Consider the following 66,109-nt stretch of genomic DNA (forward strand, 5'->3'; position numbering starts at 1 on the left):
ATGTTATGTCTGAATTCTTACCAGTAGTATATTTTTAAGATTCTTTCCTACTGTTGTATGTACATGGTTTGTTTCTTTTAATTGCTGAGTAGTATTTCCATTTGTTTTGACTTTCTCAAGAATTCAATTGAAGTTGCATATGTAATACTATACCAAACATCTGTAATTGATGTTCCCCCGAAATAAACACAATACCTAAGAAACAGAAGTGATATGGAAACACAAGAATTTCTGAGGGAAGTAAATATCCAAAGTCAGGCCGCTTTGTTGTTGGATGATTCTGTTTTGTTGATTCCGCACACTTTTCTTTCAAGGGCTGTGGTGGATTGAGTAGGTTACTCTTGAAAACCAACTTTTCTCCTCCTAAGGCAGGGATAGCACCAATGTGTGCTGTCTATCATTTAGTGAAATAAAACTCTTGCTTACTAACGGAGGAGGGAAAAAAGCAAATTATAAACCTGTCATCCAAGTTACTGGTTCTCAAACCTGCCTAAGTATCAATTTACCATTAGAAACTTAAAATATAAATACATGCCAATCTCCACCCTTGACTTTGACATTGGAATCCTCAGGTTGGCACTAAAGTGTGAGTGTTTGAAACGTAGTTCTGGCCGAGCATGGTGACATTCACATGTAGTCCCAGCTACTCAGGATGCTGAGGCAGGAGGATCACTTGAGCCCAGGAGTTCAAGGCTGTAGTGTACCATGATCAGGCCTGTGAATATCCACCACATTCCAGCCTAGGCAACACAGAAAGACTCTGTCTCTAAATATATATATAAATAAAAATAAAAAAAGAAAACATAGCCCTCTGGTGATTGGTTCCAATGAATAATCAAAGTTGAAAAATCCAATATTTGAAGCTTTTCTTGATTCTGACAACTTGAATTCTCTAGTTAAAACAAATTCAAGCTTCAATTTTTCTCATCTCTTTTCTGCTCTTCTCCCAAGGTGGAACAAAGACTGAGATATGTCATTTTACAGAAACCTTTGACACCACATCCACATTTTGTAGAACTAGGTTCAGGAAGGTGAGACTCATAACTCAAAAGTGTCCCGGGAAAGCCCATTATCCAATTCTGCTGCATACTTTCAGAGGAAAGGTGAGTAAGGAGCCAATAGTAGGCATGAAAGAGTGAGGTCAACCTACTGGTCCTTTTTTTTTTTTTTTTGAGACAGAGTCTCACTCCATCATACAGGCTGGAGTGAAGTGGAAAAATCTCAACTCACTGCAACCTTCAGCTCCCAGGTTCAAGCGATTCTCATGTCTCAACCTCCCAAGTTTCTGGGATTATAGGTACACACCACTGCACCCGACTAATTTTTGTATTTTTAGTAGAGACAGGATTTTGCCATGTTGACCAGGGTGGTCTTGAACTCCTGACCTCACGTAATCCAGCTGCCTCTGCCTCCCAAAGTGCTGGGGTTACACACACAAGACACTGAGCCCAGCCTGGTTTACTTTTGAGCATAGCACACCATTCAGAGTGGTAGGTACCACATAACATTATGAAAGATAACTAGGGCTGTATGACCAAACTGCTGGACTAAAAAATGACCAATTCAGTATTTAGGTCAGCTTAAGAACATGATGATATAGCTCTATAACTAACCTTCTCTGTTTCTCTATAGATTATACAAAAAAATAGTCACTAAACTTGTCTGAACTCTTGTGCAATGAAAAGAAGTTTATGTGTTGTCTACAAATAGACACAGTTTATTTTTCCACTGTCTTAATTTTATTAAGACGAATTTTGATCATTGCAGAGGAAATGAAACCCAGACACATAATGTATGACTGTAACCCTAGTCAATTCACAGTAAAATAAGCTGACCACAACTTCCTAAATAATGTGAAAGGCTCTAAGTCATACACTGAAGTAGGAAGAGTTCTTATTTTTTTCTTCCTCTTCTGCAGAAGAGTCAGAATGGTTTAGATTACATTCTCACACATTTTCACAGCTGGTGAATTTTAAGTGGGAACGACGAAAATTGCTCAAACGACTGTTCAAAAAAAATTAGTGCATAAGTTGCATTCAGTGGCCAAGATAGGGGTATGGGATGGGGGAAAGAGCACGTACAGGGCATGGGACTGAGCACCTCCTCTGCTTGCAGCCTCTTCAGAGCTACTGCCCAAAGTGTTTTCCCGAGCAAAAGTCACCATGCTGATACGGACGTGTCACCTGCCAACGCCACCACAGATGATTAGCTCAAAGAGTGATCCCTTACCCAGGCTCTTGTGGTGGGAAAATAGTCTCTGGAACATAGTCATAAAAGGTCTGCCCAACAGAGAGGCTCCATACTGAATAATGACTGGTCAACCAATTGGATTCTCTCTCAGAGAAAGAACATGGGCATATTGGTAAATCAGTAGAAACAGAAATAGGATCAGTACAAGTGCACCTTAAAAGTTTGGTTACTCCTGGCCAGACGCCGTGGCTCATGCCTGTAATACCAGCACTTTGGGAGGCCAAGGCAGGCAGATCGCTTGAGGTCAGTAGTTTGAGACCAGCCTGACCAACATGGTAAAACCCCAACTCTACTGAAAATACAAAAATTAGCCAGTTGTAGTGGTGGGCACCTGTGATCCCAGCTACTTGGGAGGCTGAGGCACGAGAACCACTTGAACCCAGAAGGCAGAGGTTGTAGTGAGCTGAGATGGCACCACTGCACTCCAGCCTGGGCAACAGAGCAAGACCCTATCACACACACAAAAAAAAGTTTAGTCACTCCCACTAGGTATATGTCCAAAGGAAATGAAATTTGGATTTTGAAGAAGTATCTCCACTCCCATGTTCTTCGTAGTGTTATTCACAATTACCAAGATATAGAAACAACCTAAATGTCCAACAATGAATAAATGGATAAAGAAAATGTGCTAGGCAGGGCACGGTGGCTCACGCCTGTAATCCCAGCACTTTGGGAGGCTGAGGCAGGTGGATCATCTGAGGTCGGGAGTTCGAGACCAGTCTGACCAACATGGAGAAACACCATCTCTACTAAAATTACAAAATTAGTTGGGCATGACGGTGCATGCCTGTAATCCCAGCTACTTGGGACGCTAAGGCAGGAGAATCACTTGAATCTGGGAGGCAGAGGTTGCAGTGAGCCAAGATCATGCCATCGCACTCCAGCCTGGGCAATGTGAGAGAGAGATATATATATATCTCACATTTTTTTTGAGATGGAGTTTCATATATATATACTTTATATATGTAAAATATATATATATATTTATATATATGCACATAGAAAGAGACACAACAGAATAGTACTCATACATAAAAAAGCTTGCAACAACATAATAAACCTGGAGGACATTATGCTAAGTGAAATAAGTCAGACACAAAAAGACAAATATTGCGTGCTCTCACTTAAATGTGGAATCTAAAAAATCAAGTTCAGGGAAGCAGAAAGTAGAATGGAGGCTGCCAGGAACTGAGGGAATGGGGAATTGGGGAGATGTGGGGCAACGGGTACAAACCTTTAGTTATGCAAGATGAATGAGTTTTTGAAATCTAATGTATAGCATCGTGATTACAGTTAACGATGCTGAATTGTCTACTTGAAATTTGCTAGGAGGGTAGGTCTAAAGTCTTCTCACCACAGAAGAAAAGGAAGGAAGGAGGGAAATAGTAACTATAGGACGTGATAAATCAAGCTAATTAGCTTGATTGTGGTGATCATTTTTCAATATATACACGTAGGAAACATCAAGTTGTACACCTTAAATATATACAATTCCTACTTGTTAACTATACCTTTTATGGAAAAAACGTTAAATCACTCCTTGAATAGAAAGTTAAAGTAGAAAGTAATGAGGTTCACTTATAAGAAGTCAATTAGCACAGGAGCTTTTGATTACGAAGCAAGGCTGGGTGGAGGACTACTCCGAATACTGGAGGGGAGTAAATGATAAGAATGCAAGTGGAAACCTACTGAGTATATGTCTAAATATTTAGAAGTTATACATCAACCCATGCCCATGGCTCAGCTCTTATTCCCAACCCACAGCCTGCAGCTTATTCCTCAGATGTGGCCCTCACAGACTGGAGGCCAAAGTTATGTGAACTCCCGTCCCCACTTCCACTTTATCCCATCCCTTCACTACCTCCCACCCCCAGCCCCCCAACCTCCAGGCCAGCAGCCTGTCAGCCTGAGTGTGAGTGTGGCTCCCTGAGGGCAAGACAGGCTGGAAGCTGGGCTCTGACACTACGGCATGACTAGACCTGCCCAAGCCTAGAATGCGAATTGACTAGTTCAAGTGCCCTATAATGCATAGATGACCTTCCCCAATACCTCACTTTTCTGACATAAGATTTTCAGGTGGTTCTAAACACCTGCGCAAACTACACGACCCCAGCAGGGAGGAGCAAGGGAGCAATGATATCTGCGTAACCTCATCTGCATAGATGCCCACTTCATGTGATTTAAGGCAGACAATTTTAAACTTGACCCCCGCCCCCGACCCTGCTATCCGTGTGCACATATTGCCGCACTCTCAGCCTTGTCTGTACTGACTCTGTGGGCCAAAGCAGCTTGTGCCTCCTTCTCTCATAATGCCATTCACTCAAAGGGGGAGCAAAATTTCAAAAACCTTCTTATGATACCAAATTCAAAAAGTCTTTATATTTCAACGTTTTTTAAATATGTAAGACACTCTAAAGTATGGGGCTGCGTCTCAGGGTCCTTCTTGCCCTGCTCCAATGATGCCATGGCTGTGAGCCCGCAGAGCTTCCACCTATCTTCCTCATGTCTACGAGCATCCTCACCATGAACTCCCAATTTCTGGGTAACCTGGGGTTTCCCTGTGCCCAGCACTTGAAAATACCTAACTCCAGGACACTAGATCATGAGAAGGGAAACAAATCTTTCTACCTCTCTCCTACTTGTTTTATTATATATACATGTATGTATACATTAAGCTTACACAGATATGTACAAATACACATATATGAATATACTTTGCATGATCCCTGCCGTACCCTGAGTTTCCAGTCTTAAGGAGAATACAGAAAAGATAACAGGCACTGTAAGGCCAAAAAAGTTGGGGGAGGCCATGCCCCTAACTCAAACCTGGAGCCAGGGAATACTTCTGAGATAAAGTGACATTTAAAATGAAACTTAAAGGTTGAAGAGGGAGTTAGCTGGGATGGGAAAAATGTCATATACTAAGGCCAGAAAGGATAGAGCATGACATCTTCAAGGAACTAAAAGAATGACTGAAGCCTAGGCTGCAATGGGGTGGGGAGGTATGGAGGTGGGGGAGAGGAGAATGTGGGGCAACAGAGCGAGAGGCAGATGGGGTGCACGGCATCAGGACAGGTGGATGTTTATAAGCCATTCTGAAGAGTCTCAATTGAATTCTGGAAGCCAATTAGAACCACTGATGGGTTTAATTTAATTAATTTATTTATTTATTTTGAGATGGAGTCTGTCCTGCCCAGGCTGGAGTGCAGTGGTGCGATCTTTGCTCACTGCAACCTCTGCCTGTCAGGTTCAAGCAATTCTCCTGTCTCGGCCTCCCAAGCAACTGGCACTACAGGTGTGCGTCACCATGTCCGGCTAATTTTGTGTTTTTAGTAGAGACGTAGTTTCACCATGTTGGCCAGGCTGGTCTTGAACTCCTGGTGATCCATGCACCTTGGCATCCCAAAGTGCTGGGATTACAGGCATGAGCCACTGAACCCAGCCACTGATGGGTTTTAAACAAGGGAGTGACATATTGTTAAATAAGGAGGAAGTTACCAGATCCTTTTTTCTTTTCTCTGAAAAAATGATGAAGACTACTGGGTGACTTTGGCCTCTGGTGTATGTTTTCACTTCTGTCTAATGCGGAACTAATTTGGAATTATTTTTGATTAATAATAAAGGAAAACAATAGATCTGTCCTAAGTATAGGGTAAGAGGAAATGATATTTTGACCCCATGTAGATAATGTTCTAAATAAAATGAACTGATGAAAAACACCTTCTTGAAAACAAAAATATTTTAACATTCCATATTTCCTTTATTTTCCATGTGTTTTGAGTCATCTACATAAATTCGTACTGAAAAACTTTATACTTTTCTTATCTGATTGATCGGTTCTTTCTACCTGGAAGGTGATTCTTTCTTGTTCAAACCCAGCCCAGACACTCGCACACTGCATAGGGATGAAGAAACAGTTTCTGTTTGCTTTTGGTCAATCATGAACTCCTACGTATCTTGTAAACATGTGAGATGTACCTTCAGGGATACAGGAGAATGAAAAGATCCATCCTGGTCTCAAAGACTTATAATCTAATTAGATCAGAGGCAGAGGAGATAAAAAGACAGAGACGCTCAAAAGGTTAACGAAGCAGCTTTGAAGCAGATGTGAAATAACATCTCAAACAACCCGGGAGTTGGAATTAGCACATCTCAGTGTGTGTTCATCAGCAAAAACTGCTAAAAAGTGCTGCAGAAAATGAAAAGAAAAGAATCAAGATTTTATTTCCCTATTATCCAAAGAGCCTGAAGGCAGATGGAAGTGATGGTCAGAACATGGGTTAAATGAGTCACAGTGTGGAGGAAGCCACCAACTTCCATGTAACCCACTCCCTTCCCTCAATTGTCGTCTTTTCCAAACATGGGAACCCTGCCATGGGGTACACCCTCAGCTGAGATCCCCGGGATGGGACCCAGAAAGGGGTACAACCATGATTCTTTGTTGTAAAGTCAGTGCACAGAACACGGTCACCTGAGCCACAAAAGCCTTCGGATACCATTCATTTCAGCTCAGTTTTGCCCATGCTGTCTTTTGTCCCTGCTGAGGCCTGCATTCTAGGAACACAAATGACTCACATGAGATCTCCTTGAAGCAAATTCGTCCTTTCAGCGCCCACTTCCAGCAGTAGCCTGAACATCCTGACAGTTTTACTTCTCTCGGGGTTAGAGGGGGAAGTCACATTCTAAGAACATGAAGATCGAGGAAGTGAAGCAAGCTCAAATTGCCTCCAGGCCCCTCATCAGGATCTGGGTGGTGGAGAGCTCCATTAACTTCAACCAGCAAAAGTAGTGACAGCCCCAGAGAGCCTTAACCTTCATGTGAACTAAAACTTTGTTTAAAATTTGAAGGTTTTACTTACATTTTGATCTATGTGTTAGAGTAAAAATATCCATGTTCTCTCAGTCTACAAAAGGTCCTCATAGGCAGTCTCTTTTATTTTATTTTATATTTATTTATTTATTTGAGACAGAGTGTCTCTGTTTCCTAGGCTGGAGTGCAGCGGCCCGATCTCCACTCACTGCACCCTCTGCCTCCCAGGTTCAAGTGATTCTTGTGTCTCAGCCTCCTGAATAGCTGGGATTACAGGCACGTGCAACTACACCTGGCTAAATTTTGTATTTTCAGTAGAGACAGAGTTTTACCCTGTTGCCCAGGTTGGTCTTGAACTCTTGGCCTCAGGTAACCTGCCCGCCTTCGTCTCCCAAAGTGCTGGGATTACAGACGTGAGCCACTGCACCCGACCAGTCTCATTTATTTTCAACAACCTGGATGTCTCTTCATCCATGGACACTGGGGTTCACTTGACCATGTACTTTGGGGTTTTTCACAATGAGGATCATAATTTTTTTTCAGGCTTTATTTCCTCAGTGATTTCTCTGCATTTTGCTACTTCTCCTTAGCTTTTCTCTGAGTCTTCACCAGATCTGTTAAGTTGTAGATATGTACAGGACTACATGAAGTTTTAAAAGATTTTTTGAACAAGCAAGGAAAACACTTTTATCACTTTTATTAGAAATCTATATCAATCATCTCATATACCATGGAGTCACTACATCAGAGTGGTTAAGAACATGGACTTTGGGGTCACACAAAAGTCCACACCCTGATTCTGTTTCTTACTAGCTGTGTTTCTAAGAAAATTCTTAACCTCTTCAAGCCATGATTTTTTCTCCTATAAAGTGAGCTTAATAATAGAATTACTATATCTGTCTGCCGAGAAGATCAGATGATACAGACATAACACAGTCAGCACAGTGCATGGTGCATTGTGTGTGTTCCACAAATATTAGCCATTAGTAATAAGAGTGTACGTATTGAGGAATCAAAGAAAAGAATGGATACTTCCCTCAAGGGGAAAATGTATTACTTGCCTCCATTAAGGTGGAGAAAAAGACAATTCTGCAAATAATCATAAAATATGAAGAGTATGTACTGCAAATCTGTTTTGCTTTGTTTGCCTGCAAATTATCCAACTTCTGTTCTGAGGACCTTTCCCTTCCTTGTCCCCCAGGGTCATTGTGCTATGGGCTGTAAGTCTAGTCATCCCTACACTGCCCCACCAAGAGTGGCTGACGGCCTTAAGCCTAGAGAACGCAGCTCTCTCTTCCTGGAGTTTCAGTCTTGGGTGGACTACTGTAAGATGGAAGCGGGAGAGCAGAATCATCTCAGTGGAGTGCCAGAGGAAGTCTGGGTTCCTGCTCCAATATATCAGGACTCTGTTGGATCCTGTCCTTCCTGATATCCAGGAGTTGAGCTTTTCTTTCAATTCTGTGAACTCCCCAGCATCCTTAGCTAGAATTCAGTTCTACTACTTGCATTCAAAGAGCCCTAAAAGATACAAAATGGAATTAAACCCAAAACAGAGGAATTAAGTGCTGTGTTCAGAAGGCAGATGACATTGGTCTAGTGTGAGAAAGGGTGGCTTCGTGGAGAAAGTAGCGTATACAACATATGTCCATCCATACGGGTCAGCAACTCTCTCTCCATTTCCGCTTCTGTTCTTGCTGGCAAAGAACTCCTTCTGCTCCCCTCGCTGAGAAATGGTTTCTCACCCACTCATGACTTCTCCTGACTCATAGCTTCTGCTCGACACATCTTCTTTCTGTATCTCTTCACTCTATTGTACCCGAATGTCTGTGGATTCTCTCAAATCTTGTATTTAAATTTTCTGTGAGAGAGTATCTGATTAGTCAGTCGACTGCCATCCAATATAGAACACCTGTTAGGCAAAGTTCTTTTGCTGGGTTACCTTAGAGGTCATTGCCCAGACTGTATATGTCTAGCCAGATGCTTTGGCCAGGACAGTGGGATCCTGTGGCAGAGAGCATGGCAACCCCTGTATATGGGACTGTGAGGAGAGGGCTGTGGACATGGTAGGCATAAATTGTGCTTTGTCTAGGGCAGGATCCTGGATAAGTCATTTAGATTCACTGTATAGACAATAAAAAGCCACTGAAGGTTTTAAACAAAAACTACTAGAATATTGTTTAGACAGATAAATTAGTAACTGTGTGGAAAAGGATGACCAGCATAGGAGGCAGGGAGGACAGAATGCAGGCTATTGCAATGGTCTGGTTAAGAGGTTATCAGGTCCTGACCCAGGGCTTAGGCAGTGGAAATAAAAATAAGAAACTGATAAGGAAGGCATTTAGCAGAATGGGGCAACCTGCTGGGTGGAGGAGGGGAGAAACAGGAATCTATCAAAAACAACTCTGAAGTTTTGGATTTGTGTGGCAAAACCAAAAATAGTACCAGGAAATTCAAACTGACTTTTAGGAGGACAGGAAAGGTCTTTTGGATAGAGTCATAATTCAAGATGAAAAAGGCCTAATAATGATCGGAATTAGTGATTTTAAAATTTATATGTTTAATTTTAATGTAGGCATCTTTCTGCACGTGAAATTTTAAATGGAAGTCCAGTATGTGTAGCAAAATAAAAGGAAAACGATTCTTGTTGGGGTAAGATTGGGTGGGAGGGTCCCAGGTACTTCCTACTCAGGCCTCCTCTCATTACTTCCCCAACCCCAACACACACCTAAGCGGGCCTCTTAGATGATGCATGGAAAGTGGTTTAAAAATCAGCACTCCATCTTTTTACAGAAGAGAAAACGGTTGTCCGAGGAGGCAAAGTGAATTGCCCAAGGGTACACAGCTGGTCAATAATAGATCTAGGACTAAAACCCAGGTTTTCCTAATGTGGAATTCGGTAATGGAATGTCTAATGGGGGCTAGGTGCTAAGGCTACAATGTGACCGAGACTCAGTCTCATAGAACTTGCATTTAAACAAACAGGTATCAGATCCACACTGAGAGAGTGATAAACCCCATGGAGGAAGTAGAACAGAGTGCCCTGAAAGAGGGTAGCTGCCTCAAGGCTGCCTAAGAGTAAGGAGTCAGCGATGTGGAGAACCAGGGGAGGTGGGCCCCAAAAGGGAAGAGCAATTGCAAAGACCCTGGGGCAGGAATAAGTTTGATAGGTGGGAAGAACAGAAAAGCACTAATGTGGTCAAAGAAGGGGAAGAAATCAGGAGATAAGCGACAAGAGGTGAATGACATTGGTGACGCAAACTGGGACCAATCAGGCAGTGTCTTGCTTTTTGAAGTTCAGTGTCACCACCAAGACCTTCAAATGGAGAGTTGCAACAGCCACTCAAAATTCAGATCAAGATTGGGCTAGAGATACAGCCTTAAGAGGCGGTGTCTTCTCAGGAAAGAGCCATTGGAAATGCCAGAAGTTCATTAAGCAGGAAAAGGCAGGATGACAAGGACAAAGGCCTGAAGAGAGAAACTTAGAGAACATTTATGGGAAAGCAGAAGAAAAAAATCTCAGAACTAAGAGAACTAAGTGAAACACCAATCAAGTGTGACCTTACAGAAGCCATGGATGCCAGGACCTTTGAAAAGCGGGCAGATGTCAGCAGCGTCAAAAGCGTACACCCCTAACCATTCCCTGATGTCCAAAAATAGCAAAGACATGAGGAATAAAGACTCTTATGCTTGACAATTAAGGAAACACAGCTATTCAGAAAACCTTTGAAAGCACAGTCTCAGAAGGATAGTAGAACTTTGGGTTGAAGCTACGTAACAAGGATTGGATGAATTAATTATGTGTCAGAAGTAGACTCAGTGCAGTTCATAAACTATGAACCGAGCATTGACATATGCTATAGCAGCATTTGACATTTGGGCAGAGAGATAGGAAAAGATCATCAACAATAAGAGACAATTAGTGCCTCCACCTTCAAGCAACGTATTATCTAGAAGAGACAGAGAGAGGAAAGCTGAGGACAGTGTGAGAGTCTGTCAGAATCAAATGCATTCACTACTCATGCCCCCAGAAGTTTACTGTTTAACGTGGCAATGATGAACCTGTTCAGGTTACCATTTCGATTGCGGCTTTGACTCATTTAGAAACATTGGCACCATCATTGTGTTGTAGAAGTTTTGTGTTATGTGGAGCCTCATAGTTCCATATCAGGGTCAGGCTTCAATCCAATTTGGTTCAGAATGTTCTATATCAAAGGCAGAGCTGTAGGCACAAGATGTAATCCCACAGTGCTTCTGCCAGCTAATGGGAGATACAAATGCTGGAAGAAAAGTAAAAGCAATGTGCTTTGTAGAAGAGGAAGATAAGAGAATTCTATCTGAATTAATGGAGAAGTGGCATTTCAATTGCACGTGTAAGGTTGGCTAGGCCTTTACTAAGCACTCTTCTCCAGTCAGTAAAATTGATAGAACACAACTTTATAATTGGTAACACAATAGAGGGGTCCCCACCTACCTTGCTCATTCAACTCGGCTTAAGGACAACCTAGGGGATATTCAAATGTTTGCCCACTGAAATAGGAGCAGTGTCTTAGAGTCTAGACTAGGGGTCTATAAGCCTCATCATCCTCTCGCTCTCAATCCTCTGGATTGTATTACATTTACTGGAACTAGAGCTTGATGGCAAAACAGATTTTCCAAAATGGTGAATAAATTAAGTATGTTACCACATGAAAGGCAAGGAAGGCTGTGAGTGAGTAATAATGTCTAGGTTATTAATTAAACATGTGCTTGCTTTAAACCTCTTCTCTGTAATAAGATTTATTACAGTATAATTGGGTTTCCTTTCCCACAAGTTAATGATTTTAAAACCACAAATGGACTACAAGATTCAGCTTGTTCCAGGGCTGTATTTTCCCTGTCTAGTTTGTACTGGCTTCGACATCATGTAATGACAGAAGTCTCTTTCTAAATTTATTGGTACAACACCTTAGAGATCCTAATTCCAAAGCCAAAAGGTTTTGAAGAAATGGATTTTAAAGAACTACCAAAAACTAAAGGAAGGGACAAAATATTTATTAGTCTAGAAAATCTGAAAGATGGTTTTCTATATAATAAATGAGCTCTAAATATGCTGTATGAACTTGCTGTGCCTCTATTCCTTCCTGTTAGTGTTTGTTACTGGATGATTCCTTTGGTTTAAATGTGAGGAGGTATAAGTGAATTCATTCAGAGATGATTTAAATAATAACTTCCAGTGATGCAAGCCAAACTCCCCATTGCTTAGCACTTAGCCTTTGGAGATCTTAGAATATGGTAGGAGTGTAAGGAGGGAGGGAGGGAGGGAGGAAGGAAGGAAGGAAGGAAGGAAGGAAGGAAGGAAGGAAGGAAGGAAGGAAGGAAGGAAGGAAAGAAAAAAGGAAGGAGGGAGAGGGAGCCGGGATCTAGAAATAACCAACAATACTTCATGTTAATACATACTTTATCATTTACGTATTTCAAAGATGCTATTTTATATGATCCTTAGAGCAACCCTGTGAAGTAGGCAAGGCAAGTATTTCTATCTTCATTTTAATGCACAAGAATGCAAAATACAGAGACGCTTGAAAGTGCTAGAGCTCAAATTCAAACCTTGATTTTTTTTTTTTGGCATTACTGTGCTGCATTATCACATTTGGCTGCGGTGCTGCTGTGGCCAAAACACCAAAAGAAATTCTGGGTATCTCCAAAGAGGGAATTTAAATGTGTATCTTTGGGTCTGCAGAGGCTGTGGGACCACTTCTAGTCTTGGCTGTCGATCTTCCAGTCACTGTGCTCTAGGACTCATGTGCTCTTATTGTGGCCCGTGCTGCAGGAAAATAGGACTAGGTGGATGTAATAGCTCCCCTGATGAGCACACACATACACACACACTCCAGACAGCATATTCCACTTTGGCACTGTTTAATGTGTGCCCATTTGGGGTGGGAGGCACGTCTCCCAAGTGCCCTTTGGACAAAGCAGTTTGTAGCCAGGTGAATAGCTGCAGAGTATGCAGTCTTTTCTTTCTCTTATTCCAATCCAAGGCCCCTTATTTCCTCCCATTTCTCTTCCACTTCTCCTTGCACACTGTAATCAGCTCCTGTCGTCTAAACCCTCCTCTAAGCCAGTGACCAGCATTTCATACACAGGGGTGTTTCTGAGTCAGAATAAAGCCGTGAACCTGGGAAGCTTTGTAGCCAACATGACTCTCACCAAAGCAGAAAGCCTGCTGGATTCATTCAAGGTTCTACAACCGGCCCTGGCCTGCGGGTGATCATCATAGTCACCTCATCACCATAGCTCCAGTACAGGAACCATCACAATGGGGACTGCCAGCCTGAGAGGGCATGCTGAAGTCACTATCCTTTGTCACAGGTAAACGATGAAACTACTCGGTGCCACACAGATAAAATGAGTCTGTCTTTACTTTTCTTAACAGATTGTTTGTCTAGGGATTGCAGCAGAACTATACTACCTCAGAGAGGAGCTACATGGGGAGTCACTGGAATACTGGAAGTTTTTGCACTTTCGTTGAGAGTAAGAAGGGAGACACCATTAATTTCAGGGACCTGTTATTCCCCAAACTACTCTACTCTTGGTCACCAAGTATGTCCCCAGTGGTCAGCAACCATGAGAATGTACCTACTTTGCCATGGGAATGTTGTTTACCCCTAGATTGTAGAATTATATAGACCAAATAATCTGATATCTTGCAACTCTAACCTGCCAGTCAATTTATATGATGAACTAAATATGTCCTGCTACTTTTAATTTTTTTTTTCTTTTTGAGTGTCTTTTGTATGCTATTCTGGCACTTTTTACTTAAACTTCTCACATGAGTGGCTGGGCTCCATTTTGAAACTAAACCTAATTTTAGTTCCTCCCTGAAAAATATACCAACAACCTCAGTAATCAGAATTGATTTGCTGTATACACAGTATTACTATCCCTAGTGAATTAGGAAGCAATGAACAAAAACTCAGCGTTAAATTTTATTTTAAGAAATTTGGACGACAGTCTTATTAATGGTAGCTTGCCCACCTCCTGAGAGCTCCAACTATGGGAATTAGCCTCAAGGGGATATACAGAGAGTCTTTTCAAACTTGACTCAATTCTGATGATTGTGATTTCATATTCAGTAACATGCATCCAGCTGGTATAAAACTATGCTTCTACAGGGTGTGTTTTTACCCCCAGGTCCAAAGTCTTAATCCTTCTTCACTAAGTAAAGAATCATCAATGATTATACAACTGAAGGGAACACCTTAAACTATCTTCTTCCTTTTGTCAAGGAGGAGGAATTGGGAGTTGATAGCATCAACCGTCAGTTACTACTGGAGTTGGCAGAGAGAGATTAACATATCCTCCAGGTAGCGTGAGACACGTTCCGGTGATCTAAGGGTGTGGCCATGTCGATGTGCTGTCTGTGGAATGACTGCATCCACTTCATGTGGTTTTAAAACAATGGGTTAAGGCTCAAGAGGATTTGGTGTTTTCAGCAACTCTATGAATCCTCAGAGTTGATTCAGTTACTGATGTAGAAATAAAGTCAGGCATATGTTTGGAAAAAATGACTATCTTGTACTTCATCTGACTGGGTCATATGGCATGGCCAAGTTGTGTAAGTATGGGAACAAATAGGTTCAGGGAAGTGTTGGATGTCAACACTTTTTGTCCATGCCCACTTGCGCATCCAGCAAGATTTTAGTCTCAGATGTTTTATATCCCAAGTACAGTGCTTCCATCATCCCATCTGGTCTTCACATTTCCCTGAGAGAAATTCCTGATGGCTGGCTAATATTCTTTGTATTTTAGAAACCACTGGGCCATTCTCCCTTGGCTTTGTATATGCTCAGGAAATATAGACAAATTTTAAAACTAGCCTAACTAAGATATCTAGTAAAAGAAAAACTGTTTCCTCGAACAAAGCTTAAACTTTATTCTGTGGACCAATAATAATGCATCTTTTCTTGGGCATTTGTTCCTATTTCCTAAGCCACCACATTCCCATGCCAATAATCACCATTAGTATGGATAGTTCAGTAGTTGGCTAAATGGTCGAATGGTCTTCACAAAAGGCAGAAGGGTCTTCTGATTCCACCACCCATCAAGGAAAGACCCTCTGTTTGTCCAGAACCAAATGAAGGCAGGCAAGACTTATTAGTTGCAAATAAAAAAACCATGATTCATGTTTTTAGTTTTAATTCTAGATAGATTTTTTTTTGAATTTTTAAAACAGAACTTTATGCCCTCAAAAATACACAGTAGATATACAAACACTTATTTCACTAAACTGAGAAGTGGTCCTGAGGTTGTACAGACAGAGGAAGTACTTGAGGACCACAGCTGCAAACCTGAAAGAATGACTTCAGATACTGGTGTTGAGGGTGTGGTTTGTGTGTGATTTTGTTAGACCTCTCACCCACACCTCCACCACCCATAACCCACCCTTACCGCCATCTTCAGGACTGAGGAAGTAGCAGCTATGACTTACTGAGTACTTGCTATGTGCCAAGGAGTCTGCTAAGTGCTGTAGATCCATTCTTTCAGTTTAGTGCATAGTTCTAGAGATAGAATGGCTGGGTTCAAATTCCAGTTCTTCCACATACTGGTTGTGTGACCTAGGACACGTCACTTCACCTCTTTGTGCTTTCCTCCTCACTCATAAAATAAGAACAAAAATAGAACTTTTGTGACAATAAGTTAATTAATACATGTAAAGCACGTAAACATCCCTGGCACATAGAAAATATACATGTTCGTTACTATTATCAACCATATTTTAGAAACTGAGACTCAGGAGGGCTATATAATTTCTTCAGAGTTTCACACCATTCTTCTGGGAGCAGGTAAAGAACTGCCTTGAGGCTGATTTACACAATGTTTTATAGACAATTTCTTGTCTGTATTATCACATTGGTTCCAATTTCTTCACTGCAGCCACAGAGCAGCATCCCCATCGTCAAACCAATACTCCTGACTGGGCGCGGTGGCTCACACCTGTAATCTCAGCACTTTGGGAGACTGAGGCGGGTGGATCACTTGAGCTCAGGAGTTTGAGACAAGCCTGACCAAAATGGTGAAACCCTATTTCTACTACAAAGACAAGAATTAGCTGGTCACAGTGGCAGGCACCTGTAGTCCCAGCTACTCGAGAGGCTGAGGCAGGAGAATGCTTGAACCCGGAAGGCGGAAGTTGCAGTGAGTCAAGATGGCGCCGCTACACTCCAGCCTGGGTGACAGAGCGAGAGACTCCATCCCCACCTCCAAAAAATAAAAATAAAGAATAAAGAATAAAAAAATAAAATCCAATACTCGTGAAGGTGGAGAATTCATATTCCGACAACTTTGTGTTTTCCTCCAGCAATTCCTCCATGTTCCTCATCTTGAAAGCAAATACAAGTGTTGGTAGGCTGGAGTGGTGAAAAGGGCAAAGGAGCAGGAGTGGTGTCTAGAGATCTGGGGTAGATTCAGAATACAGTGAGACAAAAGGAGGCTAATAGATTTGAAAAGGTGAGAGCGCCACCCTGTATCAGGGCCCGCTTTGCTCTCCCCAGGCTGCAGTTCTCTGCAGGTACAAGGATATGCCTTCGGGTACCTGTACCCACCCATTTCCTGCACTGTCCCCTTCTGTAGCTACAGGTAGCAACTGAGCACTGGAAATGTGGCCGGTCAGAATTGAGATGTGCTGTTAAGTATGAAACACACACCAGATTTTGAAGACTTTATATGAGAAACAGGATGTAAAACCGTCTTTTTAAAAAATCTTCATTGGCTGGGCGCGGTGGCTCACTCTTGTAATCCCAGCACTTTGGGAGGCCAAGGCAGGTGGATCACCTGAGGTCAGGAGTTCGAGACCAGCTTGGCCAACATGATGAAACCCCGTCTGTACTAAAAATACAAAAATTAGCTGGGTGTAGTGGTGCACACCTGTAATCCCAGCTACTTGGGAGGCTGAGGCAGGAGAATCGCTTGAACCCAGGAGGCAGAAGTTGCAATGAGCCGAGATCGCGCCACTGTACTCCAGCCTGAGTGATAGAATGAGACTCTGTCTCCAAAAAAAAAAAAAAGATAAAATATATCATTTAAGTTCATTTTACCTATTTCTTTTTACTGCTTTTAATGTGGTCACTAGAAAATGTGGAATTCTGCATGTGACTTGTGCTATATTTCTCTTAGACAGGGCTGCTCTAGACCACAGGTCCCCTGAATTTCCTGCTTCCAAGGCCTCAGAAGGCATCTTCCACAGGCTCATTCTCTCAAGGGTGGATCCCCTCAATGACGTGCACACTCCTAGTGGTGGCCAATGGGCTACCGGGTCAGCAGATGTGGAAGGTGGTATGTCCATAACCTTGCACTTAAGGTCGCTTGCAATGCAGAGCAAAGCCAGGGATCAGAAGAGAAGAACCAGCCCAGAGGAGGGGCCTCATAAGTGTCAGGGACAGGCCTGGGCTTTGGTAAAAGTGGTCTTGAGGAGGTCAAAGAACATGTATTGTTGCAGGAGATGACAGTGAGGGAGCTGGAAGAATAAAGGTTGGGATTGGTGTTTATGCTGACAATGCCTCAAGCAAGGCTATGGGGTGTGCACTCATGCGAGTGGGGGTGCAGGCCTCTGCAGTTGAAAGCTATTTTTTGGCCAGGGGGAGAAGGGGATGGAGTCTCGCTCTTGTCAGCCACGCTGGAGTACAATGACACGATCTCAGCTCACTGCAACCTCTGCCTCCTGGGTTCAAGTGATTCTCTGGCCTCAGCCTCCTGAGCAGCTGGGATTACAGGCACCCACCACCATTCCCAGCTTATTTTTTGTATTTTTAGTAGAGATAGAGTTTCTACTAAATCCATGTTGGCCAGGCTGGTCTCAAACTCCTGCAGGCAATCCACCTGCCTCAGCCTTTCAAAGGTCTGGGATTATAGGCGTGAGCCACCACGCCTGGCTGACAGCTATTTTCTTTCTGAAGAAACAAGTCAACCTTATGGCTAAAGGCAAAAGGGAGAGGAAAAATATAAGATGTCTGAAATAGAGTAAAATGTAAGATTGTTGTATGTATTTGTCTCAATATTTATGTCTTCACTAAAGGCAGAGACCAGCCTCTCATCAATAAATAGTGGGACCCAACCTCTGGCGGGAACCAGAACTTAAGCCCCTCAAGTCAACCAAAAAGAAAGAAGCTGGGCACAATAGCAGGTGCCTGTAGTCCCAGCTACTTAAGAGACTGAGGGCAGGAGGTTCTCTTGAGCCCAGGAGTTGGAGGCTGTAGTGCATGATTGCATCTGTGAATAGCCATGACACTCTAGCCTGAGCAACATAGCAAGATTCCTGTCTGCAAAAAAGTATCCACTGGACAAAGAATATTTAAAAAGCAGAGACTCTAATATCCTGCATCTATAAGGGACATAAATAAATTTACAAGCAAAAACCAAACAACCCCATCAAAAGGTAAGCAAAGAACATGAACACTTTTGGAAAAAAGACATGTGTGCAGACAAGAAGTATGTGAAAATAGCTCAATATCACTAATCATTAGAGAAATGCAAATCAAACCACAATGAGATACCATCTCACATCAGTAAGAATGGCTATCAGTAAAATGTCAGAAAATAACAGATCCCGGCAAGGTTGTGGGGAAAGAGAAACACTTATACACTATTGGTGGGTGTGCGAATTCGTTCAACCACTGTGGAAAGCAGTATGGCAATTCTCAAAGAATTAAAACCAGAACTACCGTTTGACTCCGAAATCTCATTACTGGGTATATACCGGAATGAATATAGATCATTCTACCACAAAGACAAAGGCACACACTATGTTCATTGCAGCACCAGTCACTATTGCAAAGACATGCAATCAACCGAGATGCCCAGCAGTGGTAGACTGGATAAAGAAAATGTGGTACATACACCATGAAATACTATGCAGCCATAAAAAGAACAAAATCATGTCCTTTGCAGGAATATAGATGGAGCTGGAGGCCTTTATCCTTAGCAAATGAACGAACGCAGGAACCAAAAACAAGTACCACATGTTCTCACTTATAAGTGGGAGCTAAATGATAAGAACACATGGACACAAAAAGGGGAACAACAGACACTGGGGCCTACTTGAGGGAAGAGGGTGGGAGGACGGAGAGGAGCAGAAAAAGTAACTATTGGGTACTAAGCTTAGTACCCAGGTGACTAAATAATCTGTAACAAACCCCCAGGGGGCAAGTTTACCTATACAACAAACCTGCACATGTACCCTTGAATCTAAAATAAGAGTTAAAAATAAAATAAAAATAGAAAGCAGAGACTCTGGCATAGAGGATAATGGAGAGATCCAGTATGCTATGCTGTAGCAAAAGTGGGGATTCAATCTTGGGGAAAACACAGAAACCCAGTTTTCAAAAGTAGATACAAAGTCAAAGTTGTTCTAGCAAAGATTTTTCATTGAACCCCAGACAACTGAGTTTCAACTCCCTCAATCTCTTTTGACTAAGGTCAGTCATGGTCAAGCAGCCTCAGCAGTGGGGAGAACATGGTCAGCAAAGGCTGAGCATCCAAGATAATATAGAGACATCAGCTCAGCTTCCCTTGACTCTGGGACATGGATGCCATCAGGCTAGTGGTATCATTACAGTAGAATTACATTTCATGCCCCTGATAGACAATCTATGCCCTGGCCTAGATTAGAGGAGAGTAGAGGAGTTAACAAGCTAGAAGGAGAAAAGTGAATGATGTGTATGGCCTAGTCTTCAACATTACTCTATGCTCTTGAAAAGACCATTTCCTCTCTCTTGGCCCCAGATTCTTATTTGTAAACTGAAGGAATTGAAATCAGATAATCTAATAAGTTTCTGTAAATTTTAGTATCTTATGTAAACACAGGACACACAATATTTCCATATTCCTCTAGTCCCCAAAGCTGCCCCATTGAAAGATTTCAGGAAATGTTTTAAAAGTAAATACCAAGTAGAAGCATATTACATATACCGGGTGTACAGTGACATTCTCATGAAATAGCTCTGAGCCCTTAATTCATATTCCAGTTAATCCCACATAATACCTGGGTAACTTTTGTTGCCAAGTATCTGACTTCCATTACCACGACTGCACAATATTGCCCACTGTTTCGCTTCCTTAGGATTCTGCTTCCTTAACCTTTATCTTATCTCGCTGTTATTCAAACCATAAAACAAGTTAGATGTTTCCTATGAAATTAGGAATGCAAGTATTTAGGAGATATCTTATTTATTAAGGGATAAAGCCTTGCAAGTGGGTTTGGAAAAGGATAAGGCTGGAGGCACAGTTGATGCTGTGTCCCAGCCCTCTGCTCAGCTCAAAATAATCCAAACTAGAGTTGGCCAAAAACTGAGCCAGCACTAGCGTACACACTGTACCCCATGTGCTCTGAAACACAGCTCAGGCTTCTTGTTCCCTGCGTTGTTTTGGAAGCAAAGCCACAAGGCGCTGGGCACTCACTAAGCCGAAGCACGAGCTGGCCAAAGGATACAACCCAAAAAGGCAAATGCTCTTAACTTCAGAACACAACACCTCTTTTTAGATAGAATTGGAAGGGCCACATGAATGGTTTTGCTTGTGACCTGCGCAGGCTTTTAGTGCCCAGTCTAATAAAGGAAAGAGAAGATCGTCCAGAAAAGGAAGGCTACTGGTATATGTAACCATTTAAAAACAAACAAAAAATAAATAAATAAAACTTTTTAGTTGCTAATTTTACATATTTTTGGTGCAAAAGATCGGACACAGATAAGCACAAAAGATGGAACACAGATAAGGATGCTTGGGCAATGTCCTTTAATCCAGCATAAATTATGGAAAAAAAAGCATCAATATCTTCACTTATGAAAAACTGTAAGATGTAACAGGTGGATTTGGATAGTAAGTCCAGTTTCATTGCAACCAAAATTTAACAGACAGAATTCTCTGGATATCACGTACTCACAATTGTTCCTTGCCCAGTTGATGTGTGATGACGTTATTGAATGAGTAGTTCTAGAGTGGGTTACAATGAATTTTGCATATACTTGTGCGTGTTTCTCCATGCGTGTACAACTGAGATAACATTTATGCAATAGAATTTTACCTGTTCAGGCTCATGTATGAAAGAGAAATTTTCCTTCTCACAGAATCTAATTTTAGGGTATAGTTTTGTTATAGGAAAGGGGTCCTGATCCAGACCCCAAAAGAAGGTTCTTGGATCTCACGCAAGAAAGAATTCAGGGCGAGTCTGCAATGCAAAGTAAAAGCAAGTTTATTAAGAAAGTAAAGGAATAAAAGAATGGCTACTCCATAGAGCAGCCCCGAGGGCTTCTGGTTGCCCATTTATATGGTTATTTCTTGACGATATGCTAAACAAGGGGTGGATTATTCATGCCTCCCCTTTTTAGACCACATAGGGTAACTTCCTGACGTTGCCATGGCATTTGTAAACTGTCATGGCGCTGGTGGGAGTGTAGCAGTGAGGATGACCAAAAGTCACTCTCTTTGCCATTTTTGTTTTGGTAGGTTTTAGCCAGCTCCTTTACTGCAACCTGTTTTATCAGCAAGGTCTTTATGACCTGTATTTTGTGCCGACCTCCTGTCTCATCCTGTGACTTAAAAGGCTTTAACAGTCTTGGAATGCAGCCCAGTAGATTTCAGCCTTGTTTTACCCAGCTCCTATTTAAGATGGAGTTGCTTTGGTTCACACACCTCTGGCAGTTTTGGCAATTCAGGTCAATTAAGACATCATGATAAATTCTTACAAAAATGGCCATGCTGTTGCTATAAACTCAGCACATTTTTTTATTTTCCAGAGATCATTATTAGCTGCAGTTCAATTTGAGTGTCTTGTGAGCAGTGAGGTAGAACAAAATCAAGGAATCTTAAATCAGCATTTCGCATACTTCAATATACCAGGCGGTTATAAAAGTCCAAAAAATTAGAAAAACTAAACCATGTGAGAAAGCAACTTTGGAAACTGTAAAGCTTTTCTTCCTCTAAACTCGCCATTGCCCTCAGGTAATACGCAATTGTTCACTGTTTTGGTTGGTAATCTTTGCCTCCTGGGTTCAAGCAATTCTCCTGCCTCAGCCTCCCAAGTAGCTGGGATTACAGGCACCTGCCACCATGCCTGGCTAATTTTTGTATTTTTAGTAGAGACGGGGTTTCACCATGTTGGTCAGGCTGGTCTCCAACTCCTGACCTCAGGTGTCCACCCGTCTCAGCCTCCAGAAGTGCTGGGATTACAGGTGTGAGCCACCGCACCTGGCCCACTTTTTTATTTAGAAAACAAAATTTATCATGCCTAGTAGTTTGGATTTTCCTCCCTCTTGGTGCCAGAATAGTGCTGGTTTGTTTTCTCTTTGGAGTGCTGATTCTACTGGTTGTGTACATTGTGCATCTTGTAGATCACATTGGAGTCTGTCACCCAGGGGCCTGTGATGACTCACAAGCCCTTGCTCTAAGGGGTGCATGCTTCAGGTCTTGGTGGCTTCATCAAGCCACCAAATCAGGATGACAGTGAAAGGAATGAGGTACATCCCCCATATATCTCCCAACTTCCTGAGCCCAGCACAAACACATTCCTCCATATTTCTTTCAAACTTCAGACAAACATCACCTGGGAGATCTCCGATAAGGAATGCTAAATGTATAATGTTAACCAATTGTAATGCTGTAACCGAGAGAATTACCTTGTTCCCTGTAACTTTACATATCCTGTTTACATCGGGCTATAAAAAGCAAGCACTCGCATTGTTCGAGGCCCTCTTGTATGCTGTGGAATGGAGGGACCAGGTTCGAACTTGTAGTAAAGATCCTTGCCGCTTGGCTTTGACTCTGGACTCTGGTGGTCTTTGGGGAACAAACGGTCTGGGCATAACAACAGAATCCCGGCTCACTTCTGAGAGATCAGCGAGGGGAACTCATATGCAAAAACTTGGAAACCTGGAGCAAGCTGTTCTTACTATTAAATCTTACTTGAAAGTCAGTAATGTAAAGTCAGGAGTTAAACAATCAGCGATGTGGCTAAGTTCCTCAACCTTATGTTAAAGAACAAAGCACTGGTTTTGTGACTTAACTGAATTCTCTGACCAGTTCAACCTTTTCTAAAAGGGTGTTGCTGGTGCCACCTAGTGGAAGTATTGTAAATCTCACAGCCTCGTGATGAATCCGTAAATCAAAGTATTTTCTGTGACCGAGGCTTAATCCACTCTGGTTGGCCCCAACAAAACTGTGTGAGCAGAGAGCTGCACTTTTTTTTTTTTTTTCTAAATGGGAAGTGAGTTAAACTTGGTAGCTTTTATGGTGGCTATCTTTCAGCTATATATATTTTGGTGTTTTTATTCTGACATGAGGATGTGGAAATCCAGGACAATATTTTTGGTTTAATACAAAAGTTCTCCCAGGATAATTCCAAGAGCAAAATTTGTTACAGCAATATAAGATCTTGTCAGTTTCTCCTATTCCAAATACAAGTATGCTGTTGGTTCACTTTGAGGAGTTTTTCAAGCCTTTTACCCTTATTATCTAATGAAGAGGCTGTTACTAGCTGCAATTCAATTTGAAGACCGTGCATTTGCCTAGTACATTAGCTCTAGGTAAATGCACTCTCACTTTAATTTGTGAATATAATATTACTTCTCATAAAGCATTCATTTGGTTTTCTCAACCCCATTCGTGAATATCTATACAAACTGGCTATCTGTATTTTACCTGTAACCTATTTCATAGAAGATTCTATTAGGACCATCTGCTCAGTTAATAATCAGCTCTCTTTAATACTACCTCTATCCCCAGTGGTAAACTCCAAATAGACATTTGCTATAATTTGAATTTGATGCTTTGGTTACCATGGAGGGACACTAATCAAGGTAACACCAATTAGATTTGGAATTTTGAATTGAGACTGGAGTAAAGATGGAAGTCAGGAAACAATCTCGACTATATATATTTTTCTATATACCTTTATGTATATCTTTATATCTATATATCTTTATGTATATCTGTCTGTCTTTCTGTCTATCCATGAGAGAGAAATATCATGAAAGAAAATGGTAAAACATAGGGAAAATGTTTCTGAAATCAAGTTAAACATCCTTTTTATTTTTGTTTCTTTATTTTTTGAGAAAGGGTCTCACTCTATCACCCAGGCTGGAGTGCATTGGTGTAAGCATAGATTACTGCAGCCTCAACCTCCTGGGCTCAGGTGATCCTCTTGCCTCAGCCTCCTGAGTAGCTGGGACCTGGTTCCTTCTCCTTCTCCTTCTTCGTCTGAGACTGGGTCTTGCTCTGTCACCCAGGCTGGAGTGCAGTGGTGTGATCACATTTCACTGCAGCCTTGACCTCTCCCTGCCTCATGCAGTCTTCCCACCTTAGCCTCCCTAGTAGCTGAGACTACAGGCACATACCACCACCCACAGCTATTTTTTTTTTTTTTTTTTTTTTGTAGATACTGGGTTTCACCATGTTGCCCAGGCTGATCTCGAAATCCTGGGCTCAAACAATCCTCTAGCCTTGGTCTCCCAAAGTGCTGGGATTATAGGCATGAGCCACTGCATCGGCCTAAATATTTTTTTTTAGAAAGAAAAACAAAAGAGGAAGAAGTGTCCAGCGCAGTGGCCCACACCTGTAATCCCAGGATTTTGGGAGGCCAGGGCAGGCAGATCACCTGGGATCAGGAATTCAAGACCAGCTGGCCAATATGATGATATCCCGTCTCTATTAAAAATACAAAAACTAGCCAGGCATGTTGGCACGCACCTGTAATCCCAGCTACTCGGGAGGCTAAGGCAGGAGAATCGCCTGAACTCGGGAGGTAGAGTTTGCATCTACACCACTGCATTCAAGCCTGGGCAATTGAGCGAGACTCTGTCTCCAAAAATAAAAATATTGTCAATGAACCTCTTTGGGTGAGGAAAATTGAAATTATACCTAAAGACAAAATGTACCATATAGCAATTGTCTGTTGAAAATATACTTTTATTACAAACAACATAAACACTTCCTAATACATTTTGCAAATATGCATTTCATTTTCTTTGCCTGAGTTTTTATGAACAGTGTCTCTGAGCAATAGTTCTTCCCTTGATGGCCAATCATATATATTCAATAAGTGCCAAGCACCCTACCCAAGTATCAATAGGCACTGTGGGAAGTGCTGGGGGACCTTTTTAAATGCAGAGAAAAAAGGCATCGTTCCATATCTCAAGGGATCACAATCTAGTAGACTGTGTTTTTTTTTTTTAATTTGGATGTCTCTCTTTTAATATATATATACTTCCACTTTGCAAGATATATTTTATTTCATGCTATACAAGTCTTTAGAAAATAGCCTATATATCCAAGGCAAACTGAACAATTAAAATAATTAGCTAGGTAAAATAGGGTTAAAATGCAACTGTTAGTCTTAAATAATCAAATAATTTATGTAAAAGGGATGCCATGGCCTTAGACTATTTTGATAACAATTTTAACTTTGTAATGTGTGATTTCTGAAAAACCTGAAATATTTTAACAAAAAGATATCATCCTTCTTTATCCTCTTTAATATGTAAAGGAATATTTGCCTTATATGAGAGCAGACTTTGAGTCATTGCCAAAAGTGAAAATTAAACAGAATTCAAAGGCCACATCTACTATTCTCACCGCTGCTCTTTTGTCTCCTGTCTTTAGTGACTTTGATATTTTGTTAGTGTCTGTGTGAAGAAGGGCACATACATCTGAATATCCTCAGTGCAAAATGAATATTATTTATTTGGAAGTTACAGTCTATTTATTACAGACATTTTCCTTTGGTTTATTTATTTTATGTATGGCTCTCCAAAAATTCCATTTTCATACTATTTTATGCTTTTTAGTAAGAATGATTTATTCATTATATGAATGTGATTTACCTTATGCTCTTGTAAAATTTCCTTATAAATATATTTTTTAATTATGCTCTCATTGACAGACCATGTGTCCCATTTGTGGTGTGGGAAATATCATCAGCCATTGCTTTTGTACAGCAACAAGAATCAGGTGTTCCTTAGAGATCCTCCATTTCATTATTCTAACATTCTTCAATGTGGTTCCAGCCACCCCTAGTCATATAGATACTACATATTCAAAGATAACTTACTGAAGCTTGTTCACAGAACCAAGCTTTCTCCTGATAGCTCTCCTTCCCCCACCCCACACTTCTGGAAGTATTACCCCAAATGCTCTTCAGGATTTAAATAACAATTTTTAGAAAGACACTTAGCACCACAATATGGAATTTGCTGGCATGACGCGAACAATACGGTTACTCCAGATGCTGTATTCAAACTGTATGGGCCCGTTGAAAAAATAGATATAACCTACAGGAAAAAGCATAAAGACAATTTCAGAGTTTGAAAATAATAAGGTTTTAATCCAGTTACTATTAACGGTTCAATCTCTTAGATCCCGTTTGTAGGAATCTCAACCTTTTTCTTTTTAAACTCTATTAGTGCTTTAATGTATTGCTCATAGTTGTTCCTTTTTAATTTTTTTATCTTTTTATTTTTATTTTTTAGTTGTTCTTTTAAGGTGTGAATCTTCCTAGACAGTTTTGCTACTTGGATTATCGGTTTTTTTTTTTTTTTTTTTTTTTTTTTTTTTTTTTTTTTTTTTTGAGACCGAATCTCGCTCTGTCGCCCAGGCTGGAGTGCAGTGGCGCGATCTCCGCTCACTGCAAGCTCCGCCTCCCGGGTTCACGCCATTCTCCTGCCTCAGCCTCCCCAGTAGCTGGGACTACAGGCGCCTGCCACCTACGCCCAGCTAATTTTTTGTATTTTTTTTTAGTAGAGATGAGGTTTCACCGTGTTAAGCCAGGATGGTCTCCATCTCCCGGCCTCGTGATCCACCTGCCTCAGTCTCCCACAGTGCTGGGATTACAGGCGTGAGCCACTGCGCCCGGCCGATTATCGATTTTTGTGTGTGTATATGAGACAGAGTCTCACTCTGTAGTCCAGGCTAGAGTGCACTGGCAGTGATCTTGGCTCCCTGCAACCTCTGATTCCTAAATTCAAGCGATTCTCCTGCCTCAGCCTCCTGACTAGCTGGGATTACAGGTGCATGCCACCATTCCCAGCTATTTTTTTTTTTTTTTTTTTTTTTGTATTTTTAGTAGAGATGGCGTTTTGCCATGTTGGTCAGGCTAGTCTTGAACTCCTGATCTCGAGTGATCCGCCCATCTCAGCTTTGCAAAGTGCTTATATTACAGGCATGAGCCACTGCACCTAGACTGATATTTGTTATAAGTTATCAATAATATCTCTTTTCATAGTTAAAGGAGGTCAGTGAAGTCAGGCCTGTAATCTGAGCACTTTGGAAGGCCGAGGCGGGTGAATCGCTTGAGGCCAGGAGTTCAAGACCAGCCTGGCCAACATGGCAAAACCCCATCTCTACTAAAAATACAAAAATCAGCCGGGCATGGTGTCAGGCACCTGTAATCCCAGCTACTCCAGAGGCTGAGGCAGGAGAATCTCTTGAACCTGGGAGGTGGAGGTTGCAGCGAGCTGAGATTGTGCCACTGAACTCCAGCCTGGACGACAGAGTGAGACTCTGTCAAAATAAATAAACAAATAAAAATAAAAGGCTGAGAACATAATTAAAGTAAAAGGTCACTACATAGTTATGGTAGTTATGAGTCTTTATGTATGAATTACTTCCCACTCCACACCCAGTTTGAATTCTGGCAATATCTTTTGCATTTTTGCATCTTTAAGCGTAGCTTACGGTAGTGTTGAAGGTTTAGCATCTCGTATTTATAGAATTAGCAATCATTAAGTAAAATTCTCATTTATTCTCGGCATGTTATATTTTTGGTTTGCTGTCTTTGTAGGTAGTCACATAGGAACGATTAATTCCTTAACTGCCATACATTTATTAACACATCTAGGTCCTATCTAAAAACGATTTGTACAGAAAAGAGTTTTCAGGGGCTACAGAAGCTCCTCTTTAAAGTCAATGTAATGTAACTACTTACCATTTTTCTCATAGACAGCATCTACTTTATCACCAATTCCTGGGAAGTCTTCTTCTATTAGTCTTGGATAGTCTTTATCCATAATATGGTTAGTATCATCATATCTATTTAAAGAAAAAAATACTCTTAAGTCAGTTATATTTCTTAGAAAGTACCTTAGAAATAATACAATAGATACAATAGCATCTTTCAAAATTGACAAGAATTTAAAAATTTTAAGTCCATTTAAAACGTCTGGTAGCTTTTTAACATTAGGAATGAGAATACTGAGTGTACAGTGGCTGCTTGACGAGTATTTGTTGACTTGCCCGAAGGCCATCTTTTTAAAGAGAGTTACAAGCTCATTTCCATTTCACAAATGGTGTATCTGTTATAAAAGTATGTCATTAGGAACGTGTTCTTAAGCATGAAATAAATGCATGTTTGTGCATTGAACAATTAGCTATTGATTTCCCACTATGTGTAAGACAACTTGCTAAACACAGTAATGGCTACAAAAATATTTAAGGTTTAATTTCTGTAGTAAAAAGTTGTAGGGGCATATGGTAATAATAAAGGTGGGAAGGGAAGCATAGTTTTCCCCTTCCATAACTGCATATTTCAAGCTCCTTCTCCCCTGCCCGCAGCCACACCCTAACCAAGCAAACATATCCTAAAATTAACCTAGGAAAACAGGCTCCCATAAGGTGCCACTACTGCTACTGATGAGAGCTTTTGAATATCCTGAAGGTATGTTCCAACAAGTAAAACATAACCACTGAACTACCAATAAAGCTAAGGCATGTGTTTACACATAACTGCAACACCAGGCAACAGAAGTGAAGCATGAGAGAGTAATCATGAAATGTCATGGGGGTACAGGAAACCGGGCAATAACCCCTGAATGGGGAAATCAAAGAAGACTTTGTAGATGAAATGATATTTTGAATGAACTTTAAACAATGGGCAGAATTTCAAGAGGGAGAGAGGCAGGGAAGGATCTCCTCGCCAAAGAAAAAAAAAAATTGCATAAGAGAAGCGTAAGGGAATACAAAAGAACAGCATATCTGAGCTGCAGTAAGCAATTAATCCTGACTGAACCACATACTTCTTATGGAGGGTAGGGAATGAAATGCAGTACCTGGTAGAAGCTGGCAGTGATTTTTAGAATGTTGTAAATGTCATTGTCAGAAATAAGTCAAAAGGCAAAGATGATATATAGAGGTATGTGCGTGTGTGTGGGTATGCATGTGTGTGTGTAACTGTGTGTATGTAGAGATGGAGGAAAGTTTCCATTTTAAACATTTCGAATGCAGGGTACTGATGAGATATTCCCGTTCCCAAATATAGACTTGAATCTGGACTCCTAAATGTTGTTGATGTCAACGCTGCCTGAATCTTTACATATGTTTTAAATATTCCAGCTTCACTTGCCCTTCAGAAAGTTTCACTTGATAAACGATGGGCCTGTCAGCTTCCTGGTCAACCTCTTGAGTGGATCAGCTAACTCCGCAGAGAGGAGGGCTTTCTCTCTCAACTAATCTTTTCCTGTACTCATGCTGGTATCCTCTTTGGCCATGGAAGATGGAGCTACATGTAAATTAAGAGAAAGTGACAAGAAAGAGAATACAGGAGAAAGATTAGAAAGAGACGGTGTCAATCGGGTGCGGTGGCTCACAACTGTAATCCCAGAATTTTGGGAGGCTGAGGCAGGTGGATTGCTGGAGGCCAGAAGCCTGACCAATGTGGCAAAACCCCGTCTCTACTAAAAATATAAAGATTAGCTGAGTGTAGTGGCACATGCCTGTAATCCCAGCTACTTGGGAGACTGAGACACGAGACACGAGAATTGCTTGAATACAGGAGGCAGAGGTTGCAGTGAGCCAAGGTCATGCCACTAGACTCAAGCCTGGATAACAGAGCAAGACTTAGTCTCAAAAAACAAAAAAAAAAAAAAAAAAGAAAGAAAGAAAGAAAGAGGGGGTGCCAAAGATGGTTGAGAGGCATAACAAATGGCTAAGAAAAGAATGTTCGAGAAGAGGAATGTTTGAGTATTATATGTGTGTGTGTGTGTGTGTGTGTGTGTGTGTGTGTGTGTGTGTGTTCAAGAGAGCTTGAGACTTTTAAATGCATATCTGAGGGGCTGCCTGAAAGAGCTGACATGGAATAAAAGTGAATGACTAGTATGACATTTACAGTAGTGTGTAGGAATATTTTCTAGTAGTGACAGATATTTGAGGCAGTTTGTGGCTATGACACAGATGTGTCAGTACATCCTGCTGCCATACCTCCAGACCTGGTTTCCTGAGAAGAGGAGAGTCTTGCCTGTATCCTCAAAGTGAACAGCTGCACTTATCTTCTTAACTTCTTTTGGAAAACCCAGTTCAGATATTTTTTTGGGATAACCTTCCAGAATGTCATAACCATTAAGAGCCCAAAATTTTCTACCTGGAATGAGTGAAATAACAGTTTTATTATCCAGGGAAATCTATTAAGACTTACCTAGGTAGACATGTGCTTAAGGGCAGGCCCAATTATACATTTAGAAATATTAATAAAATATTTAGTATTTACAGTCATCATGTTTATGAAACATAAAAATATAAGGATTCTTGAAACAAAAAAATAAAATTTAGGATCTTAATTTCCCAGTTATGAATATAGCTAATCAAATATCACAATTAACTTAGCAATTTATTGGTTCTGAATATTAAGTTTAAAGCTAGGTAGAAAACACATTAAAATTTCTACATGAATAAACAACACAGTAGGAAGGGTTAATTAGATTGAAAACTCAAATTTTATACCAGTTTGAAAGTTATTTTCTTCTCTGAAAAGTAGGTTTATTATAACATTAATATTATAAATAGTTGAACAATAGAAACAGTGTCAGCAGAAAGTTATGTAGCCATTTTAAATTATGGTCATAAAGGTAAAGTAGCAATTTGGAAATTGGTCATAATTTTATGTCAAGGAAAGCAGTAGATTATAAAAATGTATCTGTACTATGAAAATAAATATTTTAAAATATGTATTACATAATGAAAATGAACAAATGAAATCAACTGACTATTCAGAAGGAAGAATGATTCATAATATTTTTTCCACTTTTTCAGAATATATATTGTTATAATGTTTTCTCAATAAAGAATTTTTAAGAGGAACTAAGAGAAAAAACTGACATGATTCATATGAAAGAAAGAGTGGATATGACAAGTCTAACAATGTAGACCCTGTATATGTTCAATTTGGAGATTCATGGTAGAATGGTTTCAGGTACTTTCTGGCTTTCATTTTTTTAATACTTGGTCTTTAATTTAGGTATATTTTCAGTGGTGATCATTTTACTGAATCTCTATTGGCATCAAGTTCAGCACTGCCTCCCCTGGTCCTGTGCGAGGCCTCCTCTGTGGAAAGCTTACCTCTGAAGATGAAGATGAGGTCATGAGAAGGATGCTCATAGGCAGCATCAATCCGGTTGGGAAGTTCTGGCCAAAATGATTTCGTTAAAAACAGCTCTGCATCAACCTGCTGAGGATGCAGGCGCCAGAAGAATCTAACACAAAAGTAAAATGGAGTTTTCTGTCACATTTTTAAGTGCTATATTTCTATCCTGCTAGTCACTTCTCTCCACAATAACACAGATAAGTTAAATACAACCAATACCTCCCACCTGTGAAGGGGAAAAAATTCCATTACCCTTTCAGTTCCAGTGACAAGTTGTGCTATCCTAACTAGCGTAAGGTATTCAACTTTGAAATCTCGCAGAGCCTTCGCGAGGTCTCTAAGTTCTTTGTGGGTTGAAATTGTCTTGCTCAATTTTGGGTATCTTGCTAGGGGCAAACAAATTTGCCAGGCATTGTGTTGGGCTCCAGAGAGAAGATATGAGTTACATGAACTATGTCTTCCACGGTCTCATGGCCTGGGAAAACTGATACATGAGAACCACACCCCGTCCCATGAGTATAATTGTAGTTAGAGTTATAATAGAGGGGGTAAACATGCTATTGGATCACAGATGAGGGATCAATGAATGAATGAATGAACAAATACGCATACTAGAACAATGTAGAAATTAAAATTTTATATTGCATTTCTAGGTTCATTTCATTCTATCTCTCGAATTCCAACATATGTATCCAGAATCAAAGTCTTTCCATGCCAAAACGAATCCGCGTGGGCCTAACGAGTAACCATTTATTAATACAGCAATTACTTTCAATGCTTGTCTGTTTTTAAAATAAATTGGATTTCTAGATTTTCTTGGTTATATTTACAAGAAAGACTATAACTAGAGATGTAAAAACAAGCTACACAATGCCAAGGTTGTACACTGAAAACTAAAACATTTATCCATCAGTCATTTATTTGGTCTGAAATATGGAAGTAAGCTGCCTGCCCATTTTTACTGTTAACTTTGCCTTTGGAAGTCTGACAGGATGTTTTGGCGATATGCAGAAACAGCTTCACAGATGTTTGTTGCATACAAACTTTATGAAAGAATCTCAAGAGTACCTGTCTTTAAAGATCATTGTTTCTCCTCGGAGACTGGTAATGGCATCAAGGGATAAGGAGGGGTCACATTTGTCTGGCGTTTTTGGATGTTTAGGGTTGGGGTCTTCATCTCCTGGACCTGCAGTCGTGAAAGGCAAGAGAGAAGTTATGAATGTGACATTACTGAAAACCTGGGTCACAGCACAACAGGCTGATCTGCCGATGGACAGTGGGAGAGGGTTTTCTCCAGGAAAAGCTGTAGGTCCTGGGGCTCCTACATTATGGTGCAAGTACCATGTAATCTTCCTTCCTTCCTCCCCTCTACTTCCATCCTTCAAGACCTCTCGAGATTCTTTAGAACTATAAACTTAGGTTTCCTGAGGTTGATGATAAAAATGAGGGGAAAAAAGCAACAGACTTTGAAGAAATTTTCCCTACACCTTGCACAATCTATTGATAGACTGCTCTTGAAAACTAGACTCCCCTCAAAGCCATTTTTGATGGTGTATTTCTCCTGCGAAAGCCCTCATCTTGCCTCCTCCTCTTGACTATTTTACCAGCTATCAACATCAAATAATGTTGCTTCACCAGTTTGCCATGGTGCAGCTGTATCTCAGCTGTGACAAGTCAGGCCTTCAGCACTTATGTGACTTGCCAAATGTTGGTAACTTTCCAACCAGCTCCCATGAGTGCAGACGGGATGGGGGTGCAGTACACAATAATAATCCTACACTGTTTTTTTTTTTCTGTCTAGTTTATATTAGTTCTTTCATAAGTCCCTGAGTCATAATAATGTAGAAATAATAACTGCAAAATAAATTTGCAAATTCCCTTTGCCATCTTCAATTCATGCCCATGGCTATGCTAGTTACTGTGATAGATTCAAATTTAGAAGGGAAAAGAATGGCTTGGGTGATGTGAGCAAGTTTGCTGAACTATGTGCTCTAGAAATGTTTACACTGACAACTGTGCACTGTGGCTTTAACTCTATTTATAACAGGTCATCTATAAATAAATATTTGGGTTGAGGTTTACTTATTTTGTAAATATTATTGAAAATTTGGGGGGTAAGTGAAAAGGAAGAATTTTTTTTTTACAATGGTTACTGTAGATGTTGATTAAAAACTACCACAGGCCACTTGAGAGGTTTCTACTGTGCCAAATTGGACTGGTTGAAAGAGTACTTGGAATTTCTAAAAGCTTTAGGAACTCACTTTCACCACCAACCATATTACTATAGGTATGCTACTTAAACTCTACATGGCTTTGTTTCTTCATTGGTTAAATGGGGAATAAAATATTTTTCTTTCTTATTGCAGAGGTGTTTTGAAGGTATCAAATGCACATTGCAATGTATAAAATACAGATACAGGGAGTTATAGTCTGCAAAAAATTGGAGAATGAAGTATTTTCTATTTGAGTGGGTAGTTAGATTTGGAAAGAAAAAATGGGTGTGTTTTCCTAGGTTTTAGTAACAACACCAAGAAAGCAGCATTGGCAGTGGTGAATTCAGTTAGTAGAGTCATGTGTCGCTTAACAACAAGGATACATTCTAAAAAATGTGTTGTTAGGAGATTTTGTCATTGGGTGAACATCGTAGTGTATACTTACACAAACCTAGATATATAACCTACTACACATATACGCTATATGGTACAGCCTATTGCTCCTAAGCTACAAACCTGTCCAGCATATTACTGTACTGAGTACTGCAGGCACTCGTAACACAATGGTGAGTATTAAGTGTATCTAAACATAAGAAAGGTACATTAAAAATACAGTATTATAGTATTATGAAACCTTTGTCATACATGAACTTCACTGTACCAAAACATCATTATGCAGCATGACTGCTATTTAGAAAATAAATGCATGGATTTCTTCTGCTTTTATAACCAATCATATTCTATTTCTATAACTGAGTTACCATAGAGAGATTGGATCCCTTGTACATCATCATCAGGAAGCATAAAGTGGCTTTTGCCGGTGTAGGTGTAGATGGGAAACATGAGTGCTCCAGGATCCTTGGAGTGGTCAAGACCTAAGGAGTGGCCGAACTCATGGGCAGCAACAAGAAACAAGTTGTAGCCTGTAAGAAAATAAAGAAACAATGAGAAAAAAAGGAATTCCAGTGACCAGGTAATGAAAGGAGTATCATTTTATCTATTTGGTATGTTTCTTTCTTCGCTATATACTCTTTCTTTTCTCTTTCTTCACTCTCTTACTTTTTAATATCAGTATTCAGTTGCTTGAAGGAAGATTCAAAGTATTGATTTAATTCTTATAAATAATTTAGTGTTCTTTTGATTATAGCTGCCTACACAATTAGAATGTCAACAGATTACTCTCATGTAATTAGTAACTAGTAAGGATTTACCATGAAGACACTAGGACTCCTGATTTGCTCTTAGTATTCTCAGGTCAAGTGAGGGAAGTGGACAGAGATTACCTTAAACGAGGAGTGGGGAAATCACATAGGGTGGTACCTAGCTAGGGTTCTGCCCAGAACATCCTCCAATCAGGAGGCAGCACCCAAAGGGACCGTACCAAGGATGGAGGATGCACTAAATAGATTCTCTGTGTATACTCTTGGGAGCGAATTCCAACCAAATGATTCTTTCTAGAACATCTCTAGACTCTGGGATTTGAAGAAACAGAAACTCTAGACATGATTAGCCATCTTTACTCTAGAAGACCACTATGTCACTGTATTTACATTGTTCCCTCTAAGCATTCTGTCTGCCAATTTTGAGCCTCCTAATACAGGTATTTCAAACTGGAAAAAAGAGAATAAAACACTAAAAGAAAAACAAGAAGTGTAAGGCTATAGGATTGTTGTTACTTGTGCTTAGATTACCTGAAAACTAGAGCCAGTGGATTCCATTTGACCTTAAATTTCCTTTGCTATTGCAGCCTGTGCATGAAGAAAATGAACCAACCTAGCAAATCTTGCAGACCATGAGAGCAACTAGAGGTCGCATAATCTGAGTGCCAATTCTTCATCAAATGACTAGTAATGGGTACTGCTCTTGGCCTTCCACTGAAAAATGAATCCAGACTGGTTTGTGGATGTTTTCATTCATTTCAGTTAAGTATTTCAAACCCAGAATTTACAAAGGAACCTACATTTGAGGCTTATTGTGATTCTGCCTTAACAATGCTCTATCTTATTCCTTCTTCCTGAAACCGTTCTTACCTCTGAAATACCCAGAACATAAATATGTAAATTTTCACTTTTCCCTCCACAGACAGATTCTAGGTATTAGAGTTGAGACACTGAACATGTAAGGCCCAGTTTTATTCTTTGGAAAAATAATCTTTCTTGTTTAAATGAATAATAAAATCAGCTGTCTATGAAGACAACCTCTACTTGTCATAACTAAGTCCTAGTTAGAACAATCTATGGCTTTTCTTCCTAAATTAACATTCCCAATTATTTTGAGACTTGAAGATTCAACTACTAACTGATTTCATTCAACATGCAATTTCATTTTGCTCTTGTAAAAACAACTGCCACTTTGTCTGTTTCATGCTGTTTGGGGTAAGACTCTGTCTAGATTTTTAAGAATGTTGTTTGTCATATACAGATAAGACTGAATCAAGCAACTCATATAATGGGAAACAGAAATTTGATTGAACATATTTCTACCAAGGAAAAAATTATTTCATTTCACATCTAATTCACGTATGACCCATAGATCCAACCCTGGTAGTTTTTAGTTATATATTTATAATAAACTGTACTTCTTCAACATGCCAAAAGGTAATTTGCAGTAATAACATATTGGCTGACAAACATAAACATTTTGGTCCTACTTCAGAGTTCATTAGTATCCCTCAAGCCACAGTGACAGATTAAGTAGATTTTGTTCATTTTTTAATGTTGAATATCAACATTGATATTGTTGAGTATCAATTTGTAGAAATGTCACTTGTAGAGACACTAATATGTCTAAGATAAACTTTATTTAAGAAAATATAGTCAAATACCAAATATATTTAACTTTTATGTGTTTTAACTTCCATACCAGTGTGTTCACTGTCTAATCTAACAACACATAAATGATATCTTTATAAGAAACATTACCTTTGGAACTACTTGTCCAGGTTTCATCATCATCAAAATGGGCATCTCCTCCATAATTTGGCCCAGGAGGAAAAGCGTGAGCCAGCAGGCCAGAGGGCCCATCAAATGGGTAGAAGTCGCCATGCTCTACACACAAAAGCAAGGGTTAGGAGTCTTATCACATCCGGGAGTACTTAGCACAGGTGTTTGGTAAATTGGTGTTGAATGCTTTAAAAAGTAATGAATGACTGAAAGAAATAATTTTAAAATGGAACCAACTAAGAATTAGAATATAAAAATGTTTTAAAAATAAATGTGCATCATTACCCTTAGTTCCAAAAGAGATCATGATGTCAGCAATGCCATCGTGAAGTCTGGTAAAATTCAGAGGAGTTACATCGGACCAAACTTTGAAGGCTTTTTTGAACGCCTTTTCAACTTCAGAATGAGTCATATCAGGGGTGTAATTCACAATTCTATTTAACAGAGAAAGTTTCAATTAAGTTTTTGGAAAGTGACAGCTATTTTAGAATACATTTTCTTGGTATATTGCTCTTCAATTCAAAATGCAATAATTTCTTTGAAAGTTCTACTAGAGGTTTATTGTTTCAAAGAATGTATTAATTATGATGCCATACAAGAATAAAAAGTCAAAAATTCAGACATTTGAGTATCTCCGAATATCTGACCATGTGGCACCTGAAATTAAAATTTTTCCAAAGTTTAATGTAATTTATTTTGCATGCTAAAAGTTTGAATTACATTGATAAAGCCCAAATAAATGAAATAGCTCTGTAAAGTTTCTAGAAAGAGTGGAACTCTTCATCTTTAGAACCATTGTGATAAATATACCTAATGCACTACGTTTGCAAATTTTCTTTAATCTACTTTTATTTCTCTTTTGATTTCATTTCTAAAAGAAATACTTGGAGATGCCCACTAAAAAATCATGCTGGGTTACTGTGACAATAATAGATGTTATGAGGCAATCTCGGCAACCACATTAAAGCTATTCTGGAATTTAACTGCCTATTAAATAGTAATGCCTACTTAATATTAGACATTTAATACAACAAGAAAAGGCTAACAAATATGAAAGAAAGATAGTCTATAATTACCTGTAGGTTAAATTCATTTTGGACCATTTGAGAGTTCGAGGGAAAACGTTGTATTCACCCACATCAGGAACCCCGCATCTTGGTTTTTTCATGACATCTAAGGTGTTATCGTCAAGTTTTCCAGTCACCTCTAAGCCGAAAAAAGACTGCATTTCTCGGAGCCTGTCAGTCATGGAGCTTGCTGCATTCTCCTTCAGAATTCCCGCGAGATTTGTAGGATAGTAGTACGATCTCAAGTAGCGCTAGAAAAGAGACCAAAATGAACCGCGTTTCAAAGAGAAGGACATTTCTGAGATGTACCAACCGCATCATCAGGATTGGCAAGATACTCTACCTCTGCAAACTGGAGGTCTTCCTCAGACAAATCATCTTCATCGCCACCACTGGGGAGGGGCAGGGCCCGACAATGAGTCCAGCTCAAGAAGAGGAAGGCAGCCAGGACCCCTGGATGCATCTTGAATGGTGATGCCTGGTGACTGTTGTCCTTCCGCAGAGAATACCTTTACTTTTATAGGCCTGCAATGGTGAGTCATCACTTATGGATAGGTTTCCACTTCCTAGTCACTTGAAGGTAAACATGCTTACATGGCGACTTTTTCTTTTCCCTCCCAAGTGTGGTTTGTGGTAGAATTTGAGGGAAATATAAATGACAGCATCTCTTGTTTCAGCAGGGTCTCAAAACCCATCTGGCAAAATAAACGGCCTCCGCATATTTATGGATACTGTGGGAAGAAGCAGAGAGTAGTACATTTTTTACTTCACTTAGCAAAAATGTTTTTTTTTCCTTCTGTAAGAAACTAGCTACTTTTACTTCTTCAAATAATAAGTGTATCAAGATGGCATGTTTACTTCCATAAAGAGAAACTTAGTACTGCTTCTAGAATGTTTACTACATCCTGGTATAGTATAAACTGCATTTTCTCTAGAGTAACTACAGAAAGATATCTTGTGTCTACGTGAAGCCCACGATATTGGACCAAAACCAAGCTAGAAGACTTGGAGGTGCTATAGCACAACCACATAATTGAGCCCCATGGTTGGAATTTAAACACACTGGCAAGACCTCTCAACGAATATGTAGTCCTGCATAAATTCCCTACAGATCCAGACAGAGGTAGAAGAATTACATTGGAACACAACGACTGTAATGGCTAGCACAAACAGGGATTACTGCATTCTAGGTTTAAAAGGCATTATCTCATTTAATCCTTACAACAGCCACATAGGTGCTGTCAGAAAGCTTGTTTTCCATTTTACATAGGAATAATCTGATACACTGAGAAGTTAAATACTTGTATATGGTCATATAGTTTATAAATGATACCATGATTTGAACCCAGGCCAATAACTCGAAACTCAGTGTTCTTGACCACCATCCCTGTCTACTTATGACCTCCACCCTTTCCATTCTCAGATATTTTCTTAAAAGCTGAGCTGTTTGGTTCCTACACCTCAGGGAGTGCCCAAGAAAACTAGGGCTGCAGTAGGCCAATTTCAAGTTTCTCAATTTTTAATTTTAAGTTTGAATAATAGAAGTACTCTTGGTCCAACCACTCAGGAAAATAGTCGTAGGGGCCTCTACCCTATTATTCCTTTCAGAACATCACACATTCAGTATGGTGAAATCAAAGTGCCATCTTTGGTCCCCTGCAGAAGCAAATGGGTAGAGCAATATAGGCCATGATCTTTGGATTTATTGGACTTCTTTAAATAAATGATTGGAAATGCAAGTTAATTTGAGTGACTAAGAGTCAGAAAGAAAATGATGCTCAGGTCAGAAACATATAAAGACAAAGAGAAGGAGCATGAATACAGCTTTAGGGTGAATACGAAATGGGTATTCTAACATATGAGTAAAATGCTATAATCTGGAGTAGCCAGTGCCTTAGAAAAAATCAGAAAAGCCTACAGCATATACGTGATCATTTGAGGGAAATTTACTATATGCCTTTATCCAAACAAAATACTGCCAAATATACCCTTTCAAATAGATTGTTTCCAGTGAGTTCAGGATTAGATTTGTGCTCCATCAGGAATGCAAAGCAATAATTTATTTTAAGTTGCTTCCGTGTATCATAATATTTAATTTTGAGACTGAGTGAAAAATTATCCAAAAAGTTTGATTCATCTACTAAACTTATAAAAGTTAGTTTATTAGAAAGCATTTGTTTTTACAAATAAATTTTCATAATATATTAAAATCTTATTAGATAATAAATAAGAAGTGCTTAAGAAGCTGGAAAACAAATGACATTTTATTAAACATTTGAAAGTGGAGAAAAAGAATCGAGTAGGCTAACTGTTCTTACAGATTTTCACTAATTTGTAGAAATGTTATCACTTCAAACTAGAAGAAGCTTTTTTATCTATCAATTTAATGAATATATTAATTGAGCATCAGCCATATGGGATACCATGCTAGTCTCTATGGAAATGAAATGAAGGGTAAGATGAGGGCCTTTCTCTTAGGATCATTACAATATTACCACACCCATTAAAAAAAAAAAACCTTTTCAATGCAAAATGAAAATAAATACATGCCACTATTTTTCAACTTTAAAAATAATGTTTATTATCAAACAACTGTAATATTTTACTAGTTTCTCATTCCATTTGAGAACATAATCAGCACAAAATAAAAAAACACAGAAAGGTTAATGAGAACATACTATTATATGTTCTGTAGTTTTCTTAAGTAGAAATAAATAAAAATTCCTCCAAAGATTAAAATAAACATTAATTCATTAAGAAAATAATCAGACTGCTGGTTTATGGAATATTGTTCATGGAAAAGTGTTTTTAGATGGTGATAGGGCTCATCACATCGTAATGTGTTGGCAAACTGCTTGTCAACACAAGTCCTTCTATCAGTTGTTAATTGTTAAACTCAAAGTCAAGCCTTCTGGTTACCACAGTGAAATGATTTGTGGTTTCAGATGTCATCTTTAACACAACAGGGCTGGGCTGAGCTGGTATTTAAAAACGGTTCTAACAAGTCTTCCAAATCACTGGGAAATTTGAAAACCTGTAAAATGAACAAACAAAACCGGACTAAATTAAAATTATGTATTTACTGCTGATTCAGACATTAGCAATATGGGACTTTTTACAACATAGGTCATCATCAGTTTTTGAGTTCAAAACGCCACCCAAATGGGAACCAAAAATGTCTATGAACAGCCAGATACTAAAGCATAGGGAGGTCCCAGACTAGGAATAACATGAACAACTGGTCATCTGAGTTGGATTAAAATTATGAAAAATCGTGAAGTTGAAGAACCATTAAGATCAAGATGTTGGCTTCAGGGTAGGATATAGTAAAAACTCATTGTTGATGGCACATAGCGGTATGTTTATTTTTCTAAAATGTAAGTGGTTTGACTCTGCAAGTGCATGAAGTAATTTTTTGTAGACACTCTCTGATGGTTGCTTTGTTCTACCTTCTGATTTCTCTTTTTCTTTCATAACCTCACGAACTGGGCTTAAATGGTCTTAAAAAGGAGAGCTAGCTGGGCACAGGGCATGCCTGTTGTCTCAGTTACTCAGGAGGCTGAGGTTGGAGGATTGCGTGAGCCCAGGAGTGAAGTTTAAGGCCAGCCTAGGGCAGATAGGGAGGCCCCATTTTAAAAAAAAGAAAAAAAAGAAAGCTAAATTTCTTCTAAATTTGAACTTAAGCACTACTTTTGTACAGTCATGGCATCATCCACAGGTGTGAAACAAAACAAAAGAAGAGCTCATTTTAGATGCTGTAGCTACAAAGAAAAGATTGGGCAACTTAGGAGGTCATTTACTTTCAACATTTGAATCGCATGCTCTTCAGAGATGCTATACTCATACTGGGTTGATCCACAAAAGTTACTAAAAGAATTTACAAGACGTAAAAGAAATTATTTTTGGTTCTTATTGGAGTATAATATCTGAAAGTCAAGTCCTAATTTCCTGGGCTCCCCTCCTAAAGAATTTTAATTTTTTTGTGTGTTTGGTTAAAAAAGAGTGGTTACTGAATGTCCACCTTGGCCAGAATTAACCAAATACTCTAAGAGAAAAAAACCGGGAATAGAACACACATTCCAGCCCAATCCCTCCCAAATGTCTTTGAAAAAGGAAAAATCTAGATTGTTTGGTAGTGAATAATAGAAATGAAAACAAGTTAGAAAAATGGAGAAATGCTTTAGTGGTTTTAACAAGCAATTTTGTTATATTTAAGGATCCCTAATGTTTAAACAATGAAGCAAATATCTATTTTTAAACAACTTAGTCTCACCTTGTTACCTTAATTCACTAAAGTGGAAGTCATTACATATTTTTAAAAAAGCAAATTCTCTGATTTAAAAAGTAATATATGAAAACAGAGTGTAATGTTATTACATAATGTTTGGGAAATAAAAACTTTTCTCAAAAGAAAAAAATTACTGTAACATCTCAAGATATTTTAGATAACCTTCCTCCGTACACACACACACACACACTACATACACACATATATAGTATGTGTGTGTGTATACATATTCCTCAACTTACAATGGAGTTACAGTCCAAATAAACCCATCATAAATTGAAAAATCATAAGTCAAAAATGCATTTGATTCAACTAACCTACCAAATATCATTGCTTAGCCCAGACTACCTTAAAAGTGCGTGGAACACTTACATTAGCCTAAAATTGGGTGAGATCAGCTAACACAAAGCCCATTTTATAATAAAGAATTTTGAATCAAAATTCAAAATTTGAAGTACAGTTTCTACTAAATGCATATATCTTTTGCACCATTATAAAGTCAAAAAATCATAAGTTGAACCATCATATTGTAATGGAGTGCAAGTCCAGTCGCTCACTGCTTGCAGAGTCCAGTTAAAAGGAGTGAGTCCTGGTAGAAGGTGACCCTATTTCAGAGCTAGCTGAGGGGAGTCAGTACAGGCTCCTGCCTTGAGGGCACCACCTCAGTCTTCAGGCAGAAGACAGGGGCTTTTAAAAGGAGGGCTTGGCATGAATGGCATGTAGGGGAGGAAACAATGAGGTGTGGGGTCTACGGGACTTGCTTCGAATGTTTTATCTATTGGGTGGTCTGGCTGGAGCCATCGCAGGCAGAGGTAAGCTGTAAATTGAAGCAATCTCCTGGTGGAAGAGAGTTCCAGAGACCTGATTTGCTTCAAGGTTCCATCTGTGGAACTTCTAAGTAAACACATAGTTAGATAACCTTGCTGTGCCTGGTAGAGAGAAAGTAAAGGTTATAATTGCATTGTTTAAAAACTAAGTAAAAGGGATAAGGGTGCGGTGGCTCATAGCTGTTTTCTCAGCATTTTGGGAGGCCGAGGTAGGCAGATCACCTGAGGTCAGGAGTTCTAGACCATCCTGACCAACGTGGTGAAACCCCGTCTGTACTAAAAATGCAGAAATTAGCCGGGCGTGGTGGCAGTTGCCTGTAATCCAGCTACTCGGGAGGCTGAGGTAGAATTGCTTGAACCCAGGAGATGGAGGTTGCAGTGAGCCGAGATCGCACTAGTACACTCCAGCCTGGGTGACAGAGCGACACTCCATCTGAAAAAAAAAAAAAAAGAAAGAAAGAAAGAAAGAAAAAGGTAGAGGGGAAAGAAAACAAATTCATTTTTTCTCTTAAAAATGGAGTACTCATCTATAATATGTCAGGACCGTCTTTCTCTCTCTCTCTCTCTCTCTCACACACACACACATACACACATACACACACCTCTCTCCTTAAAGTTGATTTATTGATATATTTAGCCTATAGTCTATCTTAACATATGTAAGGCAAGAAACATCATAAACTAACTCTAAATTAAAAGAAATATTTTGAAGTGTGGATGGATGCTCGTTTCTTTTACCTCTCCAGTGATCCAGCCCTCAACTAAACCAATGGAGCCATGTAGGGATTAAGAGCACAGGCCAGGCCTTGCAGTCAGATGCACCAGCCAAAATTCCAACTCTGCCGTTTATGAGCTCCCTCACTTTGGGCAGTTCATTTCATTTTCACAAACCTTCCCTTCCTCCTCTGTCAAGGAAGGGTCACATGAAGGCTCTCATGAGATGATACAGGTAAAGAACTAAACTCACTACATGGCTCCTGTGAAGAGGGTTATTATATTCATTCATTTATTTGTTCATTCATTAGCTCACTCATTCACTGTCAGAAACTGTTCTTGGTTCTAGAGATAAGTGTTTGTAACCAAAACAGACAAAAATTCCTGCTCTTGCAAAGCCGACATTCTAGTGCAAGGGATGACATATTCTTCTTCAGTATCTTTCAATCAATTTTCATTTCTCCCCTCACCTCAGTAATTCATCTCTACATCGTCACTATCTCCTGTCCTGCCCTCTGTTGTCTCAGAACATTAGCCTTAGCTGTCTTAACCTCCCTACACTACCACCAACCAATGATGGAAACTTTAAAATAGGCCTTGTTCTTCTTGCAAATATTTGTAGTTATTATTATTATTATTATGAGACAAGGTCTCACTCTTTCACCCAGGCTGGAGTGCAGTGGCACGATCTTGGCTCCCTAGAACCTTTGCCTCCTGGGTTTAAGCGATCCTCCCACCTCAGCCCCCTGAGGATCTGGGACCACAGGTGCATGCCACTACACCCAGCTAATTTTTTTTTACATCTTGTAGAGATGGAGTTTCTCCATGTTGCTGAGGCTGGCCTCAAACTCCTGAGCTGAAGCAATCTGCCTGCCTTGACCTCCCAAAGTGCTGGGATTACAGACATGAGCCACTGCACCTGCTGTATTTGTAATTGTTGAAAGGATAACAAGCCTCCAAGCTTCAAAGAATCAAATGTCTAATAATGGAATTCCAGACATGATGAAAGGCACCCTAACTGTGATGGGGAACATAATTGGGGCTGTCCGGCTTCCATGTATCCAGCAAACTGAGACTAGCAGGACCAGTATGCCCCGATAGATGTGGAAAAGCCTGCATACATCCTGACAGGAGCCCTCCTTTCGCAAGGTGAAGTGAGGATAATAAAACTAGTCTTATAGGGTTAGTGTAAAGCACTTGGCACATGATAAGAGCTCAATAACTGCAGTGGTAATGAGCTTTTGTTGTTGTTTACATTGTTCATATCAAAGCACCTGGAAAATGGGAAATGCTCAATGTGTGGTAGCTAAAAAGATTAAATTCTGAATTAATGATAATGGAGTTTATTCGATGTTTATTTTGGCACTGTGAAAACAGTTGCTGATTCTCCAGCAATAATAGATAGACATACAAGAGAAATTCAAATCTGAGGCTTTAGGTTGTTTCAAAGTATTTAGCAATATTCACATAAAGACAATAAAAATGTCAATTACAATAATTCTTATTGAGTCAGCAAGCCATCAGGCAGAAAGTACTTGGCAAACATAAGTATTGTATGTAATTGATACAGACACACACACACACATACACACACACACCTTCTTAATTTCACATTTGCCCAACTTTGGGGAATTTTTACAGAAAGCTTTTCTACTGCTCATTAGGTTACTATGAGAAACATTTTGTATGCCAGCTCATAATCAGAATGACACTTTTGTCCCTAATAAAAAAGTAGAGACATTGTAGATAGATATTTAATGTCTGTGTTGCCTACCTCTTCATATAACACTTAGTCAAAATGTCAGTTAAGAATAGGAATATAAAATAAAACAGTCAAGCATGAAATAAAGACTATTGTCTTATATCTGAATGTATGACAATATGTTTTGTTTGTGAATCACTGTAAATAGTTTCACCACACTGCAATTTAAATGATTGACAATTGGTAAACTCTGTTACACTTTCTTCAGCCACTGAGGGAAAAAACTGGGTCAAGTCAAACCTTATAGTGTTACCACACAATTCCCGTGGTGTTAGCTTAACCCTCCAAGACCTCAAAAAGCATTTTGTTTGACTCTGTTTTGTTGCCTTAATTGCCATTTAGGGATAGGAGCTAGAAATCCCAATATTTTGACCACTTATGTACATAAAATGGACAAAGCAGTTTTCTCTGAAAAGGGAGATTTCTGTAACTTTAACCACTCTTCAAGTTCAATGACCACATTAAATCCCAACTGAAGAATATTCATCTTTACCTTTGGAATCATTTGTCCAGATTTCATCATCATCTAAGTAAACATCACCTTCAGACCCTTACCAGGAGAAAAGGCATGAGCTGGCTGTCTAAAATGGTCCATCAAATGGGGAGAGATCACCATGTTCTAAAAGGGAAAGAACTCAGAAAATAACTGTGGGAAAATCATCAAGACAATAACAAAGCCTATCACTTCACATAGAGGGTATTCGGGATATCTTCAATAAAGAAAATCGTTTCTTCATTTTTATCTCTGCTTCTGAAGAAGATCATGATGTCAGCAGTGTCCCAGAAAAGTCTATTGAAAGTAAGGTCTCATCACTCCAAACCTTGAATGCTGCTTGGACGGTGTGGTCCACAGTTTCAGAGGGTAAATCTGGCATGTAATTCCCTATTCTGACCGACATACATACACATGAGAGGCATTTCAGTAAGCCTCAAATATGACATTTTAAATATTGTTGCATTTTTAAAAATAAATTCTTTGGTGATTATTTTTGTTCCTTAGGGAATCAGAAATCTAAGGTACACCATGATATATTAAAGTTTCTTAAGAGACAGCCTTATTTTTTATGTGTTCATGATTGTCCTTGGCTTAAGAAAATCTAAACTGTTCTATAATCACCCAAGGTTGAAAAACTTAATAAGTCATTAGTAATTTTAAAAAAGGTTGTACAATTCCATTTATTATAAAATGTTTGAATGTATTTTATATTGAAGTACAAGGCAAGAAATAATTGAGTACAACTAATAAATTAACATTCAGTCTGTACTACAGACCAACTAGTGATATACTAAAAGGTTGAATTGGTATTCCGAGTTCTTAGACACAACATTAAAAAAAATTGTTGTAAAAAAGGTAAAAGAATCATTAAGTTCATAAACCCTTAGAAAGAATTAGCTTTCACTCTCTTTGATTTGCTTTTTGAGTAAAATTAAGCATCAACACAGAAAGACTTTAAAGTGTTTCCTTTCTCCAACATTTTGCTAAATGAGTTTTATGCATAGTATATAAAATATTCAACTCTATTAGCAGCCTTTAAATCAATGAGATTTTTCTTTAAAAGACATTCACTAGTAGAGAAATATCTTTCAGATGTACTTGAAGTTGAGTGCAAAAATGTTTCTTGTTCATCTTTATATCCCTAGAGATTAGCCCTAGGCCTATTGCATATTAGGCACTATATTAAAATGTGCTGAATGGATGAACAAATGAAAAAATAAATGGAGACAAAGGAAAGGCTCAAGAAGATTATCTACAGATTTTTTTTTTTTTTTTTTTTTGCTAGAATTAGCTCATGTCTTAATCCTTCACTTCATTTGAGTTGTTATAGAATCTCACTTGAGAAAGCATCAGCTCCACTCAATGATATGGGCTAATATTTGTTGATTCTGAACTTTCTAAATTTGGAAGATGATTTGTTGTACCTAGCTACTACAGTAAAGAGACAACTAATTTTAGCTTTTTCCTAAGGTTCAATTCTCATTGATAATTATTACACAAGAAAAAAAATAAAACCATTAGTACTCTGTCATATTTTGTAATTTAAAATTTTTATTTTAAAGGTATTTTAAGCCACCTAGAAATGACTTAGTAACTCAGGATTCAAGTAGCAGAGATATAGCCTGATATGGAATACACAGAAGTGATTAGTGGATGATATAGACTTGTAGATCCTCAAAATACCCCCAGAGATCATCTAGCTTAATTCCTTTATATTACATTGAAAAACAGTTAAAAGACATTGAGAAACTTCCTTAAAATTACACAAAGTGATAAACTTGGTGCAGGAATTAAAATCACAGACACTTGGCTAGGATAGCCCAGAATGCTCTGTATTACCCCAAACTACTTCTTAACACATGAAGATGCGATCTGCAAAAGCGAACCCTGGCAGCTATAGCAACATGACACATTGTATAGAGAAAAAATTATGAGTAACACGTTCACCTGTAGGTCAAGATACCAGTTAGCTGCTTCATTTTCTGAGGGAAAAAAAATTATACTCCACTGCATCAGGAGTTTCACACTTTGGCTTCATCACCAGGGCTAAAGTTTCATCATCCAGTTGGCCATTTGATTCTAGACCAAAGAAGGCCTGCCATAGGCTGGGGTCTGTTCTGCAGGAGCTTGGAGTTTCTCCTCTGCCTGTGTGTTGATCTCAAAGGAAGTTGATAAAAGGCTTTCAAATAATGCTAGAAAGAAAGCACACGATCATGGCCATTAAATGAAAAAACTACATGCTCAATTAGGGAAACACCAATAGGAAGGACCTGTTACCTCTGCAAGATGCAATTCCACTCCACATGGGTTAGGATATCTCATTCTCTAGAAGTACATAAGGGAACTGGTAGCAGCCAGCAGACAATGAGATTCCAGAGCACAGAGGCAATTTTCTCTGCCACTTAGTGGTCAGCAGATACCTTCATTTGGACGTGTGTGCTTGGAGGGTGATAACATGGGCATCTGCCTCACTGAGATGCTTTTATAGGGTCAAAGGGGTTGGCACAAGATTCATTTCTTATCCTTACTTTATTTGCACTAATTTTTGTTCAAGTACAGAGCATGTGCAGCACACTTTTTTGTCCAAAGTAAAAGTTTTTATAGGTTAAAAACAAAGGCTTCATTCCTTGGTTAATGTCCTTAAATGTAGAATGTAAGTTTTGCCTTTTTGAGGATTTCATCTCTAAAACTAGCTAGCAGTAGGCAGCTTGTAATTTGTCCCTTGACATGGAAGGAAGAAAGACAGAGAGAAAGAGAAGGGAGGAGGGAGGGAGAGAGGAAATGAGGAAGGGAGAGAGCAAAGGAGGGAGGGAGAGAGCAAAGGAGGGAGGGGAGGAAAGAATAGAAAAAGAAAGAGGAAGGAAAGGAAGGGAGGAAGGGAGGAAGGGAGATGGTTTAGAAGGGAAGTGGCATTTATTATCAAGTCACTGATGGGCCAGACACTGTCCTTGTGTTTTCGCTCTTATTTACTACAGTGAGTCTGTCCCAGACACCTAGATATGAATATGTACAGAACTAGACAGGGCTATAAGACTAGGAAGAATTTTCCCCAAAAAAGTCATGACCCAAGGGCCTTTGCTATGAGTTTGCCTCAGTGTGGGAACTCGTCTATTTACCTTGCTGCCAGGATGATTTTAATCATTAGTCTAATCCCAAGTGGGATAATATAATCCAGATGTAGGAATTCAGTCATTGCCTGGTAAATCATCACTGAGGATTTGTGTTACATTTTTTCAAAACCAAAATTATTTCCCAACTTTCCAAAACATCGGCAAACAGAAATGATTAGGCAGATTGGATCCCCTCTTGTACAAATATGCAAATTGATGAATCTGATCAAGCAAGGGGTAGAATTTGATCCATTCTTCCCCCAGGAGGAAATGCTTTACACATTTTGGAAAGTCCTACACCTGTCAGTTTGTGCTGACTTCAGAGTGCTTTCAGCTTGAAGATGTAAGAATATTGCATAACTGTTAGAAATTGAGACATTTATGTTAATTTTCATTTGCTCTCAGGGTATTTTGTCATATCCAAATTGAATTAATGACTTTGAATCTGTTTGCTCTACCATTACTCATTTTCTAGAAAATCCAGTCACTTGATGGGGTTTGAGGCACATCACAATCCAAAAACTAAAATGAAGCCCCTCAAAACTTAAGCATTAACTCAAGAAATGGGTCCCAGAAACCGCTGGTGACCAAAGATAGTTTTCCAATGAGATCTAAGTAAGCTCATTCATTTTCAACCTATTTTCTGCTGTCCCAGGTGGTGGGACATGTGCGCACGTCTTTGAACTGCACAGGGCACCAGCTGTCATTCTACCTCTTTCTCTCTAAGAAAACATACTAGAAAGGAGTGAGACTGACTTTATTTTAAAAAAAACCAAAAAACAAAAAACTAGAATTTGAAATAAATGTTAAAATGTAAATTACTAAGATAAAGTCAGCACTTTATTATTATTCCTCATAACTGATCTTACACAATTAGTGGAGATACTTTATTGAATTATGATAGCAAAGTAGAAAATTTTCCAAAAATGTAAAGCATGAACATGGTAGTATTGAAATTAATACAGAAAACTCGATATACTAAATCTTCATCTGTAGATGAATCAAAGACTATGAAAGTGAACATAAAGTACTTTCTTTGAAAGCAAAACTACAGTGAAAAAATTGCAATCTCAGCTGGGGTAGGTTAATTTAAAAGATACCTGTGCCAGGCATGGTGGCTTATGCCTGTAATCACAGATAGCAATTTGAGACCAGCTTCAGCAACATAGCAAGACCCAGTCTCAACTAAAATAAATAGAGATATCTTCAAAGTTATGAAATAAATAGTGGTGTTTTTTTAAGCTCAGAGTATCAGAGGAAAATATCTGGAGTCAGCTTATAGCTATCTCCTCAATTGTTCCCAAACTGGTGTAGAATCTGAAAGAGCTATTTCAGCACTGGAAAGTTTATCAGTTTTCATGACTCAGGCATAAAACCTTTGAATTGATTTTTTTAAATAGCCTTTAAAAATAATCTAACAATATTATTTTATTTTAATTTTTTATAATTAATTCCATTTTCTTCATGTTATATTTTTCTTATTTTAATAATACCTTTTAATGACTAATTTTAAGAAAAATATACATATTTAACAAATGTAGAAGAGATGATACACATTTAACAAATTATTGAGAAAGATAATACATATTTAACAAATGTTCATAAATTTGATATTCTATAATGCATTCATATTCTTTATTTGCAATGTATTAACTACTGAATTTCAATGATTTTTTTTTAATGTTATAAACCCTGAAAGTGTTTTTAAAAATAAAAGACCAGGGCCGGGCGCGGTGGCTCACGCCTGTAATCCTAGCACTTTGGGAGGCCGAGGTGGGCAGATCACTTGAGGCCAGGCATTCAAGACCAGCCTTTCCACATCGAGAAATCCCATCTCTAGTAAAACTTCAAAAATTAGCTGGGTGTTTTTTTTGAAGGATGTAGAGGATGCCTGTAGTCCCAGCTACTTGGGAGATGGAGGCAGGAGAATCACTTGAACCCGGTGGGTGGAGGTTTCAATAAGCCGAGATCATGCCACTGCCCTCCAGCCTGAGCGACAGAGCGAGACTCTGTCTTAAATAAATAAATAAATAAATAAAATCAGTACTAAACACAGATTTTTATGAAATCAACTCTGAAACATCAATATTATCATTTTGTTTGTTTCAGAAAAGTATTGGAATCTCTCAAGTAATAATGAACTCTCTCATTCTCTTGTTTTTTGCAGGGTTTTACAATTTTTATTTGTTTTCTATAATTTAAGCAGACTAAGGATTGACATACAGACAGATTTGTCTGCAGCAATATCTAGCATGCTCTCCCTGGAATATCTGACCTGTGGGGAGGAAAGAGTAACACAGCAGGCCTAAGAGAACCATCCTTTAAAATCACCCATAGCCCTTCATTCTGCCTTCAAATAAACTAAGAGAAGTCCTGCTCTTGATTATCATATATTTAATACATTTCTTTCAATGGCAAAGAATAGATATATTATTGGATATGATTCTTTAATAATCATATTTTTGCCTAGCAGTGTGTTTTTCAATCCAAATGACCATTGGAACACTGATTTGTCAGTTTCTTGTAAATAGCTCTGGTCTATATTGAATTGCCATGATCTAAAGATGATATTTAGGGTAAGGGATATTAGAGTGGTAGAGATATAAGAGGACAAATGGTGCTAACCTAGTTCAGCTATGTAACTTCTCTGCCATCCTAGACCAGACTAACCCTGATTACCTGTTACAACATGCTTTTATCTGCTCTTTGCCTCATAATATAAATGTAATTACCTTTTTTAGTACACACATATTTCAGTCCCAGGGAAACAAGTACAGCAGTATGGCACAAGCAACTCTCTAATCAGAATATATAGAGAGGAGAACATATATAGAGGAGGCTCTAAAGATTTATTTTTAATTGTCTGTCTGAAGAGAGTTCTCTGTGAACCTAACCTCCTCATAACTGTTTTTACTGTGAGCCACGTGTTACTTACAATTATTTTTTTAACTCTTGAATTTATGAAGTCAATGCTCAAAGATTACTTGATTGGTGGATGGATTAAACAGAAAAGTCACCTAGACCCAAATCCAGTTTAAACAGTAAGAAACCTCATTCAATTAAAATATTAGTAAGCTAAATATTATTATACCATTAATGTTAACACATACAATTTCAAGGAGCTGTTTACAATATTTTTTACATTGAAAAGATTTTAAGGTACAAAGAGTCACCGAATAATGTGAGTCATGTTCTCTGGCTTCGACTCTAGACAATATTTGTGGCCTACATTAAATTAAAATATAAATGATAAGGAGAGTTTGTGAGTCATGCCCTCGAGGCAGGGCGAAGGGTGCTGCATACCTTTAATAAAACCTTTGAAATTTATTTTGTGTTCATGAATCACCACTGGATTTTCCACAACCACAAAAGAAAGAAAGAAAAAAAACTATAGATAACAAATAAATAAGTGACTTGTTTCCTCAAAAGTCATTTAAGGAAGAAAATTCTTAATTCAGATATACAAAATATTTTCAAAATAAAGTAGACTAATGTGAAAACTCATGTTTTAGGCTATAGGCAATACTAGTCCTTGAGACACTGAGTCCCCTTAAGTAGAAGAGAATACCTGAAAATGTTAACCAGTGGTGTAATGGAAAGAAACACTGAGTTTAATCTTGATGGCATGACTTAAAACCTATGTGACTTTGGCAAATTGTTTAACCTTTTTCTGAGTTTCGTTTTTCTCATCTGTAAACTAGGAATGAAAAATATTTACCTTTAATATCAATATGAGGAATAGAGATAATATAAATCAAGCAAAAATACCTCACCTGACACAAAATAGGTTCTCAATAATTTTCATTGGTGTCAGTACTTGCTGCTGTTGTTTATTACTGAAGATGAGTTAATATTTACTGAGCATTAACTATGCACAGAGTACTTAAAGTTTTAGGAGACATGCAAGAAATAGGAGACATAATCTTTCAGACACAAAACAAGGGAAAATAAATGATCAGAATCCTTTTTACCAAGCAGCGTTTCTCTTACACATTCTAATATAAGGCAACAGAAATAATCAAGAGCTAAGGGCAGATGAGGTAGAAATCAGTGAACTGGGAAACACTTCCTGGAGGTAGTGAATTTTAATTACTACTGCAGGGATTTCACGAGTGTATAGAGCACCCTTGATATAAGTAACTCTATCTTAGAAAAAGACTCAGTTTTACATTTCAAAAGACATTATGCCAACAGGGAGCAAATGTTCACCTAATGAATAGAGACCGCACCCAACCAGAGAAGGATAAAACTACACACATTCTTTACTATTAGTCCTCACCAGAGGACTCCAGGGCTATTTAGAAAAAAACAAGACTTCACCAACTCAAGATGGCCATGTTAACAGACACTGTTTTGCTGTCACTCATGATCAAAACCCGGCCTGTGCCGCCAAAGGCTGTCACCAAATCAGAGACTCTTCCTTGCAAGATGCTAAGGACCATTCGGATCAGTCCAAGACACTCTTCTTGTTCATGTTACTCTCCTTGGGTTGGTTCATTAAACGCTTTTTCCTTTCCCCTTTTCTCTTTATGTTAAATATCACTTTGTTTAATGTGAACTATTTAATGCATAATATTTATATATAGATTAAATACACTACTATGTATGGTTTACAATATTGACTGACTTGGTGGATCGGCTTGAGTGCCTGCAGCTCTAAGGAAAATTGCCTCCTTGGGAATTTCATGCAGCTCATGACTTTAATGATGAAAACAGCATCGATAAAAACTTGACCCTGTAAAAACACACAAACGTGCATGAACTTGATTACATCTGACATTGTGCCACTAACAACGGTGAGGGACTTTGACTAGCAGAAAAAGGATGAATAACATCTGAGTAGAGAAAATGGCATATATGGTAAATATACAGAGATAAACAAGTTGTTTTCCAGTTGATAAATCGTATTCTTCCTTGTTTTGACATAGGTCCTCTCTTTGACCTTTCTCCTCACCAGGCTTTACCTTTGAGTACACAGTGCATTGAGGTTTTATGGTAAAGGCCAACCTGAAAGGTGCCTGAAGATGTGACACATGTTTAAGCTATGAGTGCTGCTGGGATGCTCAGGTACAGACACCACTAAGTGTTGGCAGGTTATCTGCTAGCTGAAAAGAAAGGAAGAAAAGAGAGAGAAAGAAGTCAGAATGTGAGGTGTAGGGTCGCCTGTAAGGGCCAGCTTATCCCAAAGATTGACCAAGTGGCTGCTATCTGGGAATACTTGAAAGGAGTTATGAAGGCCTCATTACCTTTAAAATATTTACACCATCTAGGTAGTGCTCATGGAGAATTAAAAGTTCTTTCCCAATGCCCTGGCAATTCTCATTGTCCAATCAGCTCTGGTTGATATTCCCACCAAAGCCCAAGACTAGCCTAGGGTCACTGCTGCACTCATGCCTCTTTGCTTCTGTTTCTTTGCTCCTGCTTAACTCTACTGCCTGAATTGACCCCTGACTGTCCTAGTTTTCCTTCATTCTTGGTTTCTGTTTATTTATGCTTTCTATTGCTTCAAAGTGTCTGCTCGTAAAACCTTTTTAGATATATGCTTTTCAGCCTTTCTATTTCTACCTATTCTGGTGCGTGTGTGTGTGTGTGTGTGTGTGTGTATGTGTGTGTGAGATGTGCTCTAACACAAAGAATCTGATTAATTCAATTTAGATGCTCTCCAATACAGAATTGTTCTTCCTGCATAAAGCTTTCTGGCAAGCCTATAATGGTTACCTTTGGGTCAGGGGTACTGGTTAAATTAGGTGGCCAGGATGACGTTACAGTGGTCAATAGACATGTAAAACCAGCGTTTAAGGAGTCACTCCTGGAAAGGGGGCTGCAGGCATGGTATGTGCTGAGCAAATCATTAACTTCCTCAAAATACTCAGCTGCTTCACAGCCTCCACTAGGGTTGGCTAATTAGAATATAAAAGATATTCCTAGGTATTTTATTCTCTTTCTAGCACCTATGAATGGGAGTTCACTTGTGATTTGGCTCTCTGTTTGTCTGTTGTTGGTGTATAGGAATGCTTGTGATTTTTGCACATTAATTTTGTATCCTGAGACTTTGCTGAAGTTGCTTATCAGCTTAAGGAGATTTTGGGCTGAGACGATGGGATTTTCTAAATATATAATCATGTCATCTGTAAACAGAGACAATTTGACTTCCTCTCTTCCTATCTGAATACACTTTGTTTCTTTCTCTTGCCTAATTGCCCTGGCCAGAACTTCCAATACTATATTGAATAGGAGGGGTGAGAGGACATCCTTGTCTTATGCCGGTTTTCAAAGGGAATGCTTCCAACTTTTGCCCATTTAGTATGACGTTGGCTGTGGGTTTGTCATAAATAACTCTTATTATTTTGAAATATCAATACCTAGTTTATTGAGTGATTTTAGCATGAAGGGGTTGTCTACATTTTATCAAAGGCCTTTTCCCTTTTCTGCATCTATTGAGATAATCATGTGATTTTTGTCATTGGCTCTGTTTATGTGATGGATTACGTTTATTGATTTGCAAACGTTGAATCAGCCTTGCATCCCAGGGAAGAAGCCAACTTGATCATGGTGGATAAGCTTTTTGATGTGCTGCTGGATTCGGTTTGCCAGTATTTTACTGAGGATTTTCGCATTGATGTTCATCAAGGATATTGACCTGAAAGTTTCTTTTTTTGTTGTGTCTCTGCCAGGTTTTGGGATCAGGATGATGCTGGCCTCATAAAATGAGTTTGGGAGAAGTCCCTCTTTTTCTATTGTTTGGAATAGTTTCAGAAGGAATGGTACCAACTCCTCTTTGTACCTCTGGTAGAATTCGGCTGTGAATCTGTCTGGTCCTGGGCTTTCTATGGTTGGTAGGCTATTAATTATAGCCTCAACTTCAGAACTTATTATTCGTCTATTCAGGGATTCAACTTCTTCCTGGTTTAGACTTGGGAGGGTGTATGTGTCTAGGAATTTATCCATTTCTTCTAGATTTTCTAGTTTATTTGCTTAGAGGTATTTATAGAATTTTCTGATGGTAGTTTGTATTTCTATGGGATCAGTGGTGATCTCCCATTTATCATTTTTTGTTTTGTCTATTTGATTCTTCTCTCTTTTCATTATTAGTCTGGCTAGCGGTCTATGTATTTTGTTAATCTTTTCAAAATATCAGCTCCTGGATTAACTTACAAGGAGTGTGAAGGACCTCAAGGAAAACTACAAACCACAGCTCAAGGAAATAACAGAGAGCACAATCCAATGGAAAAACATTCCATGCTGATGGTTAGGAAGAATCAATATCGTGAAAATGGCCATACTGCTGAAAGTAATTTATAGATTCAATTCTATTCCCATCAAGCTACCATTGACTTTCTTCACAGAATTAGAAAAAACTACTTTAAATTTCATATGGAACCAAAAAATAGACCGTATAGCCAAGAAAATCCTAAGCAAAAAGAACAAAGCGGGAGGCATCACACTACCTGACTTCAAACTATACTACAAGTCTACAGTAATAAAAACAGTATGTTACTGGTACCAAAACAGATATGTAGACCAATGGAACAAAACAGAGGCCTCAGAAATAACACCAAACATCTACAACTATAGCAGGACAAGCCACAGACAAAACTCCTCAGACACCGAATTAAAGAAGGAAGTGGTTTATTCGGCCGAGGGCATCAGGCAAGACTCCGGTCTCAAGAGCCGAGCTCTTCAGGTGCTCAACTTCTGTCCCTTTTAAGGGCTCATGACTCTAAGGGGGTCCATGTGAGAGGGTCATGATCGATTGAGCAAGCCAGGGGGTACGTGACAGGGGCTGCAAGCACTGGTGGTCAGAGTGAAACAGAACAGAACGGGAGGTTTCACAGTGTCCTTCCATACAATGTCTAGAATCTATAGATAACATCGGTTGCTAGGTCAGGCGTGGAATTTTAACTACCAGACTTAGGTCAGGCAGGCCCAGGCCTGGTTTTGGGTCTGGTTCCTAGGCGCCGGGCTACCTGCCTTTAGTTTCGCTTCTCTTTCCTTTTCTGAGTATAAAACAATATAAAACAATATGAGAGGGTCTCTCTCTTCCCTCATTTCCCCTCTTTGAGACTGTCACTTTTTATTAGTGGGCTCCAGGGCTGGAGCCAACATGAGTTTTTCTTTTAACTCATGTAAGTTTGTTGCTGTTGGTTGTAATAGATGTAGTTTATTTAATCTACATTTTTATTAACTGTCACCTACTAAAATAATGACTTAAATCCTGTAACTATTTGATTTCAAGCTTTAACTTGATCTGTTATTCCTTGTGGGGCTCTAATTGCATCTAAATAGATGTGAGAGTTGAAAGACCCATAAGGGGCTTCTCTCGCTCTACGATGTCCTATTTTTTCTCCCTCTGGTTGATGAAATGCCAGGGTGAAAGGGATAGCTAAATGGACTAAAGCACAAGTGCCACTCTAGTTATTCAGCAGAGTGCCCAGTAAAGGTCTACCACAATACCACCACATCCACTCAGGGATGAACAAGGGCTGACTGATTGATAAACTCTTGAAAATTCTTAAGCTCATTGCATTCCTTCAGGTCTCCAAGTAATGCTAAGTTTCCTCCCTGTCATGAGAGACACAAAGTGAACTTAGTGTTGGGAGATGGAATGGGCTGGATGGCCTTTGGGGGCTGACCCGCAGGGTGCCAGACTTTGGGATATAGCAGAGAGAGCTTGGCATGACTTATTACACCAGGCTGTAGAATCCTGGAAAAGAGTTACCATGGAGCCCACGCTTGGTCGACTGGAGGACCACCTTAGTGGAAAGGGGACAATCTGGGCCTCTGGCCTGCCATGTGCATGGGCATAATAATTGCTTTTATTTAACGTGCAGATGGAATATTTGATACATTCCAACCAGGCATTTGCATCTTGGTATGCTGTCTTAATTGCCAAAGTTTGTTTCAAGTCTTTAACTTCTATGATCCTCTAGTAAAATGAATATTTCCTTTACCACCTATTTTTATTAATTTTTAGACCAAAGAAAGCTAAACACCATTTTATATTTAATAATGCTTCTTGTATGATTTTTATACCAGATAAGCTAAATTTCACCTTTATATTAGTGTGCTATTAAGGTTAATGTTAGTTTTAATAAAACTTTGTATACACATTTATTCAATTTTTAATGTTGGACTATAAGGTAAGATATTCATAGACTCTTTCTAACCTTTTTTAATCTTTTTTTTTTTTTTTAATCAGTGTTGACCAGGTTGGCCGTGAACATGTAGCCTCGCCTCCCCGAGTGCCAGGACAACCAGCCTGAGCCACTGTGGCTCCCTTAATCTTTGTTAAAGAGCAGGTTAGTGCTTTAAGAAAAACCTGTTGCGTTTCTACTTTAATGTCCAGTTCACAGAAAAAATGGATCATACCTTTTTAACTTTAGCTAACACAGAATTTTCTTTACCATTAACGTTTTAAAACTTGCTTAAACTTTCAAAGCAATACTTTTTAAAAACATTTTCATGTAGGTAAAAATCCACATTGTTATGCCTCCTTATAATTATTTTACCAAAGGTGTATTTTACTTTCCTTATACACCTTGCACATAAACTGTTCCTTCAATAGTACTCAGGAGGACTTACTACTTTTAAATTATGCAACATTTTTGGCATAAAATTTTTTTTGTAACATTTTTTGTTTCACGACTTTCACAGACAATTCTTTGACATGTCTGAACTTTCTGAATTATTACAAACATTTCTTTCCTTAAACAACCAGTTAATTTATTTCAGGACAAGAATTTACCATATAATATTCTTTTTACATAAATTCTGCCTCCCCTGTTTTTTTTTTCTTTTTCTTTTTTTCTTTTTTCTGTTAGCAAAGCAGCTGCCACTGTAGATTGAATGCATCTGGGCCATCCGTGGGTTACTGGGTTAAGGATTTTTTATAGGAAGGCCTCAGTGCTTTCGGCATATGCCCTTGTTTACAATGACAACAAAGTGGTATTAAAGTGTTACAGGGTTACTGAGAATACCTTTAATTATCAATTACAGGTTTTAAATTTACCTTGGCTTTTAAAGGAATAGGGTATATACTGTTTTTTTCTTAACTACTTGTAATTCTCTCTTCTCTTTTTCTTTCTCTCTTTGACGTTCTGTCTCTCTCTCTTTGACTTTCCTTTTGCCTCTGTCTCTTCCTCTCTTTCTGCCTCTCTCTTTCTCTCTCTCTCTCTCTCTTTTCTTGACTCCTTCTTTGTTTCTCTGTCGCTTCCTCTCTGTCTCTCTTAACTACTGTGGTGGGGGAAGGGGTCTAAAACCAGCTGTAACTGTCTATGTACTGAAACTGGTCTGGGTGCCTTGGCTTACAGGTTATCTTGTGCCATACCTTTGAAACAAGGGACCTGTCTAGGCTTCCTCCTGTGGCCGACCTGCCTCTAATGCTGGCCAGTCTATTTCACACAAAGTTCTAAGTTTTCCTGGTGTCATAGTAACACCATAATCTCCCTTAAATCCTTTCTTGAAAATTTTCAACATAGTTCCTAGTGGGATGGGCTTACTTTGTGCTTGACCCATGTCTCCTCGAGACAAAACACCAGGCTCACATCACACGCACGCTACAAAAGAAAGAACACGTAAAAAGGGCACACACACACTTTTACAGTTTACGCCAAACCAGAATCAGAACCAAAATCAGAGTATCAAGAAATCCAAGCCAGGTCAAAACCAAAACCAAAGTATCAAGCAATCCAAGTCAAGTCAAAAACAAAAACCAAAGTGCGGGTACAGGCACACCACGGGTGATCAGGCCACGCTTCCACTCAGATGGAGTGGGCAGGTTCCAAAGACTAGTCTTAGTAAGTTTCAGATGTCGGGACTCCAAGTGCCAGTTCCTTCCCGGTGTTCAGCCACTGCGTTGATCCTCCACGGGGGCCTGCCACACACTGCTCTGGCGAGGCTTCCCATGGGGCAAATGTCTACCCGGGAGCGCTGTCAGGATCTGCGACGCTCCCGCTGGTTGAAATCTCCCGCAGGGTTGTTTCACAGGGCAGGCTAAAGCTGCCTAAGGAGCTGCTTTGACTGTCCATTAATCACCTTGCTTCCCAGTCAGGGAACCAAGAAATGTAGCAGGACGAGCTGCAGACAAAACTCCTCAGACACCAAGTTAAAGAAGGAAGTGGTTTATTTGGCCGAGGGCATCGGGCAAGACTCTTGTCTCAAGAGCCGAGCTCTTCAGGTGCTCAATTTCTGTCCCTTTTAAGGGCTCACAACTCTTAAGGGGGTCCGCGTGAGAGGGTCATGATCAATTGAGCAAGCCAGGCGGGGGTATGTGACAGGGGCTGCGATCACCGAGCACTGGTGGTCAGAGTGAAGCAGAACAGAACAGGAGGTTTCACAATGTCCTTCCATACAGTGTCTGGAATCTATAGATAACATCAGTTGCTAGGTCAGGGGTGGAATTTTAACTATCAGGCTTAGGTCAGGCAGGCCGAGGACTCGTTTCTGGTCTGGTTCCTAGAAGCCAGGCTACCTGCCTTTAGTTTCGCTTCTCTTTCCTTTTCTGAGTATAAAACAATATAAAACAATATGGGAGGGTCTCTCTCTTCCCTCACAACCGTCTGATCTTTGACAAACCTAACAAAAACAAGCAATGGGGAAAGGATTACTTATTTAATAAATGGTGTTGGGAAAACTGGCTAGCCATATGCAGAAAATTGAAACTGGACCCCTTCCTTATACCTTATACAAAAATTTATTCAAGATGGATTAAAAACTTAAATGTAAGACTTAAAATTATAAAAACCCTAGAAGAAAACCTAGGCAATGCCATTCAGGACATAGGCATGGACAAAAACTTCATGACTAAAACACCAACAGCAATTGCAACAAAAGCTAAAATTGGCAAATGGGATCTAATTAAACTAAACAGCTTCTGCACAGCAAAAGAAACTATCATTAGAGTGAACAGGCAACCTACAGAATGGGAGAAAATTTTTGCAATCTACCCATCTCACGAAGGGTTAATATCCAGAATCTACAAGGAACTTAAACAAATTTACAAGAAAAAAACAAACAACCCCATCAAAAAGTGGGCAAAGGACATGTACAGACAGTTCTCAAAAGAAGACATTTATGTGGCCAACAAACATATGAAAAAAAGCTCATCATCTCTGGTCATTAGAGATGCAAAATCAAAACCACAATGAGATACCATCTCATGCCAGTCAGAATGGTGATTATTAAAATATCAGGAAACAACAGATGCTGGAGAGGATGTGGAGAAATAGGAACGCTTTTACACTGTTGATGGGAGTGTAAATTAGTTCATCCATTGTGGAAGACAGTGTGGCAATTCCTCAAGGATCTAGAACCAGAAATACCATTTGACCCCGCAATCCCATTACTGGGTATATACCCAAAAGAGTATAAATCATTCTACTGTAAAGACACATGCACACATATGTTTATTGCAGCACTATTCACAATAGCAAAGACATGGAACCAACCCAAATGTCCATCAATGATAGACTGGATAAGGAAAATGTGACACACATATACCATGGAATACTATGCAACCATATAAAAGAATGAGTTCATGTCCTTTGCGGGGATATGGATGAAGCTGGAAACCATCATTCTCAGCAAACTAACACAGGAAGAGAAAACCAAACACCACATGTTCTCACTCGTAAGTGGGAGTTGAACAATGAGAACACATGGATACAGGGAGGGGAACATCACACACTGAGGCCTGGTGGGGGAGGGGGGGCAATGAGAGGCATAGCATTAGGAGAAATACCTAATGTAGATGATGGGTTGATGGGTGCAGCAAACCACCGTGGCCCATGTATACCTACATAACAAACCTGCACGTTCTGCACATGTATCCCAGGACTTAAAATATATTAAAAAAGAATATAAGAGATAATGCAGGATGAACAAAGAGGGAGAAAGTCAAAGTTAACAATTCCCAAATCACTTAGGTTGATTTCCTAAGTAAGGTGTTACTCCAACACTTTTCACTTGCTGATCCACACTAAAATATTTTACAATAATCACCAGTAGCCATCTTGAAAACAAAGTGTGCATTGTATTACATATTTGCTGAAATTGACCAGAAGAATAGTCCTTAAATCAATCACTTTTATTTTAAGAAAGTTTCTTTTTGGCTAATTTGTCCCTCTACCACTATTCTGCATTATACACACTGACATAGAAATTAAATAAGAAGAATGGTTATACACAAATGGTTATAATAGCTAATGCTTATTTTGTAACTTGAATAACCTCATTTAGTTATGTAATAATACTTAATGGGTGTGATTATTTATTATTATTTCCTTCTTACAGATAAGGAAACTGAAATTCAGAGTTTGAGGAGAAAAAGAGAGAGAGAGAGGCATATCCCACAGAAAGAACGTGAAACTAAAGGTCAAAAGGGGGAAAATATCAAGAAGTAAACACTCAAGACTGAAAGATTCAGATCTGTATATAACATTTGGTTGGTGCCCTTAACCCATCTGGGGACAAAAGTCAGCCAAATCACTTTCTGCTTGTTGTTAACAATTCATACAGATAACTCAATGGAGTTGTTTGCTTAGAGAGTCCCAGACCAATGAAGGGGAGAATGGGGCCCTGTAAGTTAGACTAGCAATTGACGGATTAGCAAGAGAAAAACAAGCAGAAGTTTGCTAGCATGTGCATTGTGTATACACAAAGGAGCAGTCAGTGATGAGTAATTCAAAGAGGTGATTACAACTTGGGGTTAGATCACATCTTAACAAAAGAACAATTTGTAGAGAAGTGACAAAACAAAGGAAAAGTACTTTGAGTTTCTGGGGTGGCAAATTGTGGGAGAGCAAATATATAGGGAAATTAATTATAGATAAAGGCTGGTTAGTAAGGTTTGCTATGTAGACTACTCTGGGTGCAGTCTTCAGGATGATAAAGGTCTAGAGTGGTCTCTGGTGATTAACTTCTGTCTTTCCTGGTAGAGAGGTATGGGGAAAACCTTGACAAATTTATATCCCACTTTTAAGCAGATAGGAGGAAGGCAGAGACCTTTCTTGTGTCTGCTTCTTCCCAATTGCCTTTAGCTAAAAATAATATTTATGTCAAAGTGGCATATTTCGGTGTGGCATACCTTGCTTCCCTTCACCAGCAAATAACAAATGATCTCAAGGACCAAGCTAGAAGAAAAAGGAAGTTGTCCCGGGCTCAGGCAACTTCCTAAGTAAGGTGTTACTCCAATGCTTTTCACCTACTGATACACACTAAAACATTTTACAATAATCACCAATAGGCATCTTGAAAATAAAGTGTGCATTTAATTGTATTACATATTTCTGAAATTGACCATGTCTTTACTACTACTAACTACTACTACTTCTACTACTACTACTACTACTTCTACTACTACTACAGATTTTGTCTTATGGAGTAGCCAATTTGTTTAGATAAAAAGTAACATCCCAGGCCAGTTGCAGTGGCTAACGCCTGTAATCCCAGCATTTTGGGAGGCTGAGGTGGGCAGATTATTTGAGGTCAGGAGTTCAAGAACAGCCTGCCCAACATGGTGAAACCTCATCTCTACTAAAAATACAAAAATCAGCCAGGCGTGGTGGCAGGCATCTGTAGTACCAGCTACTCGGGAGGCTGAGGCAGGACAATCACTTGAACCCAGGAGGCAAAGGTTGCAGTGAACTGAGATTGCACCACTGCATTCCAGCATGGGCAACAGCATGAGTCTCTGTCTCAAAATCAATAAAATAAATAAATAACATACCAAAGTGGATACTCATTTATATTTGGCATGTTATCTCCACACAACACTTCTAATCAACCTCTGGTTAAACATATCCTAAATAATTACTGGGGCAGAGTTTCTCAAATCTTGGGCAGAAAAAAATTCCAAGTCAAAATAAAGATGGCTTGTTACCCAGACCTCATTCTCATAAAATAACTTGCAATAAGGCTGGCGCAGTGGCTCAGGCCTGTAATCCCAGCACTTTGGGAGGCCAAGGTGGGCAGATCACCTGAGGTCAGGAGTTCAAGACCAGCCTGCCAACATGGTGAAACCCTGTCTCTAGCAAAACGAAAAATTAGCTGGGTGTGGTGGTTCATGCCTATAGTCCCAACTACTCCAAAGGCTGAGGCAGGAGAATTGTTTGAACCTGGGAGGCAGAGGTTGCCACTGCACTCCAGTCTGGGCAACAGAGTGAGACTCTGTCTTGAAAAAACAAAAAACAAAAACCCCACAATAAGCCAATCAGGAGAAAAGAAGAGAAAATAAGCAAAAATAATTAGAGAATAATTTTATAATAATTAAAGGTTCATCAAGATTCCATTATAAGGTCTAGAATATCATTATTGAGTCAAACATTTTACTGTTTCTGTTCTGAAGTAAATGTGTCACATTAGGGAAACCATTTAAAATAATATTTTTATTTTTATTTAGATTCCTGGAAGCCACAGTGGTGCTACCAACCAAAATTGGCACCGCTCTATGGGGAATAAGATGTCCTCCACTTACGGCTTTTCCTCTTTTACATACACCACACCATATAATTTTACCATACAGACATTGAGCAATGCATCGGTCTGTACTTGTCTGGTGGGAAACGTGATGAAATCTCTGTATTTGCTAAACTGTTGGAGGGTTTCCCTGAACTCATAATTCCAGAAGAACTCATGAATTTAATGAATATAGGGATGTAAACCACTCTTGAGTTCTTCGCTCTATTAGGTCATCCCCTATTCCAGCTCCCATGAAGCTACATTTTTTTGAACTTTTCTTAAGCCCCAAAGGTAAGACTCCAAGTCAGCTACTAATCTGACCTTCTGACCTCATTTTAGTTTTGCTGTCTGCCATAAATAAGATTTCCTTTCCATGCCACATACTCTCTCTCACCATTTTGACCCAGTTCCTGTTAGTGGTCACCCTGTCTCCTAACTGGAAAAAGCCACAGGGTTCATCCGGCCACCAGGTAGGAAAGTCACCTAATTGAAAAGTCAAGATCTAAACCACTAATCTGGAGACAAAACTTGAAAGGGGCAAGTTATTTCCAGGAGACCAAATGTGGGGGTGGCAAATTGGTAGAACATTGTTCATTACTAGTCTGAAAAGTTGAAAAACAACTGTAATCTTGCATGTCTCAGGGCTAGCTCATTCCATTAGGATAGCAAATAAGGGCTAATGAGCAAAATATTATGACTCACATCCTGGCATCAACATGCATCAACATTAAACAACGCCGCAGGGTTAATTGAATTAAAAAATAAGTATCAAGACAAATCAAAGTGTATTTTTAATTTGCCTTGTGTATTCGGCATATTCTATTTTTTCAGCTCATAAATTACTTTTTTTTGAAGAGTTGATGTTAGCACAGCGTATATATGCTAAAATGGGCCTAGGGCCTAGTTCAGTTCTCTTGCTATGCCCTTTCTTCGACATGCACTAGGAATGGACACATGGCTACTGTTCTGCCCTTTTGTTTTCTCTTCTCCCACTGCAGCACCTATATGTCTTATTGCACTATCCATTTTGTCTTAAAGTATGGGTGCTTCATATTTTAAACATCTTGCGTAACTCAAAGAGGTGATGTTCCTTACTTTTTTGCTATTGCCTATAATTCTTTACATACATATTAAGTCAAACCACATGAAATTGCCATTTTTGTAGGTCAACAATGACTAATATCCATTTCTAATGGTTCTACCTAATATTTGTGTTTGAGTATATAATGTATATAATGTGTGTATGTGAGACCAAAGTAGTTTACATATTTTACTTCAATTAATGTTTATAATATCCTATAAAGGAGGTCAATTTCTTCAAGTTACACATATAAAAGCAAGAGCTAAGAAAATATAAGAACTTATCTATCTGAAGTCCTCCAGGATTCAAATTTAGATTTCCTTTCCATGCCACATACTCTCTCTAGTCTCCCCATGATGCAAACTATTTGATTGGCTGAATCATGTCAACTTCAAAGCTGCCTTGGGAAGCAATCAGCTAAATGTTCTCAAGCTTAAAGATATCACTTCTCTCATCCTGCCCCAGGATGTGGCACCGCGCAAAGGAATAAGTCAGCACATCCCATGTCTACTGATCCCATTAGCCAGCATTGGTGAAATTAACTTAGAATGTTTTAATGATTGTGATGCTTATTTCTACAAGAAGCCTTGAATAAATTCTTCAAGTTTTTTTTTATTATTATTATTTCTTTTGGCCCAGGTTTGGGTAAAATCTGGCATTTATTTTAGAGAAATGCTAGTTTTCCCAGAAATTTGAAGAGGAAAAAAAGTGCTTATAGTA

The 66,109-nt window shown here is 39.1% G+C and overlaps 1 protein-coding gene across 1 annotated transcript; it reads right to left on the reverse strand.

Moving 5' to 3' along the window:
- Window positions 1-26,121: 26,121 nt before the first annotated feature.
- MMP13 (matrix metallopeptidase 13) lies at window positions 26,122-38,145 on the reverse strand. The gene is made up of 10 exons (XM_005579471.5): window positions 37,999-38,145; window positions 37,665-37,906; window positions 36,874-37,022; window positions 36,568-36,693; window positions 34,408-34,569; window positions 32,502-32,619; window positions 31,409-31,542; window positions 30,275-30,434; window positions 28,008-28,111; window positions 26,122-26,355 (listed from the first exon to the last, which is right to left on the reverse strand). The coding sequence occupies exons 1-10, from the start codon at window positions 38,116-38,118 to the stop codon at window positions 26,255-26,257; spliced, it is 1,416 nt and encodes a 471-aa protein (XP_005579528.1). The 5' UTR covers window positions 38,119-38,145; the 3' UTR covers window positions 26,122-26,254.
- Window positions 38,146-66,109: the final 27,964 nt, after the last annotated feature.

Source organism: Macaca fascicularis, chromosome 14 (genome assembly GCF_037993035.2).
Source record: "Macaca fascicularis isolate 582-1 chromosome 14, T2T-MFA8v1.1".
Taxonomy (NCBI): Eukaryota; Metazoa; Chordata; class Mammalia; order Primates; family Cercopithecidae; genus Macaca; species Macaca fascicularis.

Bases quoted from the DNA above. Each gene is read 5' to 3' on its own strand.
- MMP13 (XM_005579471.5), bottom strand. From the start codon at position 38,118: ATGCATCCAGGGGTCCTGGCTGCCTTCCTCTTCTTGAGCTGGACTCAT. The intron at 37,023-37,664 runs GTAATTATAGAC...TCTGTTAAATAG, and splicing joins AAAATGAATTTAACCTACAG to AATTGTGAATTACACCCCTG. The intron at 34,570-36,567 runs GTAATGTTTCTT...ATTTTCTTACAG, and splicing joins CTGGACAAGTAGTTCCAAAG to GCTACAACTTGTTTCTTGTT.